At 37.5% G+C, this 69712-nt stretch overlaps 10 protein-coding genes across 12 annotated transcripts in view; 9 read left to right on the forward strand and 1 right to left on the reverse strand.

Annotated features, from left to right (window-relative positions):
• Window positions 1-3206, forward strand: part of LOC117787075 (poly(rC)-binding protein 3) — a 30222-nt gene extending 27016 nt beyond the window's left edge. The window contains exons 9-10 of the mRNA XM_034625519.1: window positions 1-64; window positions 1367-3206. The exon at window positions 1-64 is cut by the window's left edge and continues 204 nt beyond it. Of these exons, the coding sequence (XP_034481410.1) occupies window positions 1-64; window positions 1367-2009 (707 nt within the window). The 3' untranslated portion in view covers window positions 2010-3206. The remainder of the gene's footprint in view (window positions 65-1366) is intronic.
• Window positions 3207-15365: 12159 nt separating this feature from the next.
• On the forward strand, window positions 15366-18821 carry LOC117787473 (organic cation transporter protein). The gene is made up of 5 exons (XM_034626015.1): window positions 15366-15817; window positions 15877-16117; window positions 17326-17429; window positions 17501-18452; window positions 18512-18821. Exons 1-5 carry the CDS (start codon window positions 15552-15554, stop codon window positions 18692-18694), a joined length of 1746 nt encoding a protein of 581 aa, XP_034481906.1. The 5' UTR covers window positions 15366-15551; the 3' UTR covers window positions 18695-18821.
• A 25-nt stretch (window positions 18822-18846) lies between these two features.
• LOC117787472 (DNA polymerase eta) lies at window positions 18847-22352 on the reverse strand. The gene is made up of 3 exons (XM_034626014.1): window positions 21824-22352; window positions 21264-21760; window positions 18847-21198 (listed from the first exon to the last, which is right to left on the reverse strand). The coding sequence occupies exons 1-3, from the start codon at window positions 22256-22258 to the stop codon at window positions 19503-19505; spliced, it is 2628 nt and encodes an 875-aa protein (XP_034481905.1). The 5' UTR covers window positions 22259-22352; the 3' UTR covers window positions 18847-19502.
• Window positions 22353-22728: 376 nt separating this feature from the next.
• Window positions 22729-29871, forward strand: LOC117788265. Of its 2 annotated transcripts, XM_034626980.1 has the most exons (7): window positions 22729-22777; window positions 24307-24641; window positions 24704-26696; window positions 26763-27167; window positions 27224-28685; window positions 28749-28842; window positions 28912-29871. In XM_034626980.1, the coding sequence occupies exons 2-7, from the start codon at window positions 24323-24325 to the stop codon at window positions 29250-29252; spliced, it is 4614 nt and encodes a 1537-aa protein (XP_034482871.1). In that variant the 5' UTR covers window positions 22729-22777; window positions 24307-24322; the 3' UTR covers window positions 29253-29871. The 2 variants fall into 2 exon arrangements, with proteins under 2 accessions (XP_034482871.1, XP_034482872.1); XM_034626981.1 differs by lacking the exon at window positions 22729-22777 and having other exon boundaries at window positions 24062-24641.
• An 846-nt stretch (window positions 29872-30717) lies between these two features.
• Window positions 30718-32262, forward strand: LOC117788136 (organic cation transporter protein-like). Its single transcript, XM_034626801.1, has 3 exons — window positions 30718-31559; window positions 31708-31889; window positions 31944-32262. The coding sequence occupies exons 1-3, from the start codon at window positions 30896-30898 to the stop codon at window positions 32133-32135; spliced, it is 1038 nt and encodes a 345-aa protein (XP_034482692.1). The 5' UTR covers window positions 30718-30895; the 3' UTR covers window positions 32136-32262.
• Window positions 32263-32738: 476 nt separating this feature from the next.
• On the forward strand, window positions 32739-36710 carry LOC117787504 (organic cation transporter 1-like). Of its 2 annotated transcripts, none has more exons than XM_034626050.1 (6): window positions 32739-32992; window positions 33049-33271; window positions 33447-33550; window positions 33614-34389; window positions 35982-36163; window positions 36218-36710. In XM_034626050.1, exons 1-6 carry the CDS (start codon window positions 32781-32783, stop codon window positions 36407-36409), a joined length of 1689 nt encoding a protein of 562 aa, XP_034481941.1. In that variant the 5' UTR covers window positions 32739-32780; the 3' UTR covers window positions 36410-36710. The 2 variants fall into 2 exon arrangements, with proteins under 2 accessions (XP_034481941.1, XP_034481942.1); XM_034626051.1 differs by having other exon boundaries at window positions 36274-36413.
• An 874-nt stretch (window positions 36711-37584) lies between these two features.
• LOC117788671 (organic cation transporter protein-like) lies at window positions 37585-40430 on the forward strand. The gene is made up of 6 exons (XM_034627505.1): window positions 37585-38139; window positions 38199-38439; window positions 38509-38612; window positions 38672-39441; window positions 39751-39932; window positions 39984-40430. Exons 1-6 carry the CDS (start codon window positions 37874-37876, stop codon window positions 40185-40187), a joined length of 1767 nt encoding a protein of 588 aa, XP_034483396.1. The 5' UTR covers window positions 37585-37873; the 3' UTR covers window positions 40188-40430.
• Window positions 40431-41282: 852 nt separating this feature from the next.
• On the forward strand, window positions 41283-48659 carry LOC117788654 (chitin synthase chs-2). Its single transcript, XM_034627485.1, has 10 exons — window positions 41283-41347; window positions 41411-41649; window positions 41721-41890; window positions 41997-42123; window positions 42276-42482; window positions 43029-43204; window positions 43273-43842; window positions 44687-44936; window positions 46094-47323; window positions 47385-48659. Exons 1-10 carry the CDS (start codon window positions 41307-41309, stop codon window positions 48524-48526), a joined length of 4152 nt encoding a protein of 1383 aa, XP_034483376.1. The 5' UTR covers window positions 41283-41306; the 3' UTR covers window positions 48527-48659.
• A 2842-nt stretch (window positions 48660-51501) lies between these two features.
• Window positions 51502-63825, forward strand: LOC117787517 (delta-1-pyrroline-5-carboxylate synthase). The gene is made up of 12 exons (XM_034626064.1): window positions 51502-51794; window positions 55696-55860; window positions 56041-56181; window positions 56249-56356; window positions 56415-56582; window positions 56652-56840; window positions 57406-57601; window positions 59010-59251; window positions 61345-61602; window positions 61665-61890; window positions 62175-62453; window positions 63473-63825. The coding sequence occupies exons 1-12, from the start codon at window positions 51708-51710 to the stop codon at window positions 63733-63735; spliced, it is 2322 nt and encodes a 773-aa protein (XP_034481955.1). The 5' UTR covers window positions 51502-51707; the 3' UTR covers window positions 63736-63825.
• A 3069-nt stretch (window positions 63826-66894) lies between these two features.
• LOC117787518 (actin, larval muscle) lies at window positions 66895-68317 on the forward strand. The gene is made up of 3 exons (XM_034626065.1): window positions 66895-66941; window positions 67020-67988; window positions 68059-68317. Exons 2-3 carry the CDS (start codon window positions 67064-67066, stop codon window positions 68262-68264), a joined length of 1131 nt encoding a protein of 376 aa, XP_034481956.1. The 5' UTR covers window positions 66895-66941; window positions 67020-67063; the 3' UTR covers window positions 68265-68317.
• Window positions 68318-69712: the final 1395 nt, after the last annotated feature.

A 69712-nucleotide genomic window follows, 5' to 3' on the forward strand; every position in this document is an offset into this window, starting at 1 on the left:
GCACCATCACCATAAGCGGTAATCCGGATTCGGTTGCATTGGCCCAATACTTAATCAACATGAGGTGAGTGCAACTATGTGTATATAAATATTAGCGATATAACCAACTATGTATGTAGTAATCTGTTAATATTGTGTGTGTGTGTTGTCTAAAAAAATTTTGTCGAATTGATGATTGCAAATTGACAAAGTAAGAAAACAAGGTCTAAGGAGGTCGTCGGTCGTATCGGTCGTCTCGGTCTCTCAGTAAATATTTAACTAAATGCACCTATACATATACTCGTATGTATACAATAATACTAATAGAGGTCCTGTGGCAGCGCGTTCAAAAAATTTGATTACTTTAAGCTTAAGCTCAAACTCTGCGAGTATTCTTAGTGTATAAGTCGTAAGCCCGCATTCAGCATTCAACTGCTGCTTTCATATGTAGTTCCACAATGTACTGACATGTAATGCACAATTTCATGCATAGTGAAAACTCAGTTACTCAAAACAAACGATAACTCAGCACCAGAAATATCTTAAAATATTAGCATTATTAATTTGTTTTTAAACCATTAACTCTAAAATATAAATATATAAACATACTTAGCATCTAGTCTACCAATCGATGTATAAATACTATACAAAAGTCCCAGCTCAGCTCAGCAGGCATTTTGGAGGAGGAGGAGCAGGAGCAAAAAGGACAACACCAACTAATTCTACGTCACGCGTCGCACTCTTTCTGTCTCTCTTGCACACACAAGCAAAATAAGCAACTGGAACCCAAACGAAAACTGAAACAATTGGTACTTCACAAAAGAAACTGCAGTTCAACTAACTCACCAAGAAAAAAAAAACATCCATCAAAATAAATACAAATTCCAAAATCAAACCAACAAACTATGCTCCTCTCTCCCCCAACCCGCAAAAAACTTAACTTAACCAAATATCCCACCAAAACATATAAAGTTCAATCCCCAAAAAAACTCTTAAAAACTGTTTCGGTCAAGTCCATAAAACAAAAAAATTAAAACAAGTTTTCTACTCCTACCATCCAAAAATATTTGAACGCCGCTCCCACCAACAACAAACCAACCAACCAACCAAATAGCGTCAAAAGTTCTCTACAGAACTTTGCTATACCATCCGTTTACTCCGTACCGTTCCTCCACACAAAAACCTCCTTAACCTTTTTGCATAACACTAAAGAAATAAAAAAATAAATAAATTACCAACTCAATTCCACAAAATCACAAAACCAAAAAAAAAAAAAAAAAGATTGTTTTGAAAACTTACCTGCAAAACCAAAAAGCAAACAATATCCCATATGTTCCTTTCTCTTTCTTTCTGTCTCTATCTATCTCTCTGTGTACCTCATCCACAGCGTTGAACTGCAGAAGGCCAATCTTCAGGATCAGGCAGCACAGAATGGCACTGCAGCCATAACAGCTGGTGGTGGTGCTGCCGCTGCTGCTGCTGGGGGTGGTGGTGTTGCAGCCGCAGCAGCAGCAGCAGCAACAGCTGCTGGTGTCAATGGCAACAGCTGTTTGACAGTGTCACTAACTGGCAGCACCAGCAGCAGCAACAACAACGGCAGCAGCAGCAGCAGCACGGCCAGCAGCAATGGCAGCATCAACACCAACAATTATGCCACCAATGGTACACAGAACAACAGCAACAACAACACGAATAGCAGCAGCAGCAGCAACGGAGCTGGCAACAACTCCTCAACATTGGGCATCAATTCGACAACAGCAGCTGCTTTAGGTGGCAGCTCATTGGCCTCCGCATTACAGCTGTTGACCAAACCGGGTGCCCTCACCGCCTTGTCCAATCTGAGCGCCTTGGATCTGCTCAGCCTGACATCGTTGGGTAACAATGGCAACGGCACGCCCGGCGGACCGCCGGTGCAGACCACGGGCGTTAATCGTGCCAAGGGTCATTTTGCGACCTCCCGCTTTAGGCAGCATCAGACGGAGGCAGGCGTCGAGTCGGAGAAGGCGCGCAATAAGTTTAATCCCTACTAGGGGTAGGCCAAATTAGACCGGCAGTAGATCGATCAGAACAAAATCCATAGCAGCCCATGGCCAGCCCAAAAGTATACCCAATAAAAATAAATGAGAATAGCGATCATCACTAAATAATAGTCAAGTTTTAAGTAGTAGCTTCTTCTAGTTTTAAACGAGTTTATAGCGTTGCAACAGCTTTAGAGTTAACGATTCTTGAAGAATTTTGTCTACGAAAAAATGGAAGAAAAACTAACTGAATACAGAAAAGAAAATTGTAAAAGTATTTGAAATGTCAAGACAATTTTTATAAATTAGTTGAAAGCGTAATTGGAACAGTATCATAAATAGTTTATAGCTGAGGCAAATATTACTTATGTTATAATGCCGCAATATCTATCAAAAGAAAATGAAGTTAATGAAAAATAATAAAATAAGACTGCCAACAAATGGCAGCTAATTAGACATACTTACATATACATATAATTGGAATTTTCAAGCACTTGAACAAAATTGTTTATCGAATTATAAAAAAAAAAAAAGTTTTGAAAATTATCCCAAGTATTGTAATCAAACTTTGACCAAGTGAAATGCAGAGTAAGGACCCTAGTAGAGACTCCTAATAGGTGTTATACATAAATAAATACATACATATATATGTAGATGTTTGCCCTTATCCCTTTTTATAGTTATAAACAAATATCGTATACTATAGAAATTGCCAAATTTTAGCGCATCCTTAGAAAGAGAAACTGAGAAACATAGAGAACGTATAAAGTGAAGTTTTTGGAATCGCTTAATATCGTATATCGAATATCGATAAAAACAGGTAGTCTATATTTAGCACCCTCTTTTTTCCTTGCCCCTCACCTTCACTGTAACATATGCGATGTCATTTGACCCCTCTCCAATATCTGTACTAATTAATTATTCAGATTTTTTCTCTAACTAGCAACTAAGCACTATTTGTATTTTATGCTCTAGCCCTTAAGTATAAAGCCCCTTTCCCGTCTCCCCAATCAGCCATTTGTCACGTAAAAAAAGAATACTTCTTTAAGAAGTTGTACGAAAATGAAAAAAAAATTATAATAAAAAAGAAATTGAAAAATCCAATGCATTGTGCTGAAAAGAATTTGGCACAGCGACTTTTATGGACCAATTCGCTCTAATTGACGCAATCGACGCAAATGAGCGTACAAAAGCATAAAGCATAATGAATAATTTTGAATAGTGAATGAGAATTCTACAAACTACTTAGAAAGCCATTTGAAGGCGACGAGAAGAAGAGAAAGAGAGAAACAAACATAAAAACATAGGTATACATATTTGTATGTTGATAGAGAAGATGAAACGTTATTATGTATTAGACTCGAAGTCTTGAATTGTTTTTAAATCATTCGATAATTTGATTAGTTGTATTCATTGATTTTCTAATTTCTAAATTATTGTATTTATTATACGATTGTAAATTTGTTATTACTTATTATTATTATTTAAATTTCAAAAATTAAAATTAAAACATACCAAACTATTTTTGAATTGGTGAAAACGGTAAAAGATTGTTGAAATGAAAGTATTCGGAAAATGAAATTGAAATTTCTCTCCTCTTTACACAATATATATTAAATTAAGAATTTTATTATTTACTAAGACAAATGACACATATTGTAATACAGATACACTCACACACAAACACTTACATTTATTTTAGCTAAGCGGGCTTACGATTTTATAACCAAATTATATACATACAATGCATATACATACATATATATACCTATACATACTTACAATATATACTCGTATATACAAGGTAGTTTGAGCAAAAGCAACAAATTCTTATAATGAATGTACTACTTAATACTAAACATGAATAGACACACTGAAAATACACTTAACTAAATTGAAATCGCTTAACTCTTAGTCGCGATTCTTAGCTACGAAACAAACAACAAGCAAATCTATTTATATGCAATGAAACAATATTATATAAAAAAAAAAAAAGCGTTTGTAATAAAGTGAAAAAAATACTAAAAAAAAAACTTCCAATTTAATCTTAAACAAAAACTTGCAAAAATTCAGTTAATTTTGGGAAGTGAAAAGCTGCTGAAATAAATGAACTTTTCAGACAAAATTCCGCTTAAGATGCACTCATTCTTTATTTAAATAACTATATTAAAATTTGTATCTTAACTTTACAGAATATCAATGGAGACCGCTGGACTGCCCATTCCTGGTTACCATTATATTGCGCCCAGTGCAATTGTTAAGACACCCATACACTAAGTGCAACAACGCAACTACAACAACAAACAAAACAACAACCAACCAACAAATAACAAATGCTACAACAAATCGAATGCAGCGAGGGACTGGAGCCGGGAAGCTGTACCAACTGACAACTGGCAGCAGAGGCAGTGGCGGTGGCAGCAGCGAGGACAGCGGAAACGGCAACGCAAGAAACGTCAAATGTTAAAATATATAAGCAATAAGTAAAATGCGTAAGCATTATAAAACAAAAGAAAATCAACAACATGAGAAACATTACGATATAAACAAATCATATAATAAGAGGTCAGATATCATATGGAGGAGCAAAAGGAACATAGACGTCATATAATACATATACAACGTTCACACACACACACACACACACACACACACACACTGACACATACAGCCACACAGACAGACATATAAGAATACACACGCGTTATATTTATTCATTGATTCTTATTAATTATGATATTTTTTATTAAGTTTAAAAAACAAGAAGATAAAACAAATCAATAAAAAACCTTTATGTTAAACCCGTTTTAGGGCGTGCTTCTTCAATGTAGGCATGCCCAATGAGTAAGAACAGAACAGCAATTAATTATAAGCTTAGTCAAAATGAAGACAAAACAAACAAACAAACACCAACAATAATTATAACCAACAACAAAAGCAGCAAATACAGCAAAAGTAAAAGCAAATTTCTAAATGCAATTAAATTTTAAGCCAAGTAATTGTGCATGCGCATAACCAAAAACAAATACATACAAACAAAAACATACAACCAATTTAAGTATAATAAAAACAAAAAAATTTTAAGGAATATTCAACAATAATTCAAGCCAAGCAGCAAGCAAAGAGACAAAAATTAAATACTAAAAACAAGAAATTAATTAATTAATTTCCACTTTGTTAGGCGACAAATTTTGTGCGTTTGTTGTTAATATTTATATACATACATACATACAATTATATATATATATATATAAATATGACGGATATACATACAAACAAAACAAACATACACTATATTAATTGATATAATAATTTGTAATTTTATTATTTTTATTATTGTAATTGTTATCGAAATTGTATTTGTGATTTTTGAATATGTTTAGACTGAAGGACAAAATTAATTCTGTTTATTGATTAAACTACATACATATATTAACTATGAAATAATTAAATTAAATTAAACTAAATTAAATACAAATTGATTTTTAAATTTTCGAAATTAGTTATAATTTGTTGTACGAAAACTAAAAACCATATACGTCAACTGAGCGGAAACATTTGAAGCCAAATTTATTTTTGTTAAAACAACATTTTGCAATGTGTTTTGATTTTTTAGCGAAAATCTTAAATTAAGTGACAAAATTTAAATTACAATAATAATATTTAAGCACTTTTGCGGCGATTAAAAAGACTTTTCTAATGCGTGGAAAATTAAATGAGAATAATGGATTTAATTTAATTAATACTATTGCGATTATGCTTAAATTAAAGTATAATTTAAATTTATTAGCTGTTAAATTTATACGCAAAACAACATCAAAAAATAAACTGATTTTCAATGTTTAAATTACAAAAAAAAAACGTAACTTAATTTTATTTAAATTTAGTTTTAGGCTGGGCAGCAAGAAGCAAAAAGTAATTAACAAATAAAGTAAATAACAAATAGCTGTGGCTTGTTAAATATATTACTAAATAATTTTAAGCCACAATAGTAACAAAATTTAATGACATACACACTCACACATAAAAACTCACAAAAACACACATACAGACACCTACATAAGTAAAATTTAAATTAACAACAATTTATATACATATATATATATGTCTGTTGGGTTAGGCTCTAGCCGAAACATCAATCCGTAAGTTAGTTAAAAAAAGAAAACATTAAAATATTTTGCAAAATGCAGCACGGGCAGCAATATGTGTCAAATTTTGATTATACAAATTAATTATACCGTAAGGAATATAAAAACAAAAACAATTACCCAAACATATCCACAACAAAATGATATGCAACATAATTATTGTAATCACCAGCAAATTATACAGAACTACAAAACATATAAAGGTAAACATATCCCAGAGAACAGCAACACTTTAAATGCATGTATGATTTCATTAAATACTATTATTATTATTCATTTTTGTATATGCTAAAAACAAACTTACAATTTTTTTTACTTCCATTCACTTTTTTACATAAAATTAATAATAATAATAATAAAGACACTTATGAAGCAAAACTTGATTACAGGAAATTGTTAATAGCATAACAAAAACAGAATTGATAATACTATTATAATAATTATAAATGCATTATTGTTAGCTGAGACCCACTCTTTACTTATATTTGACTAAAAACTAATGTTTAAAAAAAATGAGGATCAAGCAAAATGTGCAACACAGGCAGCAAAATATCTAGCGAAACTGTTTCGTGATTTTAGTGACAAATATTTCGCTGATGACAATTTGAAGCAATCATTTTTGAACCAACAACAAATAAACAAAAGAAAAATTAGAAAGTTGAAAGGTGGAAGCAATGCCGTATATCTATATATAAATAAATTATATATCTATATATAAATATACATATATTAAATAAATTATTATGTACACTTGTATTTAATTGTATTTGAAATATTTAGTAAATTTTTTGCGAAAGTTACAAACCACTAAATAAAAGATATAAACATATAAAAATAATGTAATAAAATGAGAATGAGAACGACGCACGTTGACGGGTTAACAGCGGATAGTAACTGGGACTATTTGTAACATAAAAGTAAACAAAAGGGATAAAATAATTATGTGCATGTGTGTGTATAAAGAAACTACATTTAAAATAGCTCAAGACAACAATTTCAAATTAATTTTTACTAATATGTGTATGTGTATGTAAATTAATAAAACAATTTGTTGAAAACTTGTAAATTTGCAAAGGAAAAATACGTGTAAGAAAAGCAATTTTAATGGTGCCTTAAAAACCAAACCAAGCAAATTTCTTCTTGCCCTTACATAATCGACAACAAAACCGAATAACACAGCATTTGTGTGACAATTTCTGTGGCAGTGTAAGTTTTCTACCTTTCCACCACAATTCTCTCAACATTTTCCTATTAACTTTCCCAGCTTATGTATGAGATTTAGTTCAAATACTATGCTTACATACTTACATAAGCCTTTCGACATAAAGAACTTATCCCTTTTAGAGACATATGACCTACAATTGCTCAAAGCTATTCCAGAGTCAAAATCCAAATTAACAACAACAACATCCAGTGTGTAGAGTGACCCGTTGTAGTACTTGAAAACAACAACAAAAGCAACAAAAAAAATTTAATAAAAATGAATTTAATATTTGTTTAATAAACTTAGCTGCAAGTAGAAGTTGAATACAAAATAACACCGAAATCCGAAATATAATCCGGTTATAAAAAAAAGTAGTCAGCAAAATAACAAAATATACTAATTAATACACAACACACATATAAATGTTTCTCTCAGTGTAATTAAAATCACTTGAATGTATTTGCTCACATTTTTACAATACATGTCAATAATAAAAACAAAAAAAAAAACAAAAATTAAAAGCTCTACACAATAAGTTAAATAAAAAGCATTTAAGGCACTTGACATATGGATTGATGAATGGATATAAACAATTGTTAAATGGAAAAATGCAGTAAAAGATGCAAAAAAAAAAACATATTTATATACATATACATAAAAAATGGATAAAAAGAAGCTTATTTTTAAGGTATTTTAGATATTCTTATTTAATATCCAAAAAAAAAAGTGGGATATATACCAGGAGAATTTTAATTTAGACAAACAGTAAACAGCATATAAAACGGAAACACAGCGGTTAAATCGGGTTGATGTCAAATATATGCAAATTTATTAACTACATATTGGTGTTAGACGTTGTTAAACATTAACTTAAACTGAAATTTCTCGTAAATTGCGCGTAGAACTGACTAAATCCAGGCAGAAAATACTCCAATGACACTAGCTGAAATCTTCGACTGAAGACATTCGCTCTGGGGGATGAAATTAAGTGATAAATTGAGACTAGAACTTGTAGCTCTCAGAACAATTCACTGAGTGCAAGCTTGAAACTTTCATGTGCTTGCAATGAAGCTTGTGATTGATGTAGATGTGTACAGCTTTTTCTTGATCAACTGTCATGTGCAGATTTATATGCTAGTGTCATTAGGACTTAAGCTTAGCCTAGAAACATGACTAGAAGATAGGGAATTCATCTGAACAAATTCTGAGTTCTTTAAATAAATACAAAAAAATGGATTTGTTTATGCTGCCCTTATGGTAAATTGTGTATTCTGTCGTTTATTAACTTTCAAAACTTTTGCGCAGTGTAAACACAATCCAGTTAACCAATATATTTTATTCGTATTCCATTTTAATGCTGGATTATCTCTCGTATGGTTCGATACCAAGCAGAAAAAGTAACTACGTGTATTCCAATTCATCAAAGCAATTGAAAAAGGAAAATAGAAGGCATGCAAACTCGTAATGCTAGTAAATACGAATATACGAAACAGCTAAGGTTTCTCACAAATTTAAAAGAAAATGAAAACAGAAAACCAATAACTTATATGGATCAAAAAAAATAATAACATTATACATACATGCATACATATATATAAAGATACACTTAAAGAAACATTTAATGAGATTTACAAAATATATATAAAAAAGAATACGTAGCACGCACTCTCTGACATGTTCATTAGACAGACAATATCTCTAGAGATTGTTTACAGGCTGGCGGAATTGGAATTGGCAAGAGAAATTGGCGCATTGCATATATAACTTACAAACTATTTTCAATGAAATTACCATATGTATGTACTATATGTGTGTTTGTATATGTGTATAATAACAAATTAATATATGTACTTAATACAAATAAAATCACTATAAAGACAATTGCATTTCCGAAGACCCATTTTGAAGTAATCGTAAAATAGCAATGGCAAATTAGGAAATTAGTTGTTAAGTGTATCAACACATGAGTCTCTATCTCTCAGTCTTTTATTTGAAAGTAAAAGAAAAGAATGAAAATGCAGCGTAAAATTGATAAAACTGAACAATTGGGATCAACTTATATTTAAAATATAAGATTAAATTATAATAAAAATAATTACACAATCATAATTAAGACACAGCCCTACAAGCCCACACAGTTGTTGGTACGTGTAGTCGCTATCCAACACCCAACTCTATGAAAAGTATTGCATAATTGTGCCAAATACAAATACAAACAGATACAACAGTTAAAACAGGAAATGATTCATCAACAACAACTGGCCAAAAATGTATGACAAAAGAATTTTGGTTTTAAACGACAACAACTACAAGAGCACAAATAAAAATTTGCTTTTTTTGGGGGAACAACACATAGGAATTATACGAATTTCAACAATACGCAATTTTATGTGAATTTATTTGAAAGCCAATAACATTGACAGCTATTTAATGTTCATATTGCGCAAAAGGAGCTTATTTAAAAAACAGCAACAACAATACACATAAATATATAATCAATTAACCTATCAGAGAAGCAAATGTATAACAATGGCTTTCAATAATATTTGAAAAATGGCTGTATTTTCAGTTTAACACTAGGTTAATTTATTTCAAAAGTGTGCCAAAACCACAGGGTGAACAATTTGTTATAAATATTTTATCTATTGAAATGTCGATTGCCCAAATTCTGTTGACTATATTCAATTGTTCTCGCGTCAACTTTAGAAACAAGTTTTTAAATATTCTTTTAAAAAATCTATTGCATACTTTTAAGACAATTTCTTTGCATTTCTATTCTTGTACATATTTTATTTGCTGTATCAAGTATTGAAATATTTCCGGAAATTTCGCAAAAGAACAGTCATATAATAGAAAAATGAAACATTAATGCGTATAGTAAAACAACGTGGAAATATTTGAAGAAAATATTTACAAGTTGTAGAAAACTGCAAGGCAATCATAAAACTAGAGCTTCAATAAATGAAATGAACAATGTCATAATACAAATCGGAGAAAAACCACTATTAAATATATGGCTAAATAAAATGTTAGTTGACAATGCCTATAAAAATGTTTTTGGATAAATATATTTAAGCCAATGAAAGAAATAATTAATATAAATATTTGCGTTATTATTGTGGTAATAAAAACACAACAACTAAAAGATAGTGCCAATTTGTAGTGCAAATTTTTGTTTGCCGATATGTGTATTTCACGGGATTTCTTTTTGGTTTAAGGTAAACACAAAACAGTTGGTTTCAAAACCACCAATTTTTGGAAATTTCAAACAATTAATACTATTAAAGTGAAGATTAAATAGGAGTACTCGTAAACTAGCACACAGCACCGCTTGGTCATTTGATGTCTTTGATGTCTTCACAGCGAAGTATTTAATTGAATGAATGGGAAATGTAGTTGATGAGTCTCAGAACTTGATAATATACAGTTATGTTCATTGCACAGCCCACACAAGAATTATAAATTGATATAGTAGGTCGATTAAATATCAAAATGATATCGATTGTATATCTCAAAAAATAAAAACACACAAGAAAAATTTGTGTAATGTGAAGTAAAAGAAACATCAACTCCATGATATTGTGATGTCGGGGATAAATTGAATTTGAAAGCAGCACTGAACAATTTATAGATTACGATAAACCATAACGGAAATTAAATACTAAAATAGTAAGGGTATTGAGATGAAACGATAAGTGAAATGAAAACTTGTTTATCTGTGTACAACAATAATATTTAAAATAATTCTTAAATGTGTACTACGACTCTATACAAAAGTAATAAAAGCAGAAAAATAAAAAACAATATGAAAAGAAATTTGAATAAATTGCATTGCATAGATACAAAAGCAAATCGCTACACACACTCGTACAGTACTAGAATAAGCTGCTCTATGGGATATATTTAAAGATAACTTAGAATTGATGCAATCTGAGAAACTCAAGCTAAGATATGTGGTTTTACCAGTAGTGAATAAAAAAAATTAAAAAAAACTCACCTAAAACTGCTCAGGCGGGTTTTACTTAGTAAAAGTGTTAATTGCAAGCAACTAAAATACCAAACCGAACTCAGTTTCAGTTTCAATCCCATATGAGGAGGCTATTCGGCACGAGATGTACAAGAATACTTACATACATATATACATTATGTTAAACACATGCATAACGAATCACAACATAATCACAACAACCAAATTACAACAAATACAACCATTTAACTACATACAATAAGCAACGGTAAAAAGCGGTATTAATTCATCATTGCGAAATGTACAACCAAAAAATGGTAAAAATAAAAAACGAGAAATTGTTGAATAACAAACATATTAAAGAAGAAAATAAAAGTAAAAAAAAAAAAAAATTAAAAAAGCAAACATTATTTACAATATATTTACAATTCTATAAAAATTATATTTAAAATATTTACATATATATAAAGCATATATATGGACAAAAAACCAGATCATCATGTGTATGTATGTGCGGAATAATATAGTGCAAATCAAATCCGTGACACATACACAAACATGCATACTCTCACATACATTAACATTAACAACATACACACAGGCATCTCGTAAATATGTTAAACAATAAAATGAAATGGAGATACTCACACACTCACAAAGTTAAGTGCATTATAATTGAATTTATAGATTTAAATACACAAAAACAAAAACAAAATGAAAAAGCAAACTTAAAACTAATGATAAATGGAATTATTTAAACTGATTATTGTAATGATTAATACCAGTGCATATGTATTTACTCACAACTCATATACATATATACACCATATATATACCATACATTAATTTATTTTGGTTAATATTCAATCACTTATCATACTTAAGTCAGCAACACAGCATACCATCATATCACGATAACACTGAAAATTGCAATGTTTTATCCTTTTCGGAACCCAGAATTCTTACAGCATTATTAGTTTTGTGAGTTATCACGATAGTTAATACAACCATATAAGTAGTAGGGATTATCAGACTTAGCTCCCTTTTTGGCACTACTAATCATCCTTATAAATTATCTTTTGAAAGTTGTTTAAAAATTTCAAGTCGTATTGTCCTAATTGATTTCGTAATTTCAAATTTTGTTTGGCTGTTTATAAGCAATATTTAAATTTATGAATAGGTTGAGCTCAATAATTTATAACTGTTTTGTATGACACGAAGATGTTAGTTACACTTATAAAAAACAACCAAAATTGAGATTTTAAAAGTTATTGACCAAGTAAACTTTTGTGATACGAGAATCCTAAGTTTCCAAAAGTCGAAGCCTGAACATTATAAATAGCATTTTAAATGACAATCTATAGTTAAAAAATGGCTGGTATGAAGTTACGGAGTTAAGTCTGAAAGTCCCGAAAATGGAATGTGAAAATTCTAAAAAGCTAACATGATAGCTAAAAAGTAAAAAAAGTTTTTCACGTTGATTCGAAATAGGATAAAACAATGCACAGTGTAATTTTTATTAAAGCATTCATGAACACTGCAAATTTAGCCAAAATCAAGAAAGAATTTTTAAGCAAACCACTTACAAAGATAAATGTGTTGCGTTCTCGAACTAAATGTGTTTTGAGTCAAATTTTTACTTCAAATACCAGCAAAATGAAATGAAAGAAGATAACTAAATAGAAAACAAATACACAAACAAACATAAGAACACTGAAATATTACGAGATACTTTCTATATGTATTGCGTGTGAAGCAAATTGATATGTACCACAAATGGGAAGAGAAATGGAAAACCAAACAAAACAAAAAGTAAAACAGAATTTAACACAATTTTTGAATTCATTAATAAAGGTATGTGTTTAGATATATTCAAAAAAAAAAAAAACCTGAGTTTTCATTTATTCGGAGGATTTTTCCTGATTTGTTCATATTATTGGACATTTTGGAAACATTTGGTAAGAAGGGTTTCGCACGAACAGCTCCTAAAATTGGTAAATAAATTTTGATCTGACATTTTGGATGGATACATTTTTGCCAGGACTCGAAGTGTAAATTTAGCTATTTCGACCTCTGCGGATAATTATCAACGTATGTGGAAGCAAGGATCAGTTAATTATTTATTGCTCCAGTGTCAACAGCTGTCATAGAGTCAAATTAAGCTTACCATTGAGAAGATCAAAACAAAACAAAATACAAGTTTTTTCAATAGAACTTATCATTTATACAAAGTGGACAAAACTTTCCAAAATTAATGAAAATTACTGGTCAACAATTGTGGAGCACTTAGCATAGTTAATAGATGATAAGTGGGCTAAAAAACTTTGTAAAACAGTGTACTAATCACATTTGCAAACAATATGCAATAACTAAATATTTCTATCTCTTTGCTCTCTCTTTCTCTTTGTCATTATTCATTCATAAAAGTTGGCAACAAAAGAAAAAAATCGAAATGTTGTTAGCATCAAACATAAATAAACAACAAAAAATATATACACAAGTCTCGTGTCTCATTCATAAACAAACCGCAAAGAGAAAGAGAGAAAATATATGAGAGTGAAAACGTTTAGTTAATTATTCTATATACATACTATACTTATATGTATTAGCATTTTTGATTGGGCATGTGACAATCGAGTATGCGAATTGTTAACACAGCTGATTATATTGATAAGCGCAAGTTTCTATGAATATAACAAAAAAATAGATTGGACTGTAAACTCAGTACATTTCGTTAAGCACGTGTAGGCTATTATACTAATTTACTTCAAAATCATTGCAAATTATGGACGCATGTAGCAGTCGGTGGTACCTTCAAATGATCATTATTTTCTTGTATTATAACTTCGGTGCTTGTCATATTATTTTTTGGAATTGAATAAAAATGCATGACATGCAAACTATAAAAAATTCAGATTTAATCTTTAAAAGTGTTGTAATAGTTAATTGTTAGTTGGTCACGTGTGATAACTGTAAAAAAACCCCCTAATTTTCACCTCACTGTTTTAAATAGTTACTTGTAAAACTGTACGTAAATAATTAAAATAAAATTCACAGACGTGTCTAGAACTGAGCATGACAGGTAAGTAGTTAATAATAGTACGTGCAAGGCTGAACCGGTTTTCTATCAGTTAAAAATCAGCATTTCGTTCAAGTCTCAAACTTTTTAGAAATTTCTAATGATTTGTTTTGTGAAACTGCATTACTAAATATGCATTGGTTTCGTTTATTTCTATCTATTTTGGGAAGCTGCCAAATTTAAGGTTTTAGTACATAAATATACAATATACATAAGTACCACAAATATTTCACAAAATCGATCCAAAATATCTCAAGAAGCAAGTAATAAATAACAATGATAATTACGCATTTGCGTACTTAATTAAATGCATTTATATAAATATACACTTTAAATGCCTTATAAAGCGGCTGTGCCCTAATTTACGAAAATGAAACTTTAAAAATAGTATTATAATGTCATAAAAAGCTCCATCATTTTTGAAAACACATCGTAAATTTTGCTTACCAGAAATAAAATATTTGGGTATATTTTTAAAATTTCTATGTTTTTAATTAGAAAGTTAACTGCATTATTCTTACAATTTTAGAAAGCTTAAGAGATTCGTGTTTATTTCAAAAATTAAAAGAGATCATTGCGAGTACTTTGTATTACATGGTACATCACAATTTTTTACATACCCGTCCAATTGAATTCTCAATGCGAAACTGTGTAATTCCGAAGCTAATCGCTTTTTGTTGTCTCTGAATGGACTTTGTATGAAAGGCAAGACAATCACAATCACAATCACTTTCACTGGCGATCCCATCAACGACAACGATTTACCAATAGAACGCCGACACATTTCGATTATGTTCATCAGGGGACACGATCGTAATCAAAAGTTGTATAGGCTCAAACTATAGTACCAAGTCAAGTACAAGATTGAGTAATCTTATCACTTTGGAGAGCACCAACATACAGACAGGACAGGGCCTAATGAGAGGCCAATTTACAATTGGCCGGAGTCGGCAGAGAACACGACCACACCACATTGGGGGCCGATCGTTGTGGGGCTGTGGATCATGCTCGCAGTGTGTCTCGCGTTTCGGTGCCGTGAACAACGTTAAAGTTGCGCGGGTTTAAAAATAAACTTGGCAGAAGTAAAAAACTAAAAACGTGCGCATATAAATAAACTAGTAAATGTACGAATTTTTATACCCATTTTGGTAAACAAATGACAACCATGGAACACACTTCCGAATCGCCACCATCGCCACCATCGGCAACAGCAACAGCAACAGTACAAACACAAAGCCCATCAGTTGCAATAACTAATTCCAATGCCGATCCAGAAGATGTTACACTCGATTCCATACTGAAATATATTGGCCAGTTTGGACGTTTTCAATTAATGATATTTCTCTTGATTTGTTTGCCCATGATGTTTCACGCAATGTTCTCCGTGACTTATGTTTTCACTGCTGGAACGGTGACACACAGGTGAATATTGCCTCAAGTTAGTGAGTTAGTCGGCATCTAAAACTACTCCAAATCAACAGATGTAACATTACAGAATGCGATAGTCCTGAGAGTCGATACGACGAGCCCTGGACGGAGTACAGCATACCTAAGCATGGCAAGGATCTGGACAAATGTAATCGCTATGAAAATAATCAATTTTCCAGTTGGGATCAGTTTCAGAACATTTGTATAGCCAACAATTATAATAAGGACACAATTGAGAGCTGTCCTGGTAATGAATTCATCTTCCGCGATCAAGAAAAAACCATTTCCAATGACGTGAGTATCAAAGTCCCATTCGCGATTAACCACGTCAACGAGACGATTGGGGCCCCCAAGACTTATCAGCCAATAAACAGCAGACTCTGAAAAACATGGACTTTGATAATAAGTCATCCGATTTCTGCACATAACACTGGACCCACCGACTTTTTATGAGCTGACGGAGCGGTTCAGCAATGACGGACGGACTAAGTGTCAAATGTTGAATAGGTCTGGTAATCATTGATTAGGCTTAATATGATTGCTTATCCAAAACATTTATGAGTTCAATGACTAGGAAAACCTAAACATACTCGAGGCAGACATTGTTTTGATAATTATTCGATCAGTGTTGGTCAGATGTATAGTATACTCGGCCTGAGCCGATAAAATATTTGTGATAAGAACGGAATAGACAGCTGCAGACCAACAACTGATTAACTCTAGCACTTGATACAATTAAGGTGTAACCAGGGATGCAACACAATAATTTTTTAATGAATATGTATTACATTGCATACATCTAATAGTTCACTGTACCTTTTGTATACATCTATTTAAATATGTACACAACTTTAAAATACTTTTAAAATGCATAATACAGCTGTGGCAATGAGAATAATAAACAGTAAGTCTTCGCTTTTAAATCCATAAAATTAATATTGTTTTGATCAGAAAACACGCAGGGGAACAAACCGTTTTATTTTCATATCTTGTAATCTCTTTAAAGCTCATTCAATTGGTCATTCTGATTTGATTTTTTAAATGACTTCTCTAAATTTAATAAGCCCCAGTTAAGGCGATAAAACCAGTAATAAAATATGCGGAATTCAGTTGATAACATTGTTTATGTTGATAAATATAAGTAGCAATTGCTTAAGTGCACTTGATAAGCTATATAGCTAGATACAAAGTTTCATCAGTTATAAGAAGAATACGTCACTGGTTAAGGTCTAGTCTGGACTGTGTCTGGAGTACAATTTTCAGGGGCAAAAGCAATTGCGAGTATGAAAACATTTTAGATTAGATATGCAAATAAGAACGAATCACATAAGTCGCAGACAATCTGGCTACTTAAGTGAATAGTGAGCTGCGAAATAAATCTATTGTCACACTAATTTAAGGCGAAAACTTTTCCATTATATTTGCATTGTTGGGTCACATCGTCATATCATATCGTCGTGTAAATTTGTACTTTAATGGCCTGTCGGCATCTTTATTTATAGTTCGGAATTTTCTGCGACGATGAATGGAAACTCTCACTTGTGGGCACCATAAACAATATCGGACAATTCTTTGGCATTCCGCTCGGGGGTTTTGTGGCTGATCGGTAATTTTTACGACATTATTTAATATTTCTTTAATTGAATTTAATATTGAATTTTTCATTAACATATTTAGCTATGGTCGCAGCTTTTCCATTGCGTTGGGAGGCATTTTGGGCGCCATATTGGGAATTGTGCGTTCCTTTTCGCCCAGTTATGTGTGGTTCCTGGTCTTTGAGTTTCTGGACAATGTGACGAGCAGCACCCTCTACTCCACATGCTTTGTTATCGGCATTGAGCTGGTGGGTCCCAAGCGGCGAGTGCTCGCCTGCAGCGTTATAACCGTCTTCTATGCCGTCGGAGAGGTTGCTGTGGCCATGTTCGCCAAGGCCTATCAAAACTGGCGAACTCTGCTGCAGATCACCTACACGCCATCCCTCATCCTTCTCGCCTACTTCTGGATCCTACCTGAGAGCGTGCGCTGGCTATTGAGTGTCGGCAAGGAGGAACGTGCCAAGAATATTCTGCGCAGAGCAGCCAAGGTCAATAAGCGCAAGCTGTCGGAGAGTGTTCTGGACAAGCTAGTTATTGCAAATCAGGAGAAGCTGCAACAGTCCGAGGAGAGTAAATTTCCAATTCGTGAGGCATTCAGCAACTTCAAATGGCGCATTGCCAACTGCTCCTTGTGCTGGATTGTCCACGTCCTAGTCTACTACGGACTCAGCTTGAATGTCGTCCTGCTGGACGGTGACAAGTACAACAACTTCGCATACATAGCGCTAGTGGAGATTCCTGGCTTCTTTATGCCCCTTCTGATCATGGATCGCTTCGGCAGACGCTACTCCCTGTGCGGCCTTATGTTGCTGAGTGGCCTCTGCTGCATTGGCACCATTTTCGCTGGAGGGGATCAGCACGTTTTGCAACTTGTCCTCTTTCTGATCGGCAAGCTGACCATAACGGCCAGTTTTCAGGTTCTATACTTCTTTGCCTCGGAGATCTTTCCCACCAATCTGAGAAATAGCTTGCTCAGCTTTTGCTCAATGATGGGCAGATTTGGTTCCATGATAGCACCACAAACGCCACTCTTGGTGAGTTCAAGTAACTCTTTATCCAACATCCCTACTAACACATTTATCTCTTGCTTTAGGCCAAGTATTATGCAAATGCTCCTGCCATTCTGTTCGCTTGCGCTGCCATATTTAGCGGGATGCTGACGCTCTTCTTTCCTGAAACCACAAATCTTGTATTGCCCACAACTTTAAAGGAAGCGGATGCCATTGGGGTCAAGAAGAAGCCTTCAAAGGGCCAGGAGCTCAATCTATCCGCATAGATACACCCAATATAGGACTAGTAACTATAGTTTTAAGTAAACCACAAGACAGCTGAAAGACATATCCATTATACATATAGTATCATAAAATATACCATATAAATAAACACATTTATTTTTAGAACTACATCAATCATTTATTCAATGTATAGCAAAGTATTTAGTGAGTTTCAGATTTTTGTAAAATTAAGCAAACGTATCAAGACTACAACTCAAACTACAATGATCCGATAGGTTATCAGTAATATTTCGAAATTAGTTTGCTTAGAAACAGACAGAAAAAATACATGGCAATATGTGGCATGATCTGGAACCTGCATAATTCTTGGGCTCAGAAACGCCTTTTTTAAATTATAAAGTTACTTAAACTATATTGTAGTTAGTTTTTAACATTTCCAACAAATATTGATAATTAATGATAAAAATAATGTGTACCAAGAAATAAGTACTTATTTTTGTAGTGGACATTTTTTTAATCGAAACGACCGCGGATTAAATACGCTGTTTGTTTATATGGAGTTTTTCCAGCCTTAATGACCCTATAGACAAGGAAATATAACTACACAGCAGCAAAAAAAAAGTTTTAACGTAGTACTGCTATTAACATCTCAAAAAAAATTAAATTAGTTCACATAAAAAAAAATCCTATGATATAATCGTTGTAATTATTTATATTTATATTATGGAGGCACTGGATGAATAAATCGTGTCTAACTGATAATTGTTTGTACTCGTATACATTGATTTAAATTTCCTCTTATCTGTTAACTCTCATTGAATACTTTGTTTTTTGTAACTTATGGCATTTTCAATTGCTTTGGGTAAAGAACTGTGTGATGGATTTGTTACCCGCCGTGCAGTTAAGAGTACTATTAAGCTGCCTCTTGGAACTGGCTGGCGATATCTTTTTGTTGCTCGATGGTGCTACAGTTCGTACCTCCAATTGGTTCAGCTCACGCTGCAGTTTCTTGGCCATATGATAATCCAAATGCTCTGGCATATCCACATTTTTAATGTAGGTTTTACACTCATTGCAGAGTTCCATGATTGCATCACTGGAGCGGGTAGGTGGTTCCAGCTGCTTGGCGGTCAGAAATTTTGTTATACTATTGACAGGTTTTGTGGTAGTTGATGTGTTTGTTCCGCTACTCTTCTTTGATTTCTTGGCCGGCACAGGCTTAACTGTGGGTGAGGTTATTGTTGTCGTTGTGGTTTCAAGTCGACTTCGCTGCATTTCTTCGCGTTGTTCGACGCGTAGCTGACGACTCAACTGTTGGGCATAATGATGATCCCGATGGGTTTGTAGTGCCTTGATATCGTCGGGTATCTGAGCGCCACACTCATCGCATTTAACCATCTTGATGAGATCTGCTCGTAGCTCGGGCAGTGCGTACTCAGCATAACTCCTCGTATAGTCGCTGGTTGAAATTGAATCTGTCGAATTGACATGCTGAAATTTACGTTTCGATGTTGAGGGTTGCTCCTGATCTTGTAGTTCTGCCTGCTCCTGATCATTTGGGGCACTATGTTCGACCACGTCTAGTTCGGCAGCCAAGTCATGCATATCAGACGAGTCGTTATCTTCGGCAGATTTATTTAATTGATCTGTCTCTTTGTTTTCATCCTTTTGCTTTTGCAAATACTTGGCAAAGAAACTTTCCTTCAACTCCGGCGGCGTTGAAATTGGTGCAGATTTGTCCTCCGAATTTTCGTGTGCAACGGAGACCTCGATCAATTTTTTTTTGTATTGCTCAAAGAAGCTTTTCTTGGACGGCGCATCAGCTTCAACTGACTTATTTTCTGCTATATTTGGTAGAGTCTCAGGTTCGACTTTCTCTATTTGGGATTCTTCCTTAGTTTCCATAGGCTTTGCAATCGCTTCCAATTTATCGTTTACATTTGTATCGCTCTTCTTTGCTTGCAAATAATTCGCAAAGAAGCTCTTCATTTTAGCCTCTTCAGTTTGTTTCGGTTTTGGTTGTTCCACAGTTGTCTTCTCTGTTCCGTCCTCGACGCTGATGCGACGTTTCTTGGCCGCTTGATTGGCAAACATTGTTTGCAGGCTATTTTGCGCGTTGGATGCCGTCTCAAATTTACCGACACTGATGCCCAGAAACTTAATGGCGTTGTTGAGAGCCGCCTCGCTTCCGGTACGCAAAAATGTCTTTGTATTGGCTTTGATCAATTCCAACGCTTGCCTCGCCAGTGTCTCCTGATCGCTGTGATTGATTGGTGAGGATCGGGAGCTGGCCACCTCCTCGCCGTCTATGTCCTGCACATACTGCACAACCATTTGCTTCGCTTTCCGATTGTTTTCTATGAAGTCCTTCTCCAGGCGATCGTTTATCTCGCTCGCCAGCTCGCCAAGCCAATGTTGCAATGACTTCAGACCTGTTATATTGTTGCGACCGGGAAACTTTTTGCAGCAACCAATACTTTTGGAGTAGAACCGTGGTGTGACCGCTTCCAGGTCAATACCGCGTGCTATGTTATGTAGCCAGGTGCTGAAATAAAACGTTAATTCATTAGAAGAGCAATTGTAAGTGTACAATTAGAATCTCAAGTTTACCCATTTTTTTCGTCCAGCTTGCGATGCAGTTCTGTTTCGCTGTATTTGAGCACTTGACCCAGAAACTTGACACCAAGTGTCTCGCAAACAGTCTCCCCGAATTTTCCACCCAATCCCTTGATCTTTCCCACGGGCAATTGGTCAAAGAGCGCGGGTATCTCCGCCAGCGGTAGAATTGTCTGTTTGTTTGGCTTATTCATGCCCGCCGCTAGCTTGGCTAATATCTTATTGTGGGCAATCCCTGCCGAGCACTCGTAGCCAGTTTCCTCCTTGACTGCCGCACGCACCTCTCCCGCAATGCAGGCGCCAATCAACAGACGTAGGTCGCTCTGCCGGACAGCGGGCAAATCGTTGGGATCGTATGAGAGCATATAGCGCTCATCATCCATATAGGGATTGGCAAATCGATTTGTAATCTTGTTTACATATTCCCCAATGTTGTCATAGCCGACGGCATGACAATTGACCAGTTCCTGCGGCTTAAGCGCAAAGGCGCCCTGTGAAATACAAAAGAGTTAAGATTGGCAAGTTGAATACATAATTAAACAATAAGTTGTCACCGTTTGCAACTGCTCCACTCGCTGGTTGACTGTGTCCGTAATATCCAGATAGGCTTCATCCACGGATGCGCGTTCCAGCAACTGAGTAAAGCGTTGAAGCACATTTGCCACCTCCTTGCCCGCATCCCGGTATTTGCTTGTGTCCGCCTTTTCCCTGATATTAGGCACCTTGCAGAGGATTATGTCGTGGCACAGTTCCCTTGCCTCATCGTCGCGCATGTGACGAGTCACTCCTTTGGCGCGCGCCGCATAGTTAACAGCTATAATACCTCCTCCGCGCCAAGCGTTGTATTGCACCACAGCCAGAGGCTTGCCTCTGTACTCCGGTTGTTGCTTCTCCTCGACTTGGCAGAAGAAGCAGTCCATGTCCACAAGCAGGATAACACGATCATATTTATTTTGCATGCCAACAAACGCACGTGTAGAATTACTCATGATTACACTGCAACTTACATTATATCGAGTTTAACTTTAAATCAATTTGTTGAAATTGCGCGTTTAATTTCGCAATCAACAATTGCCGCCAATAGAGACAACAATAATAAGTCTGTCAGTGTTGGTAAATACTATAAATTGAGAAGATGGCAGCACTACCACGTTAAATTTAGGCATTAGCAGTCGGCAACAAATTTACATAAGTGCGAGAGTGACAACAGTATCATGTGCATAACGTAGTAGTGCTGCCATAATTCAGACAGTCAGCTGTTTTCTGTCTATTGAAAATGTGGCAGCGCTGTTTTTAATCAAATGTAAACAGGCAGATTTAGTTTAATTAGTGGGCAGCGCTGTTCGTGGAAAAAATGTAAACAGGCGGATTTTGTCAAATTAGTGAATTTAAAAATAAAATCATTTCATTTTACTCGTGATTGCGAATAAAAATAAATAAATATGTGGATTTTAACTCTGGCCATATAAACTGAGCGAAACGCCGCTATATCTGCTGTGATATAAATTGTACGATAAGTACTTTGAATAATTTTCGCTAATTGTGAATAATAATTATGCGTGCCGTTAAATTGCAATTACCATGTAAATATCTCAACTAAATGCGATTATTGCGTGTTTTTATAGTTGTGGCTTATTATATAAACTTTTGGCAAACCGCTGTACTATTGATTTTTTTCCCAAGCCGCCTGCCAAATGCAACACACACTCAACATAACATACACACATTCATTCATACAAACATGCATACATACAGATTTATTCATTTGGGTTAATGCACGCATTTATTATCAGAGTAATTATTGATTTGCGTTTGACTTAAAACCTTTCACTGGTCAAAAATAGAATGTTCTGTGTCGTATTTTGCTCTATTTCCGGTTTCGGTTTTAGTAGCTCAGCCGAAATAAAAATACGCCGGTTGGGGATTGGCTTTGTGGGTGCGTCATATTCAAAGTTAACATTCCTTGACACTCTCGATTCATCCAGTGTTGTTTTACGTGTCCCAATTTATGGCTTAATTAGGCAAACTCACGTTAACGCTGCCCAGCCCAAAGTCAAGTGGCAGCTATATATATTTATTGCATGCCCAAATACTGTGACAGCTCCTGATGCCCCCTGATGATGGTAGTTAGTGTGGTGTGGTGTGGGGGTGTGTTTAAGTATACGAATATTGTTGTGACCTAATTTCGCTTGCTTTATGATAGTAAACGATTAAGAGTAGCGGATGTGGCAGGTGCAGCACTGACCTGTATTAATATAACATGTTATATCCATCAAAAATCACTTAACGATTTGTGTTAGTTAGTAGCCGTTGACAAGGACAACTATTTTCTTATTGACATTAAAATTGTAAGTTGATATAAGAGTGTGGGAAAATATTCGAATCTTAACAAAACTAATGTTTCATAATTAATAAATACTCTTAATATTATTTAAATAATATTTATTATATTAACAATAATAATATAATTAATAATATTAAAATTATTTATGGTGCCATTATTAATTATTGTTCGAAATAATAGTGAATACCCCTGTTTAAAATAAATGATAATCTGTTGAGTATTTCCGTACTTGATTAGCGTCTGTGACCCGCATATAAATTAAAAATTATGAAAAATGAATTATTAAAATTTATTTCAATTTAATTGTGGTAATTCAAGCTGACAAACCTTCAACTAGTTCTACTAGAACTACTCTACAAAAGTCCCTTTCCCCAGCATAACAAAAGTACACAATTATGCTAATGGTTCATGCCCACGATAAAAGCAACAACAACAGCCACTTGACCGAGCCCCCCGCTATTTGCAGAAGCAACCCACTCAGTCTCGGTAATCGTCAACACTTAGACGGTCAGACAGTCGTCATCGCCGTCAGTTTTGGGGGTATTCAGAAGCTAGCAACTCGTACAGTCAGACAGTCTCGGATGAACGCCAGACGATGAAGTCACTTGGGCGTTATATCGCATTAAGTCGCACTGCAAAGTTTCATTTGATTTGATTGTGGTTTCAAGTGTTCTGTTTGCGATTCGGTTGCAGTCACAACATCGTTGCCATGGTGAAGATATTGCAGGCCTACAACTTTGCCAAGCAGCAGACATATGCTCTCAATGGCGACATCCTGGCAGCCACCTTGATTGGCAACAATCGCATTGCCATCAGCAGCGCCGAGCAGTTCATTGAGATCTATGACATAGCTGGGAAACAACAGTCTTTATCAGAACCGCAGGAGTATGTGCCGCAGGAGGAGCAATCAGCTGCTGTGGCTGCGGGCGATGCAGCTGCTCCACCGCAAGCGATTGATGAGCGCATGCCAGCCAGGTACACGCTGGCCACGGTGGGTGAGGTGGTGCAACTGATATACTGTGAAGCGGGTGAGTTCAATGTTAATTCAAAGCACGCTAAATCACATATATAAACTACTCCTTTAATGCAGGAAAATATCTGCTTACACTCGAAAGGGAACAGGCTGGCAGTCCGGTTCACTCGAATAGCACCAGCATCAGCTGCACGTCGAGCAGCAATAGCAACACTGTTTGCTCTGAGGATGATACCAAGATGTTTGTGCGCGTCTATGCCAACTTTTGGAAGTTTCCCGATGCGAAGCTTAACGAGCTGCCCATTACAATACGGATTGCCTCGATGACAACGCCAAAGACGCCGCTGGTGGAGAGTATTGATGTGATTGAGCTGCCACTGCGCAGTCCACCTGAGCTAGTTCAGTGCTGTCAGACGTCGGGAAACATCATCGTGAGCAGCAGAGATCGCATCTATCTCTATGAGTACACACAGTGTGTGCATGAGAACACACAGCCGAGGTTCTCCTTCATTGACTTTCTGCCCTTCAAGTTCTTTGTCCAGTTGAATTTTGTGCCATTGCGTCTATGTCTGGCCGAGAATGTCATTGCCTGTTTGAGTCATCGCTATTGTGTGGCCTTCAAAGTGGTAGATGCACTGGCCAACAAACCCACGGCGACAGCTCATGACTTGAGCTGCCTGGATAACGATTATGCTGGCGATGAGCCTCTGTCGGAGTCCCTCAGCTTGGGCAGTAAAGCGAGTGCAGCGGGTGTGAGCAGCACGCACAGTCAGCAAAGCTGTGACAGCGACTCCCTGCAATCCTCCAGCAGCGCCAAGCCGGTGTTGGTCAACGGTCCAGGTTTAGCTGGACGTACGCCATTGGATTTCAATGTGGCAAGACTAGTGAATAACGCCTATGGGCGTGAATTTGAGCCCGACCTACGTTCTCAGTGGGATCAGTGTGAAAATGGCAGCAGTCGATTTGGCGGACAGGAGGACAATAGTCAAGAGATAACCATAACGCCACAACGAGCAGCAGACATCAAAATTAAACTGATCAACGAGGCGAAGGCTATGAATGTGAGAGGCATATCAGCTGGAGGAAGCATTGCTTTGGAAGATGCCTCCGTGCAGTATGACGTGCGTAAACTGCTTCAAATCTGCATGAAATCATCAGAGCCGCAGTCGCGAGTCTTGGATATACTGCGTTGCATGGACTTGAAGGCCATTTATCAGCGCAACAGCGAGCAGCAGTCCGAGGAGGATGATGAGTACGATATGGGAAATCAGCAGGTGCCCAGCGCAGTGACCACATTCAAGCATGCGAATCGCCGCACTCTCAAATCATCGCAGCATCAGCGCTGTGTTGGCCATGCTCTTCTTGTTGCCAGCAGTGTGGATGGATATTTGTATCAGTTCTGCGCACAAGGGAAGTGGTACAGTGAGAACGAAAAGCCAGTGGCCAGTTATAGCTTCACAGCGCCCGTGCTGCAGGTGCATCTCAATGATTATGTCATCTATGCCGTCACCTCGGAGTCGGTAGAGACCCACACCTCACGTATTGGCCATAAGCTCTTTCATAATCGTTTTGAGTATCCAAGCATTGGCGGTTTGTTCCCGGAGGAGTCGTCGCCAGATGTCAGCTCAGCTATTGCCGTCATCGGACTGGCTGCTTTCATGCATGTGCAGTTTGTCTGCGTTAATCGGGAGCAGCTGGTGTTGATCACAAATGCAGCGCTCGAGCAGCACAAGCGTCGAAGCACGGGTGAGGTGGCTGTGGTGACAGTTAAACGCAATATTGCAGCCAGATTACTGGCTGAGGCTAAGGCCAAGCACAGTAGTTTGCTGAGGAGTAGCAGCACGGCCGCTCAGTCCTCGGTGGTGAACGAGTGGACGCTATACAGTCTGGAGGTGCCTAGGGTTGAGCACGTTATTGAGGATCTTGAGGGCATTGCCGAATCATATCGCAGTGCAAGCCACTCAAATTTCTATGATCTAATGGAAGAGGCACACGTCATGTTAAGGTTGAGTCTTACACTCCAAGGTGAGCGTCTCATTGCAGACAGGGAACAGGAGCTGCGCAAAATGTTTATGGCCAACTGCAGGAAATTGGCGGACTTTTCAATACGGTAGGTAATTTTTTGCCATTGCCTAAAGAAAATGTGCTTTATTAATTATTCGAAATTTACCGACAGCTCTAATAAGCAAGAAGTTTATCTGCAAGCAACTGGTTTCTATAAAATGTGCCAGTTGCAATTGGTTGATATTTTCAACAACTATATTGCACAGTTTGAGGACAGCAAAGAGGACGTGGAAACCGCCCAATTGGTTGGTCTGATCTATACCGTAAAGCTTTTTCTGCTTGGACTAGGCACGGAACGCCAGAAGTCATCGTTCTTGCATCAGACAGTGACACCGTATTTTACACCCGCCCGTGTCTTACAGCAGGGCTATAGACAGGTGCCGCTCTCATTGGAGTTTCTGAACATGTTTGTCAAACATGCACCATCAGACATACCGCAGATAATGCTTGGTTCGCCGGTTGTGGCGGATTCCATGAGTGGCGAGCTGATCAACTATCTGAAGTACTTGACAACGCTGTAAGTATAAATTAAATAATCATTTGGTATTTAAAACTAATCCCAATCTTTTTAAGAACACCTGATGAAAGTCTTTTATTGGCTGTGACGGCTTGTCGCATGTCTAATTATCTGCTGGCCCAGGAAATTATAGCCAAGTCAACGCGTCGTAGTTTGGCAATGGCTTTAATTAAGAATAAAAACGTGCTCTTCGATGACAGCACCGTGCTCTACAAACGACGACAGCAAACGGAGAACCAAACTCACTCCCAAATGTCGTCTGCTCGCAAGCGTTCTCGTCGTGGAGTTACACAGTCAAAGAGTAAAGCATCAGGCAGGTGCACATCGACGCCAACACCCAGTGCCATTGTTTCCTTTTCGGATTTCTGTGAGACCATTTTGCTGGCCAACGAACAACCCGCATTGATTGAGGCTATAAGTGATGCCTTCATACACGCGCTATGCATTGAGCACAGTATAACGCTAGATGTGGTGCTGCAGCTGTTTCTTAACTACATTGCCTCACACATTGGACAGAAGGGCTATCAGACATCGCAAAAAGTCTTTGTCAGCATATTACAAGTCTATTACTATGATCTCTACGATGTCAGCTCATCGCTGCAACCACATGAAGTGCGCTCGCAAACGCCGCCTCAGCTGGATGATGACTACGATGAGGAATGCAGCAGTTCGCGTGCTCCTTCACTGCACAGCGAAGCGGATGTCCAATCCTTGTCTAGTTCATGCGCCAGTTCTGCGCCGGATGAGCGTTCAATAAGTGGACGCCAACAGCGTATTATTTATGATCAGTTGCAGGATCAACAAGGCGGATCACCCTATCAAAAGCGTAGCTCAAATGCTTCGCTATCTCAACCGCAACCAGATGATGATTTGGCTGCCACTAATCTGAAGGGCCTCAAAATACTGTTTCGCATGTATATGGGTCGCCTTAAGTCCCTCAGTGATCTCATAACCGATCTGCAGTCGGCTGATGTGGAGCAACAGAGTAGTCGAGAGGATTTCCTAAATCTGCGAATGGAATGCATTGCTTATATGGCAGGATTAGCGCCGAATTACTGTACGAAGCCAAGTGTACGCAATGCCAATGATCCTCTATCAAACAAACTAATATTTGTGCCCTACATTCCGGACTATAAGCTAGCCGAGGGCGAAGAATTTGAGCGGCATATCAATGCATATGTTCGACCCATTCCCTGCCTGCTCGAGCGACCTCAGTACTTGAATCGTTTGCCGCCCTTTGAGCGCGGTGACTTTAGCTATCCTAAAAAGGATGAGGGCGAATTCGAGGTGCGCTTTACAGGCTGGCACAATGAATTGTTGACTTTGACTCTCAAGATTCAGAGTCTGTTGGCTTCCAGTAAAGTAGATCGTGAAATCATTTCAGAGTTCTTGGCATTTATACAAAAAGCACCGCATCTAATGGGCATTGATAGCTTCTTAGTGATAATATTGCCAAAGAACTTGGCAATAAATTATATGCTAAGCTTTTGTCCAGCTTACTTGTGGCAATATGGCAAGGTAAACCGTTTATATTCTCACATCTATAATCCGCATCTGATCACTGTTTTTTTTATCTAACAGTCTTGCGGATTCACCCCGAAACATTGGGAGTCGTTACTGCGCAAGATACTCAGCAAACAGGACACATTGCCGAATTGGAAATCACATATTGCAGGTTGGCTAAAATTCTATTTATCAAACTGAGCTTTTAAATTAATTCATATTTTTTTAATTACCTATACAGAGATACTCAATAATCTGGTAACGGAGCTCAGCTTTGAAGAGTTGCTGCAATGCTTTCCTAGCGAGGTCATACAGAATCGGAATACAGCGCAATATTTTGCCAAGGAATTTGCGGAAACTTGTGTACTGTACGAACACGAGCAATTGGTTTTCAAGACACCTGAGCATCCAGAGAACAGTAGGGAGCACTTACCGATGGATAACATTGATGAGGATAATGTTTTTGAGCTCACATTACGGAAAGCTGTGGCTAAACAACGCAGCATTGCATTACGCTCCATGATTGAGTCGACGGGTACTCAGTTGTTTGATGCAACCAGTAATCCTATGTATAATCTATGAGTAACCTAGGTTTAGCCTCGATTGTGTGGGGCATTCCTCTTTTTAACTTGTTGAACAATTATCAGATTGCGAATTGAAAAGATTGATTGATATTACTTAGTGACATATTTACGAGTTTAGCGAAACCATTATATTATTATCACTTTATATACAGCACTATATATATTTACATATTCATATATGTATGAATCTAGTTATTATTGTAACCTTTCTAACTAAGCAGTGTTTACTGATATTTTTGTTTGACACAAACGCAACATTATGGTAAAAATAGTATTTGTTTTAGATTAGATTTACGATGATCTTACGTAGGTTGTAGGCACTCTAATGCAGTATTCACTAGTGGCACGCCATATTAAACCAGTTAAGGGCTGAACCAATTGAATTATTTATTGCAGAATAAATATTTGTATTCTAATTTGTGACATTTATGTATGTATACCTAAGTTCAAATTTAGCAAGCTTTAGTAATCTTAATATTATATATTTTATTATTAACAAAACAGTCTCTCTATCTCATATACACAAACACACATACACTCCAACATTAAGTGATATTTTTTAAAATCTTGCATACCTTATACCTTAACAATAAAAGAATACGAATTGTATGTTAAAACGCCTACTGTCAAATTTATTAGCCCTACAATTGGGCAGGCAGTAATTTTGTTTCAGATGATTGGAATTACCTTTGAGGGCGTGTGTCGACGCTACAAGTCGTGTGCATAACCATTCTACTCCAGTCGACATGAATAATTCGAAATTCAGTCAACTTGGCACGGTACAAACAGAAGTATGGCAATTAAGCAGTTGAAGTTAGAAACTATTCAGGAAAATGAAGTAGAATCAGGTTCCAAAAAGGATAATGATTTGGATGCTGTCATCTCAAGTCTTGGGCAATTTGGACGATTTCAGATATTGCAATGTGTTTTGCTCTGTATCCCAATAATATGCAGTGCTTTAAGCACGTTTTCGTACGTATTTACTGCCAGCGAAGTGGAACAGAGGTAAGTTGAGCCCAATCTACCTAATGATGTGTAATTTTCACATTATTCGTCATATTTCAGGTGCAATATCAGCCAATGTGATAATCTTAACAGCAAATTTATTGAGCCTTGGCTAAACTTTACGATTCCGGTGAGCTATGGTGAATGGGATAAATGTGAGCATTTTGAGGCGATGCCCGGCATTGATGGACACTGTGAAGGACATCATTTTAACAGGAGTCACACAGTTAGCTGTGAATCAGGCTACAAGTTTATGGATAACGAAAATACCATATCCACAGAGGTAAGATTGAAGAGAGTTCTCGACTTTAGCATTATTACCTGTTATACTTACCGTTTTAGCTCTTTTCTTTTAGTTTGAAATCTTTTGTACAGATCGATGGAAACTCTCCATTGTGGGTACAGTCAGTAATATTGGATATTTTGTGGGTAATCTTCTAGGTGGTTACTTGGCAGATCGGTAAGATATTCTAGCAAAGTCATAAAAATCCCTACATTAATTTATATATATGTTTTTTTTCAAGCTATGGACGTAAGTCAATACTCGTTGCAGCGGGGACTTTAAGTTCCTTGTGTGGACTTGCTCAATCAAATGCCCCCGATTATTACAGTTTTTTGGTATTCGAATGTCTGAATATGGTCCTGGTTAGCACGTTTGCTCCCACTGCCTTTTTGTTAGCCATGGAGCTGGTCAGTTCCAAGCATCGGGTGATGGCTGTCATGGTACTCACATTGACTAGCGGTCTTGCAGGAACGGCTTTGGGTTATCTGGCCGGCTACATCCTTGACTGGCGTTTGCTGCTCCGGGTGATTTACATTCCAGGACTGTTGCATCTGATTATTTTGTGCTGGCTTCCCGAGAGTATACCCTGGCTTCTGAGTCAGTCGAAGGAGGAGGAGGTCATTCAGATACTGCGTGAGATTGCCCGTGTTAATAAGCGACCGTTGCCCGAAGAACAACTCAAAGAACTGAGGCGAAATAATCGCCAGGTGGTAACTCAATCGGAGGCACATGATGGACATTACAGCCTCCGTCAGATCTTTGATGCCCTCGGTCTTCGTATTTATCTGTGTTGCTTTGTATGGTTCTCCAGTTTGTTGATTGGTCTGGGCCTAATTTTAAATTTGAACGATTTAAGTGGCAATAAATTTAGGAACTACAGCTTAACATCATTTCTGGACCTGCCAGGAATTCTAATAGCTGCACTGCTGATGAATCGCATTGGTCGTCGCTGGGCGATGAGTCTCTTTATGGGTTCCTGCTCAACTTTACTGATTGCTATAACTATCTTAGATATGGGTAAGTTTAACTGAAGAATGCACAAGAGTAAAATCGTAGTATCTCCTTATCTACAATTTGCAAGAACAAATTTAAAATTTAATATTTTTTTATTTATATCATATGAGCAAAATAATAACATTGTATAATGTCATTTATTTATTTATAGATTATCCAAATATGTCCTGGTATCTCTACTTTCTGGCTAAAATGGCATCAACATGCAATTTTATAACCTTGTATTTCGTTACCGCTGAAATCTTCCCCACCCACTGCCGAAATAGTATGCTTTCTCTGTGCGCCATGGTGGGTAGCTTTGGATATATGTTGGCTCCGCAAACTCCTTTATTAGTATGTGTTAAAAAGTAAATATCGTATTTATTAACAGCTCTTCCTTTATTTTAGGCGGATTTCTTCAAATACGCGCCACATTTTCTTTTTGCCACATTTGCATTGATTAATTCGGGTTTAGTCATGTTTTTTCCCGAAACAGCTAAAAAAGGACTGCCAACAACATTGGAGGAAGCCCGTGTTCAGGACAGAAAAATGCCGCTGAAACACTTAAATGTAGCAGAAAACTCAAAAACATCTGTGTAAAGCATATAAAGTGAAAGATTGAAAGATTGCATATATCTTTAGCGATTCAACCAAATTAAGAACAAATTATAAACTCGTCAAATAAGTCATTTATTATCAATAAGTATGAGTTATTATGTTATTTTGTATTTGTATATTTAAAACAGAGCTATATAATAAATCATTGCTTAGTGAGCAAACAAGTAAAAGCCGGAACATAGTAATTATTATGTTACTTTTATAATAAAACTTTCCGTTGAACCCCTAGAATATTAAGCTAGAGAATCTCTCGCCTTATATACTCACAGTGAGATTCTTGCATAAGCTTTGACTAAAAAAATCATAAATTGTATGATAAAGCGTTCATTGAAATCGTTTATTAAGCTCTCAAGTTCATTAGCCCTCGCAGAACAGTGAGAACTGCATTAGAGCTGAGTTTGTAATACTCAAGATCTTTTGAGTACTCAGCAATGATGAAGTTTAAGATGCCGCGACACGCTTTTATGGCTCGATGCCGACGCGTCGTTAATAGAAAACGTGCGAAAAACTTGTGGAAAATCTACCCACCACCCACCTTACCCAGCATTGCGAATCAGTCACTTAAGTTAGATCTGAGCTCGGTAATACAGCTGTGCTCAGTCTGCTGGAGACGGCGTTGATTGAAGCATGGAGAATCAACAGTGCAAGTCAGAAGCTGCCAAGGAGAAGACAGCAGACACATCTACCCCAAAGGATAACTACCTGGATGCCCTGATCATTACAATTGGACAATTTGGACGCTTTCAGACAATCAACTATGTGATGCTCTGCCTGCCCATCATATGCAACGCCTTCTATTCCATCTCCTACGTATTTACAGCCAGCGATGTGGTTCACAGGTATGTAGAGTATAATTTATCTAATAGCTGCGTCATATCATACTTCTATTTATCAGGTGCAATATTAGCCAATGCGACGATCTTAAAAGCAGCTATATTGAGCCTTGGCTGAACTTTACGATACCAGAGCACAATGGAGAGTGGGATGCATGTAAGCATTACGAGGCGATTCCTGGCATTGATGGACACTGCGATGCTCCTTATTTTAACAAAAGTTACCAAGCTAGTTGTGAAGCAGGCTACAAGTTTAGGGACAACGAAAACACCATAGCCACAGAGGTGAGTGCTATAAAATATAGTAAAGTTCAAAATAATTTGTATATAATTATATTATAATTTAAATGGCTGATTTTATTAGAATTCCTATTCTATTACAAAGTTCAATTAAATGAACTTTTCATACTTGTTCCGTGATAAATAAGTGGAACCTTTTTAATTAGATTCATTATTCCAGTTTAACATATTTTGCTCGAGTCGATGGAAACTTTCCATGGTGGGCACAGTAAATAATATTGGACAGTTTGTGGGCATACCTCTAGGAGGCTATTTGGCAGATCGGTAAGGTTTCCTTTAAATAATACAAATACATCTATTCAAATAAATATATTATTTCTCTCATAGCTATGGACGCAAACTGATTCTCGTTGTGACAGGAGTGTTGAGCGCCCTTTGTGGACTGGCGCGCTCATATGCTCCTGACTACTACAGCTTTCTTTCCTTTGAGTTTCTGGATATGGCTGTGGGTAGCACATTGTTTCCCACAGCGTTTCTGCTGGCGATCGAGCTGGTCGGACCCAAGCATCGTGTAGTGGCTGCAATGGTGATCAGTTTGACCTACGGCCTCGCTGAGGCAGCAATGGGTTACCTGGCCAGCTACATAATGGACTGGCGAGTGCTGCTCCGTGTGCTTTACACCCCGGCTCTACTGCACCTGATTTTCATTTGCTATCTTCCGGAAAGCGTTCGTTGGCTGCTAAGTCAGTCGAGAGAGGAGGACGCCATTCAGACTCTCCGTAAGGTTGCACGTGTCAATCAACGAGCACTTCCCGATGATCAACTTAATGAATTGATTCAAACGAATCGGGAGCTGGTTGCCAATTCAGAGGCAACTGATGGCCACTACAGCGTCCGGCAGATCTTCAATGCACTTGGCCTACGCATTGCCCAATGCTGTTTCTTATGGTTCACCAATACGTTAATAGCCCTAGGCTTAACCCTCAATTCCATTGGCTTAAGTGGCAACAAATTTCAGAACTTTATCATGACAGGATTTATGCAGTTGCCAGGAATCATTTTGGGAACGCTGCTGATGCATCGTTTTGGACGACGTTGGACGTTGAGTCTCTTTCTGAGCTCGTGTTCCATTTTACTGCTAGCAATGGCGATATTGGATGGAGGTGAGTTGATTTTACAAATTAGTAACCAATAACATTAAAAAACGTATTCTAGCAAAAAATAATTTTTTTAAAGAAGTTAATAAAATTTAAATGCAGAATGAATTAAACGGCCAAACCATGATCAAAATGACATTCCGCTTGAAAATCGGTTTGGTTTTGACAAAGCTATGACGAATTGAAGTTGGTCAAACATTGGATCTAGCAACTTTATGTCAAAATTTTTGTTCGATTTCGCATGATTTTTGACAAGAAAATGAAACGTCTCAGAATCAAGTTTTAAGTGTTGTTTGATACTAATTATGATATAAGGAGTTGATTAGAAGTGAAAACTTGAGATTTAAGATTTTCAATTTTGAAAATTTCAAAGGGGGTACCCTTACCATGAAAATCGAATTTTATCAAAAAATAATTTTTTTTAAGAAGTTAATAAAATTTAAATGCAGAATGAATTAAAAGGCCAAACCATGATCAAAATGACATTCCGCTTGAAAATCGGTTAAGTTTTGTCAAAGTTATGACGGGTTGAAGTTGGTCAGACATTAGATCTAGTAACTTTACAAGTAACTTTTTGACAAGAAAATGAAACGTCTCGGAATCAAGTTTAAAGTGTTGTTTTATACTAATAATGATATAGGGAGTTGATTAAAAGTGAAAACTTAAGATTTAAAATTTTCAATTTTCAAAATTTCAAAGGGGGTACCCTTACCATGAAAATCGAATTCCAGCAAAAAATATTTTTTTTTAAGAATTTAATAAAATTTAAATGCAGAATGAAATAAAAGGCCAAACCATGATCAAAATGATATTCCGCTTGAAAATCGGTTTTGTTTTGACAAAGTTATGATAAATTGAATTTGGTCAAACATTGGATCTAGCAACTTTACATGTCAAAATTTTTGTTCGATTTCCCATGATTTTTGACAAGAAAATGAAACGTCTCGGAATCAAGTTTAAAGTGTTGTTTTATACTAATTATGATATAGGGAGTTGATTAAAAGTGAAAACTTTAGATTTAAAATTTTCAATTTTGAAAATTTCATAGGGGGTACCCTTACCATGAAAATCGAATTCCAAAAAAAATATTTTTTTTAAGAAGTTAACAAATTTAAATGCAGAATGAATTTAGAGGCCAAACCATGATTAAATTGAAATTCCGCTTGAAAATCGGCTTAGTTTTGACAAAGCTATTTCGGATTGAAGTTGGTCAGACATTGGATCTAGTAACTTTACAAGTCATAATAATTTTTTCTAACAAGTAAATAAATTTTCAAGTAATAGTAATAGTAATTTTAGAATACCGTTATATTCAAGCTCTCATCGAAATTAAGTTAACACTCTTTTTTTCCACAAAATATATTATTTTAGTCAATAAGCTCAAGGTATTATTGCAAGAACGCCATTTATAGCAAAAAAAAAGAAACTTGTTTCTAGTCTTTATATCTCTCGAAAATCTGGTTTGTTTTCACTAAATAATTACTTCTTTGTAAGGTAATAATGTTACAGATTTTTATGTGATATGTGCTTCGAATTAATTGAGGTGCAGTTTATTTTTAATCTTTTAAATTCATTATCCATATTTTATTCATTTACAGACTATCCAACTTTTTCCTGGGGTCTCTACTTTCTGGCAAAAATGACTTCAACCGGCAGCTTCATGGTCTTATATTTCTTCACCTCGGAAATTTTTCCCACTAGTTGTCGGAATAGTTTGCTCTCCTTCTGCTCTATGATGGGTCGATTTGGCTCTATGTTAGCGCCACAAACTCCTCTATTGGTAGGTATTATTATTGGAATATTTTATGTATTTTCAAATGCCTTAACATTTTAGATATACTACTATAAATATGCGCCACATTTGCTATTTGCCACATTTGGATTGCTTAGTTCGGTTATAGCCCTGTTTTTTCCCGAAACAGCTAATAAGGTATTACCTACAACATTAGAGGAAGCACGTGCCTTAGACAGAAGTATGCCGATGAAACACCCAAAAGTAACAGAAGACTCAAAAACTGCTGTCTAATCAATTGAAAGTGCCAATGACTGGGCAAACTTGGGTTCTTTTAAGAATTGTAAATATTTGTTATAAACTGAGACTCGCATTGGATGACAAACGAAAGTATCAAATTGTCAATATAAGATTGCTGAATACTATTAACATATGTATTTCTAGTAATAAGAGAATTATTTTTGACTGCGGGAATTTGTTTGTCGACGAAATTTGAAGTTCTTATAGGTGTTTATCTAATCGCAGTGTGCTTATTGAGTAGCATATTGAAATACGCAGATCTATAATAATAAACATAATCATGTTATTTCCTTAATAAAATGTTATTGATTTCTAATAAATCAGTGTTTATGATTGTTTCATTCATTAGAATTAATAATCTTTATTATTGTAACTCATTCAATGAATGTCAATAGTGTGTAAATTTTTGCAATCAATTCACATTCGATATTACTATTTATATTAGAATGATAATTTATTAATGACTTATTTATTGTATGTTATTTTTTGTCTTCTGTGTAGCTTGGTTACATAAAAGCAAGAACAGAGCTTATTTATCTATTCTCACGGTGTACTTAAGTAAGTCCCATACAGATAGGTTATGTTGTGACTGGATTCAACAGGTGATCCTTATCTCTCTGATAGCCCATTCATAAATACAAGTATGGCCAGACTGACAACAACAGTTGCTTGTATCAGCGCTTTCCGATAATACAAAATCAATAAGAGCAGAAAACTATTTTATTTACATTTACATTAAATGTATTTGATATCAATAAACAATCAAGCGTTGAAGCCGTTTAGGGTCGTCAATGCAGACATTGAATGAGTTGAGTGCACATCATTAACTACGACAGAGACCAGACTAGTTGATAAGGTCAAGATAAGAGCAAACAAGGGAGAGAGAAAGAGGGAGAGAGACAGGCATTACCAGAGAGTGAAGAGCAGATGACTAAAATGAGTAAACTTGACGGAGAGCGGATCTCGTAGATGAAGCGTCCATGCCGCCAAGTGTAAGACTTTTTTTTATTGTAATAATAAATATGAGATATCGTATTGATAGATGTAATAACATATTGTATATATGCATGTGTCTCAGCTAATATCCAGTCAATTTTTTCGACAAATCGTTGAACAAAACATTTATGTATGTACCAAAATTATATATACCATTAGTAAGAGTATATTGAGTGTATTCGCTCAACCGGTTGATATGGTGGCTGAACGGCACGATTCAGTCAATGAGCGACAGTGCTCATAGTTAGACGCTCTAACGGAGCGAGCGCGAGAGAAAACGATAATAGAAGAAGACATTTATACGTACTGACGGGCTATAAAAAGCCCAAAAAATCAAAGGGAATATTTATAAATTGCGCGCATTCAATAAAAAGTGCATTTTAACACGTCAATTCCCAGATATCGAATGAAAAATTAGTGGAATTGTGACTTTAAACTGTTTTTTTTTTAATATCCGAGAATATGTTAGGCGATAAGAGGAGTAGGAATGGCAGTGGATACGGCACCGCCGAGAGCCCGACAACGGCCAATGGCCACGCTGCTGAGTCGGTGACCGGGAATGTGGAGGCATCCGCAAGTGACGATAATACTCTGGATGCCATACTCATCCGAATCGGCCAGTTTGGACGCTATCAAATCATCAACTATGTGTTGCTGTGTATTCCCATGGTGTTCAATGCGTTCTTCTCGATCTCATATGTGTTTACCGCCAGCACAGTGGTGCACAGGTGAGTTACGTGAATATGCACACTCTCACTTATCTTATCTCAACTCGATTTCGCCTCAGATGCAACATAACCCAATGTGATAGCTCGAGCAGCTTGTATGAGGAACCTTGGCTTAATTTTACAGTGCCTTATACGAATTCTGACTGGGATGCGTGTAACCGTTATGTGTACAACGTCTCCGGAGTGGACCCAACTGATCTCATGAGTGGCATGTGTGCTGCGGAGTATTTTGACAATAGTACCGAAAAATGTGGCAGCGATTTTAAATTCCGTGATGAGGAAAAAACAATTTCAACTGAGGTAAATATTAATTTGTTATTATTATAATTTAGATTTTTTTAATTCATATTTAATTCTATTTCCCTATAGTTTGGCATCTTTTGCAAAGACGAATGGATGCTTAACATGGTGGGAACCATTAACAATATAGGACAGTTTGTGGGCATACCGTTGGGAGGATTCATTGCAGATCGGTAAGGGAACTAACATAATTGCCGAGCTGAAGACCTAACCGATCTTTCTTATCCATTAGCTATGGACGTCGTACCATGTTGGCGTATGCCGGAGCTTTGAGCGCCCTTATGGGCATAATTCGTTCTCTGTCCAGCAACTACTATATGTTTCTATGCTTCGAGTTTCTCGACATGGTTGTGGGCAGCACGCTGTTTCCCACGGCTTTTCTGCTGGCCATAGAACTGGTTGGTCCGAAGTGTCGTGTGGCCGCTGCAACAATTATCACAATATTCTATGCTTTGGGTGAGGCATTTTTGGGCATTTTGGCATCGCAGATTCAACATTGGCGCTGGCTACTGCGAGTGCTCTATGCGCCAGCGATTCTACAAATACTCTTCCTATGGATTCTGCCGGAGAGCGTGCGCTGGCTTTTAAGCCAGGGTCAAGAGCAGCAAGCGGCATCTGTGCTGAGGAGAGCGGCCAAAATCAATAAGCGACCATTGCCAGAGGATCAGTTGGAGGAGCTGATTACCAACAATCGAAACAAAATGCTTCAGGCCAATGAGAGTCAATATCCTATTCTGCGGGCCGCTTCCTTCTTCATTTGGCGCATTGCCAACTGTTGTTTCTGCTGGTTTACACATACCCTTATCGCCCTGGGTCTTAGCTTGAACTCTGTGAATCTGGGTGGTAGCAAGTATACCAACTTTATGCTAAATGGATTTGTCCAAATTCCTGGACTGCTCCTACCTCTTATCATAATGGATCGTTTTGGCAGAAGGTACTCCTTGTGTGCCTCCATGTTGGCTTGCGCCATTTGTATGGGCGCCTCGGCAGCCATTGGATCTGGTAAGTTCTAAAAATTAACCAATCTATTTATCGTCAATCGAAAAAAATTGGGTTCTTACAAAAATTTGTTATGTGGCCAACATTAATTTATTATTATTTATATTTTAAATAAAGATTCATTTTATATCTATCTTAAGTAATGACAGACAGAAAACAAATTATTCCGGATATTACTTATGGTTGAAATGAAATCAAATAATTCTTCTGAAATTCAATTGAATCAAATAACTCATATATTTATATATTTACTCAAAATTTTTTTTTCAATATTCTATGATTTCTCTTCATTGATTTTTCTCTCCATTTTAGATGACTACGCGGGTTCTCTTACACTGTTCCTTATTGGCAAGTTGGCCATAACATGCAGTTTCCAGATTTTGTACTTCTTTACCTCGGAAATATTCCCGACAAATGTACGAAACAGTTTGCTTTCGCTTTGCTCTATGGTGGGTCGTATTGGCTCTATGTTGGCTCCACAAACTACATTGCTGGTAAGTGTCAGTTACATACAAAAAAAACCCAATTAATGCTAATTGTAATAGGCCAAATACTATGAGCAAGCGCCTTCAATCCTATTTGCCACATTTGCCTTGGTCAGTGGCTTTCTCACGCTCGCTTTTCCGGAGACGGCGGATAAGGTGCTACCCACAACAATAGAGGATGCTCGGGATTTAAATGATGCACGGAAAACACAGACAGCTGAGAATGAAGAGCACGGGGAGGAGGTGCCCAGAAGAATGTGTTGATGTGCTGATGTGTTGATTGTTAATTGAAACGTTTACCTCAAAAATGGTTGCTAGAAGTTGCTATTGCCAAAGATTTTATTTCAATTTTATATGTAAGCCAGTAGCATTTCTGATTTTATTTTTCTGTTTTAAATTTGTATTATTTTTACGAGTAAGTGCAAGTGTCGATTTTACTGTTACGCAGGAATTAATATTATAATATTTTTTAAATTGTATGTACAAAATAAATAAATAATTCATTTTACATTTAATGTTTCCTCTAGCGTCCACAGGTAAAAGCGAGTGGTGGCGACATCTATAGTCTTACTAGAGTACTTTTCCGTTTAGCCGAGTGCTAAACCATTTTGAATGCGAAAAGTATGCAGCAGTTTTTTTTCTGATCACACTCTGCAAATGGGCGGAAGGTAAATTTTATTAGTTTTTTTTTTTTATCAATAATTTGGCAAAAATTTAATCATTTAATAATAATTATTATTTCGAAGTTGTTGTCAGGATGTGTTGTAACTAATTTTATGCAAAATTCTAGTAAAAATTATGCAAGTTCTAAAATTAAAATTATAAAAGTTGCAAATTCTTAAAGTTGGCAACACTGACCCATTCAAATCAAGCGATTAAGATTCTTTATTTGATTCGGAAGTAAAAATTTAAAATCTGAAGTTGATAACATAATTGAATTGAATGCAATTTAAGTAGGCTCTAAAGTGTTAAAGTGTCCCCTTCCGTAAAGTATAGAGGCACTTGACAATACTTAATTAAGCGCTATATGTACTTGAATTAAAGTCGCTAGTTTAGAGCCAATACATTAATTAGTTGGCCTTACAAGAAATCTTTAGTTTGCCAAATTGATAAGCACACCTTTGGGAACAAGCAAATGAAAAGTGCAATATATAAATGGTTATTAAATATTTACAAAATTCATGTGCACCGTTGATGATGGCAATTAACCGACAGAAAGAAGGGGTCTCTGAGCAATGGGTCTTATCGGGAGCGTCTTGTTGACATGCTGTCAACTTACGCACTTCGATGATATCTTCGGTTCGTAACCTTAACCGTCACCCTATCAATAATTGCGGAGAGTGCTGTGATTCAGTTGAATATTGTGATTGGCTGGGTATAGACATGAGTGCGGACTACGAAAGTGACTATTTTATGCGCAGTCGGTTAGTTAATTGGCAAAACTTAAAAATAAGTGTTACTAATAACACTGTTATTTATCATCACAGCAAGGTGCGTGATAAGCCACCGTTGTGGGATTCATTTCAGGATCCACCAGCGAAGCGGACAAGTGGCTCTGATGCCGATTGGAAGAAGTTGCAATTTTTCATGAAAGTTTTCAAGCTTTTCGCTTACATTGTGGTATTTGGTGTGGTTTTGGCTTCCAGTGTGGCAGCTAAGCTGGTTTATCTCTATATGGCTGGCAATACAAATGGCGCAAGCAAGGTGCAAATGTGCAGCAAATACCGTAAGTCAAGGTCGGACCGAAAGATGGGCAAAACATGTTTGATAAGTTTCTCGACGTATGTACTTATACAGTTTTACTTGACGGCCAAGTGATGGCAATGCGCAGCAAGCTGGAACAAATTGCCTGGGTTTGGGCCCTGATCTTTGCCTTTGCTGCTCCCGAGCTGTTCACCTTCCTGCGCGCCCTTCGCATCTGCATGTTCAAGCGCGAGCAGCGACCCAGCGGACTGGAAGTGGCACTGGTGAGTAATGAGTAAGGTGTGACTTTTCTGCAGTCCCAAGATTGATAAGTTCTCTCTCTCTCTCTTTCTGTCGCTCTGTCGCTCTGTGTCTGTTGTCGCTAATCAGGTCACACTCTTTGAACTGCTGCACGTCGTTGGCTTGGCGCTTCTTACCTTCACCGTGTTGCCACAACTGGATGTGACGCGTGGTGCGATGCTTGGCTGCTGTGTCTGCTTTGTTCCGTCTCTGCTCAGTGAGTAATACATATCCAACAACCATTCAAGCATCTATCAAATAACAACTACCAACTACCGTCGAGCATCTTATCAGGCTCCTTGTCGGGTCGACTGACAGCAATTAAATTGATTGCCATTTGCCTCTGCTTAACATTTTTCCCGTTCACAGACCTGCTGACAGGCACACGTTTGCAATGGAAATCTGCGGATATGATTGTGTATGCTCTTTCCATTTTGGCAATGATATCACAGGCTACCGTCTTCTTCATTTGGCCAGCAATGTCTGCGCAGCTGGAGGTGCAACTTCTGGCCATTCCATTGTTGTTGGTCTCGTTTCGCTGGTGGGAGAACTACGCCAATACAAATGAGTCAATAGGTGAGCTAACTTGGTCACTGTATTAACTAAAGATACACCATTTAAATCAGTTGCATGTACAAACTGCAATGATTTTTTAAGTTACAGGTTGATTTATTAAATTTTAATTATAAATTCTAAAACCAGTGGTACTTTTTGAAAATCTAATAATTTAGATAAACAACTCAATTGTTTGTAATTATTAAACGTAATTACAGCTAATTGCATTTAATAGTTTAGTACACATCGTACGAAAAATCTGTAATTTTGAAACATAACATTCCGTAAATTTTAATTCCTTCATATCAATAAAACGCAACGTTTCACCCGTTTATAGACTTTAAATATTTGCAAATAATTATTTATACGAATTTAACATTTGATTTTTGATTAGGTGCAGAAATTACACAAATTATTATACATTTGAATGATCTTTTTGAACAACATTAGCTCATACAATTAGATTATAAAATTATTTGCCAATTATGTACACTTTAAATGAAAGTTTTCTGGATACTTTTGATTGGGAGTTATGTCAGTAATAACAAACTGCTCTTACCTTTTTAGCTTACATTATTCGTACCATACGCTTTACACGCTCCCGTTACCACACGTACCTATATCTGGCTCCTTTAAAGATAATAGTGTTTGGTTTGATGGGTTTCCTGTTGCACGGCCAGAACTTTACGGAGTATTTCACGCTGTTCTTGAAGGCGTGGCAAACGCACTCCTTAAGACTGACGGTTTGTAGAGCATAGTCCAATACGTACATAGCTGTTATCTGACTTTGTTGCTCTTGTTGGCTTTGCAGTACTCGGATGGGGTAAAGGATGCGGTGAATTTGGCAGGCACAATCAATGGCAGCTCATTTATCAAGCCGACGACAAGCACGCAGTTCTCGCTGCAGTCGAATCCGAATGCCGTTATCTACGCGCTGATTTTGCAGGTGGGCGCTGCCTATTTGTGCCACATTTTCGGCAAGTTTGCGTGTAAGATAAAGATACAAAACTTCAGCTACGCTTTGCCCCTTAGCCTGGCGACACCGGTGACCGTTTGTGTGGCAACATTGCTGTCTCAAATGCGTGCTGCGGATTTGTGCTCGCTGCACGGCCTGATGCCGGATTACCTGACACTGCAGCCACTGGGCCGGGATCTGCAGCACCTGGGCACTTTGAGCCTTGACTATGCACTGTGGTTGTGGCCGCTGTGGTGGCTCGCCCAACTGTGGACATGCCAGCACATCTGGCGACCAAGGAACGACAAGAACGCACCCACCGAGAAACTCTACGTATGTCCTTGGTACTGTGGACTGCTTGTGGATCAGTGCTCCATGATGAATAGACGCATTCTCGACTGGACCGATGAATATCTGGCCTTCAAGGTGCGTAACAGAACAAGCGTCTGAGTCTGCTCATTATGACCAACAAATTTAATTCCAATTTTGATTCTGAATCTGATTCTGACTTGAAGTTCATGTTAATGAATTATTGTAATCAGGCGTTGACATCAATCATCATGCCAAGTTTCTGGCGTCAACCGTTTTTCAGCCTTGCTGCTGATTATCCTGGCTTTTTCTCTCTTTCTCTCTGTCTCAACTCTCATCTCTCAGCTCGCATCTCTATATTTGCACAGGACTTTTTGACTGCGTCGCGTTTCGCTTCAAATGTCAGGCAATGTAATTAAGTTAAATGACGGGGAAACTGCAAAGTTCTGGGAATGTTTATATACTCGTATGTGCTCTTCACATCTCTTTCTCGCATTGAGCGATAACTGGCGCGTGTAGTGTAATTTTTGGTGCGTAGGTTTTGTCGATGTTAACTTAATTAAAAGTGCTACAGTTTGGGCTGCGTGTGGTGCACGAAGCTCTTTGGCAGACGTCAATGGCTTTTGGCCCAAAGTGGAAACATAAATATACAAAAAGTAATTAAAATCAGGCCTCATATGTTGATTTTTGAAAGCATAAATTAGACAGACAGTGAATTATGTATTTCAAAGGGTCGCAGTGCCATTAGCTATACATTAAAACATTCTGAAAGAAGCTTACTTTTACGGCTTTAACTTAAATGTCAACTACTACTGTTCAATCATTGTTATCTTAAACTATTTGAAATCTTTAGAGCATTGGCTACAACTGGTTAAAATGACATTTACTACACTACCTCTACCTCTACCTCTCACTTTAAGTATACTATACCTTTAATAACGTTGTTTTGATGCACCAATAGAGCGATTTGACGGCACCCGGAGATGCAAAAATGGATATGGCAGCTGACATGAATGCTAGTCGTGATATTCAGGAGAAGGATAAAATACCGCAACTGATTGTTTGTGCAACAATGTGGCACGAGACCGAAGAGGAGATGATGGAATTTCTAAAATCAATTGTACGCTTGGATGAGGATCAATGCGCACGACGAATGGCAAAAACGCATCTAAATGGTGGCAAGGCGGACGATGAATACTATGAATTGGAAAGTATGTAAATATGTCAAGTGCATCCCTCTATTACATTTCAAGTTCTCATTTTTTTGGCTCCCTAAAAATACTTGTATTTGGAATTTTGCATAAGCAACAAATCCCCCTCAACTACTCTACTCTTCCTCCCTAATCCCAAATCCTCGACGCAGTGCAGTTGTCAGTGTCCTACTGTCGTCGGCAGTTGTCCTGTCTTGCATTTGTTTGCATTCATAAAATGTACCCCTGTTTGCCTTTGGGTTTTGCATTGCCTTGGCTATATAAATTCGGTAGGAAAACTGTCAAATTAGAAATTTATGCAAGCCAAATACAGTGCTGCATGAAAGTATCCATCGCCAGCAGTGTTACCAGCTGTGCACTCAGAATAGGGTGATTGCTTTCAATACTATTTATAACATTTGGCGACTTCATTTCCGCTTTTGCCAAATGGCAACCCGCCAAAAGTTGTTTCCAAATTCACGTATAAATTTGTTAAGTGCTTGACAGGATTGCAATTTATGCCAAGTTTTTACTTTACTGATACCAAATAAAAGTGGAAATATGACGGAATATTTGCAAGTCTGAATCAATTAATTCACTTACCAATTTTCTTTTGAAATCATTATAAACGTTACTATATTATGTTATATTATTTATTATATTATTATATAATGAAGGTACTTTCCTCATTCCATCGCGAATTTAAAAAATCGATTTAAAAAATAATTTTCTCGTATAATCTTCCAACTTAATAGTAGTTTTTAAAATACTGTTAGTAGCATTAAAATCGGCACATAACTTAAAAATATGTGCAGCAATCAAAAATGTACATTAATTTCCATTGTATAATACAAATTTTGATGTGCAAATCATTTATATATATGCTGCATGTAGGAAACCTTTTTATTCATATTTATTTTTTGTTTATCAGATTGTTGAGTGAGCCCGACTGTAAATTAAAATTTCAGTTGCACTTTTAGTTCATTTGTCAATAAATTAAAAAAAAATATGAATATTAATGGAAAAGATTTAAAAAGAAAATTATGTATTTTAAAATATAATTTAAAAGGAAATATAATTGCTGCATAGTATTTTTATTTATTGTTTTAAATGCATACCAGTTACGGCCACAGCTTATAAATTATTTTATGTTAAATTTCATTAATTTTCTTTCACAGCAAATATATTTTTCGACGATGCTTTTGTACTGGACGAACGGCATTGTCAGAACAAGAGGAATCCTCCGCTGAATGAGTATGTCAAGACCCTGATTCGCACTATAGACAAGGCCGCCTTTGAGATCTATGGGGTGAATATTAAAATTAAGCCGCCCTTAAAGATTGAAACGCCGTATGGAGGACGTTTGGTCTGGACATTGCCGGGGAGGACCAAGATGGTGGCCCATCTGAAAAACAAGGACAAGATACGTCATAAGAAGCGCTGGTCCCAGGTCATGTATATGTATTACCTGCTAGGCTTTCGCATCATGGAAACGGAGCAGCTGTCGGCACGACGCAAAGCTGTCATTGCTGAGAATACTTTTCTGCTGGCACTGGATGGGGATATCGATTTTCAGCCGCGGGCTGTGCAGCTCTTGATTGACCGCATGAAGGCAATTGATGAGTTGGGCGCTGCCTGTGGACGCATCCATCCTGTGGGTCGGGGTCCCATGGTTTGGTATCAGAAATTCGAGTATGCTATTGGACACTGGCTGCAAAAGGCCACCGAGCATGTGATTGGTTGTGTCCTCTGTAGTCCTGGCTGCTTCAGCCTGTTCCGGGCCAGTGCTCTCATGGAGAACAGTGTGATGAAACGCTACACTCTCGTCAGTTCGGAGGCCATGAAGATGGTGCAATATGATCAGGGCGAGGATCGTTGGCTCTGCACTCTGCTGCTGAAACAGGGATCCCGTGTAGAGTATTGTGCCGCCTCCGATGCATTTACCCATTCCCCGGAATACTTCAATGAGTTCTACAATCAACGCAGACGCTGGGTTCCCTCCACCATCGCCAATATCTTCGATATACTGGCCGATGCCAGCACTGTGGTGAAGAAGAACAACTCCATCTCCACGTTGTATATCATGTACCAGGCCATGCTCATGATTGGCACTGTCCTGGGACCGGGTACCATCTTTCTGATGATGGTGGGAGCTCTGGTTGCTGTTTTTAACATCAACATATGGACGGCATTTCTTTGGAATTTCTTTCCCATTCTCATTTTCATACTGAGCTGTGTTTATCTCAAGCAGAAGTTTCAGCTGCTGATCGCATTTGTGATTAGCGCCATCTATTGTCTGGTTATGATGGCCGTGCTTATAGGTATCATTGTCCAGATGCTCGAGGATGGTCCATTGGCACCCGCCTCGCTGTTCTTCCTGCTGGTTGCTGTACAGATTACCATATCAGGTACCATAGTTTCAAATCGATTTATTTAATTTCTTTTTATCGACGTTATTTTTCATTGCAGGTTTAATGCATCCTCAGGAGTTTCTTGCATTGCTCTGCGGTGTCATTTACTACATTACCATACCCTCAATGTATATGTTACTCATGATTTATTCAGTTTTCAATATGAATGATGTAAGCTGGGGTACTCGGGAGGCGCCTGTGCTCAGAGATGATGGCGAGGAGAGCTCAAAAGATCCGGACAATTATTTACCCGGTTGGCTGAGCGACTCCCTTCTCATCGACTCCGAACTGGGCGAAATAACATTGGTAGAGCAACGTTTCTGGAAGGATCTCATTAAGCAATATCTAAAGCCTTTGGAGCTCAGCAAGGAGCAGAAACAAACCATGGCAGATGACTTGAAGGAACTGAGGAATATGATTGCCTTTGCCTTTGTCATGGTCAATGCGATCTTTGTGCTGATCGTGTTTCTGCTGCAACTGAAGAAGGACTATTTACATCTGAAGTGGCCCATAGATCCCACTGACTATGTGTCCTTCGATAGGGACAATCTGCAAGTTAGCATCTATAGGCAGTACAAAGAGCTGGATCCCATTGGACTATGCTTTGTGATATTCTTTGGCTTCATTTTGGTTATACAGTTTATAGCCATGTTTTTCCATCGTTTTGCCACAATGTCACAGCTCTTGGCCACCATTCAACTGGATTGGTTCCGTTCCAATGGCCAGCTGAGTGATGAGGATGCTGTCCTGGAGCTTAACGGCAGTGCCGTGCACATTGCTCGACGTTTGCAGCGACCCAAGCGACTCTTTGACGACGATGATGCGGACTCGCATCATTACGATGAACTGGAAGTGGAGCAGGACAATCATCGCGAGAGCATGGCACGTCGTCAGACCATATTTAGATTACATGAGACGCGGAACAAGCAGCAGAGCGACTACAGTGATCTGGTCAGGAACTTCGAGAGGCTTTTCTTCAGTGAGGACGAGCTGAACATGAAGAATCTGCCCCTGAGCCGCAAATCCATCAAACTGTTCCAGGAACGACGCTCTGTGGCCAAGACCAATGCAGCTGCCACGCCCGGCGGCACGCCCACGCCCAAAGCTGGCACACGACCCCCCCTTGTGCCTCTGCTCACCAAGAAAGTGAGTTTCATCAGCAACAACATGCAGATCTATGACAATGAATCCCAGTATTAACCAAAGGAATCCATCAAATACTCTTAAATGTCTTCTTATAGAGTATCGTATCTATATACTATAGTTTTGAGTTTGTAACCCTAATAGCCCTGTGGTAAGAAATATAATTAATTGCATTTAACTCAAGTGGCAAGTCAAGGCAGCGAAGCTTACTTCCAGCATTCAGTACCAGGATGTCTTGCGCCTCATTAGCATAATTACAATAGGGTGGGAGTGGGTGTGGGTGTGGGTGTGGGTGTCGTCATTCATCAAGGTCGTGGCGATGCTTAGAGTTAAGTGCTTCATGGCTGTGCTTTTTGTGGGCGCCAAGTAAGTAAAAGAAAGTTCGCTCCTTCTGGTTGCGAAATGCAAATCAAAGTGTGATTAGCTTGGATTTGATGAAGTTTCTGCAGCAATGCACAAGTTTTTACTGCCTTCTATCTTTGTCTAGTTCTCTCTCTTTCTCCCTATCCCTCTCCCTCTCCTTTTCTATCTGTGCATGTGTGTGGGTGTGTCGAGGTGTCGGCATAAGTGTTTTGTAAGTGAATTTTCTTACTTTTTTACGAAGTAAATGTAAATGGAATTCAGACCCTGGACCTACTTTACCAATGCGCATATATTAAAAGAGTTACAAGCTGGACTAACCGCACAGCAGGAAGGTGAGGACAGCCAGGTCTGTGAATAGGGAAATAGAGGCTGGAGGAAGCGTAGAAAATGTTATAGATGGAAGTGCATACCAAGAATGGACGCAGCAAAGGCGAAGGCAAGTAATGCAAAAAGAAGGCAATAAATTCACCTCAGTTGAAAAATATTGGAAAAGAAGCCAATAAAAAAAAAAATTAAATCGTATTTAAATTTCTGTCCCTAATAAGAAAATATTGCAACAGGCTTATTGAAGGTGAAGCTTTGTAAGAAGGTAGAACTTTGTGAGAAGGTGAAGCCCTGTGATTAAGAAAATTTAGTAAAGTTTTTAAGCACTACGCAGATGGATTAATACAATGCCTTGAGCAGGACTATGAAGAAACGCACCTTAAATAATTAAATTTGAAAACAATTATTTTAAAAATTGTATGACCATATATTTAAATGCATTTTAATAGCAACAGAATAGGGTATTCATAGCCAAATTTAGCCACAATAACAATACCAAAATATATTGATAACAATTTTGCCCAAGCAATTAAACCAATGCCAAAACCAAACAATTTAGTTGATTTTCATTTATGGAAAACCAACAATTTAAAACTACAATAGATTTTTTGCAAAAGATAAAAAGAGCTGAGGAGAATGCGAATGAATAGATATTTCTTGCAAGTTTCAATTACAAGTCCTATGAAAGAAATGATAACTTTATAGTCTGAATTTATGCCATACTTGACACTATTTTCGTTTGGTATTTGGCCAACGTTGCGTATGCGTTATTTTGTTTTGCTGAGCCTTTTCCATAGCCATAGAAATTTATATTTTCATATTTATGGATTTGAGATTCTTGCGCAGCAAAAAGCGCTCAATGGACATATAAAACAAAACGGAAACGACACCGGCACGTAAAGTACAAAATTCGATTGAAAAACTTTATATTTGCAGTATTTTCTGCCATTTGCTGTTGCTGGCAATTGTTCGTACAGTGAGAGCAAGCTGTATGCAACCGGCCAGGCGAGTACATAATTTTGCACTTATCTGACCCCAGGCAGTGGCCCCAGTGAGTCACTTTGGGTTTTGCTATTGTATTTTATGGTTTCTCTATGCATTTGCAATTGCAATCGAGGACAACGGCCAGGACACACCGCGACACGACGGGTCATGCAATAACAGAACATTGTTGTTCTATTTCTTTGTTTTTGGAATTTTTTATTCTTAATGTCATTAAATTATGAAAATAATTCTGGCTTCGGTACGCGGTGGTTCAGTGGCCTGGCAACGGCTTTTGTCCTGGCTTCTCCAACTTTTGCTTTGTTGTTGTTGTTGTTGCTGTTGCTGTTGCTGTTGTTGTTTGTGAAAATAATTAAATAAAAGCTGCAGGATATTTGCGCACAATGTGCACTGATTATGTACTGTGTCCTGTCGCCGGTTATAAGTTTCCGCCTTGCCTGTCACTCGCTTTTGCCCTTCGTCGCCTAGCAATGCATTTTGTGAGTAAACAAGTTTCACATTTTTGTCAGTTAATTAATTTTTTCCCTCTGCCAGTCATTAGATTAAAAGAAAATATTTTGTAATATGCCTTTAAAGTTCGAAACTTGTTGTTAATTTTATAATCATATTTTTGTACGTGCCATTCAGTTGCATTTTTCCCAGCTGAGTGACGATAAAGAACCTTTTAAATATACGATATGTATAGATACGGTTTGGAATGAAATGTTTTCATCATTATCATCATTTGGGTTTAATTTTCTGATATGTCATTTTTAATTAAGAATGTATATATTTCTGCGATTAAATTTCATTTTGAAATTGGATTTTTAAATCAAGTCGAGTTGGTATAAATTTAACCAATCAAGATTTTAATTAAATATAAAGGTTACAATATGTGTATTTTATCGTCGAACTTAAAACATCCAACAGAAGTGCAACAAATCTCTTAAAATTGGTGCAACAATAACAGCAAAAATAAAAGCAACAAGAACAACTGCAACAATAAAGACAGCTAAGCAAACAGTGAACACAATGATAAGCCAAAAGTTCTCTCTTGCTCCACATGATAAGCAGCTTCTCACTGATTCATGTTGAGAGTGTAAATGTTTGCTATAATCTAAATGTGAGCTGATGAGTATGTGCGAGTGTTTTGTTGTGTTTGTGTGTTGATTTGTGTGTGTGTGTGTGCTAAGTCTGTGATTGATAACATTGCTAATTGAATCACAACAAGAGCCAGCCGCGAAGCGTTAGACAAAGGGGCGAAAAGAGAGGGGCTCTCCCCTTCCAATTTTAATCGCAATCGCAATGAGCACTTACAATTACACATGTTTGCGCTTCATTATCAGTAAACAGCCGGAGCAGTCTGTTACTTGGATCGGTGGACATAGGTCCAAAATAATTCATTTTCAGTGCATTTCGTTAGGTATTACGGATCGGTCTCGTTTAGTTCGTTCACGGCAAATCTGTGATATTCGCGTATATTTAGATCCTGAACAGGATCCTCGACACATATTCTGTGTTGGTTTGTGCTGCCCCAGCTCATCTGCAAAATACTAAATAAATATACAAAATGCTGCGTAATAGCTATAAAACACTGCGCAACAACTGCTTTAACAATTACTGGAGGGCACTCAGCTCACATGGACCCAGACAGCCAGTGAGTGAATAATGAAAAGAATATAAAATAAGTACATGTCAAGCAATTAACATAAATATTATTAATATTAAATGCGATTTGTTTTCAAATTTTAATTCTGCTTTGAGAATCAGCTGTTATATTTTGGTGTTTTTATTTTGGTTTTTTAAGTGTATTTCGTTGATATTTGTTTACACTGATGAGCTTTGGCAATTTTTGTAATTGTTAGAAATTATGTTAATTGCTTAATTCTATCTTAATAATAATTTAAAGAAAAATTATTAATGTTTGTATATTTTTTGTCTACGTTTTAGACAAAGTTTAAAGTCAAACGATCCTTATCAAATAGCTAAGTAGAGCTGGCTGCCAACAAGGTCTTGGACTTTGATTTCAATTACCGAGCACAATGCAGAATCAGTTCGCACTGTACAGAAATAGAACTAAAACCCGTGCAACGTAGTTCATTCGTCCACTGACCCATACGCCTGCAATATATACAAAAATAAAAACGAATATACGTATACTTATACCATTATATAGTTCATTATAAAGATCTACGTAAGAGGCAACCGTGTGGACTGATAAGAGATTATTCTTTTGCAATAAAGTTGATTTAAATGTAGGGGAAAATTACCGACAACATAAAAGTGTCACGGGAAACACAGCTGATGGGCTCTGTTGAGTTGATGTGAACTTATCTTGAATGACTTTGGTCAACAGCAAGAGAGCGTCAAATGTTTCCTTTTTTTCTGGGTCCAGGGTTGGCATTATGTAAGCTACTGATTGGGGATACCGCACACTCATAGATTAGGCATAAAATTTTCCTTGGCACTAAAATTTAATCAGCACTCAATCAGCACAATAAAAAAAGGCAACAGCAATAACAGACGAAATGTAGTTGAAGAGTTCAGTTTGTTCGTTTCTTTTCTTTTATGACTAATCGAAGTGGCAACAGCTTGGAACGGCTAAAAGGATTCTTGGGTGTAAAATGGGCCAACAATATGCTTTGGGTTGAGCTAATTGAATGGACAGCTGAAATCGATTTATGTCTTTTTTTGGGTTAGGGTTTGATTTTGGGTTTAGATTTGAAGCGTGCTGTAAATCATTTGCAGTTTTGGATGCGTATTGAAGGACATGCAAAACATACAAATATAAATCTAGAATGACAGAGTTGGAGGTGTGAAAAAAGAAAAACAGAAAATGTATTATTTGCATGACATGCTGATAAAATGTCACAGAAAGCATTGTCACAGCACGACAGCTGTTTGTACAATACGGCGTATACGTGTTAAAATAAATTGCAAAGTGTAAATATTGTATTTCAAAACTACGTACACTTTTCAATGAGAGATGGAGAGACAAAGGCAAAGAAATATAGGGAGGGATGTGATCCCACTTTGCTTTGCCCGTGGCAATCCAATGTCGTTCGGCGTTCGCCTTTTATAGTAAACTTAAAACCCCTTTAAATATGCATCAGCCAGCCCTGCCCCCGGGCAAGGGTCGACAGCTGCATTTGCATATGTCCAAAGTCCAAAGTCCGCAGTCGAAGAGTCCAGCGCTGCCTTTGACACTCAAAACGATTTGGCTAGGTCAGGGTCATCACTCCGTCACCACTACCTCGCTCCTCCCTTTTTCCCTGTTCTGACCGGATTTGTCGGCGTCATCGTCGCCCCAGTTTGACACGTGTTGGCAGTTATGAGGCAGCTATAGGGGAACCCAGCTACACATCCCCTAGATAGTGTGAGTGTGTGTGCGTGTGTGTGTGTCTGTGTGCGTGTGCTGTACATCATAAAAATCGAAAAGGTGGAGAGAAAGAAAACAAGCGTAAAACACAGCAAACAACAAGCGACAAAATAGTGTAGAAATTGTGTAGAGTATGAGAATCAAACAGCTGTTACCGTTTTCTTTTTATACCCTGTGCCCATTTAAAATGGTCAGAATAGGGTAAAATGTGTTTTTTATGTGAAAAGATGATAGTGAGAATCACTTGGGTACTGTGAAATGGCATAATAGAAGCACCATTAGGTAACAAATAGGAGCTAGAAACCCATGAAGTTTATCACTTTATCATTAGCAGATTTCTATAATCCTCAATTTTTTGTAGTGAGCAAAATTAAACATTATTAAAATTGATACCACTTTAGCTACTTTTTTTTCATATTAATAATTTTTCTTCATTAAAACTATAATATTTAACAAAGATTTTAATATGCTATCCCAAGGTACTGGTTTTAATTTTTGTATACTACATATTAAAACTCGTGGTTAATTCTCATCCTTTTCTCCTGTGTACACAATTGCTCCGCCCAAATTTCGCACTTGTATTTACAGTACAATCATTTTTTCACAGTTTCATTTATGGGTTTATGACGCCTGCCTACGCACGGCAATAAATTATTCCGGCAGACAAAACTTATTTGGCAGTCAAAAATTTAATTGCTTTATAATTTGATTTTTGACAGGCACAAATACATCTAACCCTTGCCAGACGGTATTCAAGAAAAGCAGCAGCAAACTCTTATCAGTTTGAACAAAACACACGACGATCAAAACATTTGATAACAAGCAATAAACAAATGAAACGAAGTTGATTCTATAAACTGATCAAATATTGGCCCAAGGTTAGCTCTAGGCTCTGACACACAAGTCGTAAGTGCAGTTGAAGTGAATGAAGATATCACGCATACGCCCCGCTGGCAATATGTATTATTCCTATTGCAGTTCTAAAGATTCAGTTTGTTTTTATATCCGTAATATCAACAGAGTAGACTGTTCTTTCTGATAACATTATCAAATGGTCATTAGCCAAAGTAAAATCGGAAAACTCTTACACAAATAAGCAAATATACTTACTTTTGATGTCATTACGGTCAATTTGTGTAGGAACCCCTGTTTATTGGTTCAACCATTTTATAGATAGTAGTTTAATCGGGTTTACTGCTTTAACACAGCTGACAGCTTCATAATATTATTGACTGCTAGTTATAACGAATTGAAAATATTTACGCGTCAATTTAATTTACAATTGAGTTGTGCAATAATTGGCGTTTGCTTTTGCCTTTGATTTTGCTATAAAATATGTGCACACAAGCACTTTGCCGTCTTTTATTGCGCCTGAAAAAAACCAATCAAGGAGAAGACTAAACAAAATGTTAAACAGAGTCAGCGAAGTGTGCTTTGGCCGATGACTCTGATTGATTGATGTGTAATATAAAAAATGTTATATATAAAATAACGGAATAATGCTCAACAGGAGCTTTAATAGTTATAGATGTGAATACCAATAATTTAATCTATATAACAATTATTTAAAATAATATTTTATAATCAATTTAAAGATTTTAAAACTAAAAAAAACATAAATACAACAATTCTACTTTGTTTCTTTGTATTTCTATATTTTATTTTTAATCTGTCAATAATTTCTCGTTGATATTTGTGGACTTTTTACTGTTGTGTAATATTTAATTATCAATAATTTGTATTTAATTATGCAGGTGTAAAATGCAGTCAAACTCAAACTTTGCGCACATTACACATACGCAGCGTTGCCTAAAAAGCAATTAACATACATAATACATAATTATTAGTTATTGCTGCTGCAAAATTTGTGTGCACGCGTTTAAACACAAACTTAAAGCCAATTGCTGATTATGATTTACATGCGTCTACAAAACGGATTAAGTTCGATGATGATTAGAAATCCGGGAACCAGGCGGTCTAATTAATTGAGTTGTCTTATGATACATTTATTTTGTAATTCATTCGTTGCTGTCGTCATTTACGGCCTCATTGTATTTGTTTACTCTTATTGATAACACTGAATATTGAATGCTTCCCTATTGCATTGACTTTGACTTTCGTACTACACTTGTATTTATGACTGACAATAATATTTGTTTTTCGCTTTGTTCCTTTGTAGTTGATACCACCAGAGAAACGCTTGGAGAAGGCTCATCCACAGTTCACGGAACGCAGTCAGCTCAAATATGCCCGACGTCTGGTCGTTAAGTTGGGCAGTGCGGTTATCACTCGAGAAGATAATCACGGATTGGCCTTAGGTCGCTTGGCTTCCATTGTGGAGCAGGTATGTGAATAGGAAGTTCATCGATTATGACTGAGAAGCAATACGATCAGTTAAATCAAAACTCTTATCAGTCGTGTGTCGTTCTATATTCCACTTGTGCCAATCTTTGACATCTTCATCGTATTTGTATTCAGCACTCTTCTCATAAATAAAACTCTACATTACTCTTGCTCCTTTTAGGTCGCCGAGTGCCATTTGGAGGGCCGTGAGGTCATAATGGTCACCAGTGGTGCTGTGGCCTTTGGCAAACAAAAACTGGCTCAGGAGCTGCTCATGTCGCTGTCGATGCGAGAAACCCTTAATCCCAAGGACACCAAAGAGGTGATTCGCACACAAACAGAAATCAACAAATTTCAATCTCAAAGTAATCTCTTGGATTATTCATTAGTTCGATGGTGCCACATTGGAGCCACGTGCGGCCGCTGCGGTGGGTCAATCGGGTCTTATGTCGCTGTACGATGCAATGTTTGCGCAATATGGTGTCAAGATAGCTCAGGTTGGTTGACCACATTCAATACTACATACCACAAGCCTGAAATTGAACTTGCACTTAGGTGTTGGTGACTAAGCCGGATTTCTACAATGAGGAGACACGCAACAATCTCTTCTCAACGCTCTCCGAATTAATTAGCCTAAATATTGTGCCAATCATAAACACGAACGATGCCGTGTCTCCACCAATGTTCATACGTGACGACGAGCCCGCTGGTGGTGCTAGAAAGGTGTGTCCCCTTTCCCACCCCTTTCTCTTTGTCGCTTTCCTTTTCTAACGCATTCTGTGTATGATACAGGGTATACCCATTAAAGACAACGACAGTCTATCTGCCATGCTCGCCGCTGAAGTACAAGCAGATCTGCTGATTCTGATGTCTGATGTCGATGGCATCTACAATAAACCACCCTGGGAGGATGGCGCCAAGTTGATGCACACTTACACCAGCGATGACATGAATAGCATTGAGTTTGGCAAGAAGTCAAAGGTAAATAAACATGCCAAAGGGCTTATCATAGTATTAAAAATCTTTATTTTTGAAACAAAAAGTGTGTATTTATAATCACAATATTTTCCAAATATTTATAAATTGTGAAGGTAGAGTCACAGATGATAAAAGATAGTAAGAAAGATAAATATACTAAAGAAATCTTAGATTTATTCTCTTAAGAACATTTAAATTCATTATTCATTCTCTTCAAGGCAATGTCTATAAATAATGTTGGTTTTCATGGTTATCTTTTCAAAGTGCATGTCATGCAGTCTGTAATTGTTTTTGGTTTGTGCTATGGTCAATTCATTAGCGCAAATCTCGTTAAATATTTAAAAGGCAAATCGCGTTGACACCGCAGAAACTTTGCACAATAATTTCTCGGCAAGATGACAGGTACAGGAAGCGGAAGTAGCAGCAGTAACAGTAGGAGTAGCAGTAGCAATAGCTTTAGTAACAGCTGCAGTTTGCAACTTAATGGTGTTTATTACAGGCGTTTGTTTATTGCATGCTTCACACTTTGGCTAACTATTTATAATACTCCATGCCCCCATTCTTTCAGGTCGGCACCGGCGGCATGGACTCCAAGGTGAAGGCAGCTACTTGGGCCCTGGATCGTGGCGTTAGCGTTGTTATATGCAACGGAATGCAGGAGAAGGCTATTAAGACAATTGTGGGTGGCAGAAAAGTTGGTACATTCTTTACGGAATCAACGGAGGGCGCCAACACGATGCCCGTTGAAGTGATGGCCGAGAATGGTAAGTGGCATAATAGAGACTGGCACAATGAATTGTCCATTGTTGTTGACGACTATCGCAGAGAAAACAATCAAACTCATACCATTTACTCGAGTCTTACCAGAAAATGGTTTGCTTTCTATTCAAATGCAATTGAGGTGAAATGATCTTTCCTTTTACATAAGTCCTACATTTATCTCTATTTACATTTAAAGTTGTAACAATCGAGTTTTTAATCAATTTAACAATAAATGAAGCAAATGGCAAATGTAACTTAATGCCTGAGAATTCGCCATTCAGATTTTTGTATGGCTTAATTAGTGGAAAACTGTTTTGATAAATTTATTTTGTATACAACCAAATTGAAAAACCCTTTTTAAAATAAATAATATCTTAAATACTCAGAAGCTTTTAAATATCATAATATTATCGTAGCAGTTATTCTCAGAATATTCTTTAATAATTTTCCAAAGGGCTTTAAATTAAATAGCTAAGTGACCTATGTGCGTCAACACAGAGAGATATTTTGAGAGTGGACTGATTTGGTTAGTTGGGTTAATAGAGTGCATTACAGTTAGTGACACTTGGTAGGTATCTTGGGCATGTCTCAACCAGCCGGATTGGCTAAATGTTAAGTGGCTTTCAAAGAGCGCGAGACTCGAGAAGTGCCTTCTCGCTGACATACTAGCCATTTAGTTTAGAGCAACTGTAGTTGCAGTCGTCGAGGAGAAGAAGAAGAGAAACGAGGTCACAGTGGCTGCCTGTTGGGGCTTACCATCGTCGCATCCCAGTGGTATCACTAAGTGGCAACAGTTTGGCCCCACGGCGCCAACGGAACTCGGGTTTGACTGGCATGTTGTGCTGCAATTTTTAGTTAGCAAGTTTAATTTAATTGTTATTAGAGACAGCTGAAACACGTTGATGGCAAACAGCTTGGAAAGTGCTTGTTAATTAGCAAGCTACAACTTGTTGAAAGTTTTTTATTTTTTAATTTTTTTGGGTTGCTTTTTGTGGGCAGCCTGTTGTCCTTTCAAAAGTTTCAATGATTCGAGCTTAAAGAATAATGTTTAATTGTTTTTATTATTCTACAAAATATACAAATTCGCTGCACTTATGAAAGTACTTAGTTTAAAACAAGATGCTAAAAACTTTACTCTTAACCAGCTTTTAAAACTTACAAAGTTTACGAGTATATTCAGACTATAATTGTTTTTCTTTCTTTTCTTTTATTTTATTGGATAAATAGATGCACTTACATATTTTGCTGAAAACTTTCAATTGAGCTAACTTTAGTTTAAGTTGATAACAGTACATAAAGACTTGTCGAAAGTTTGATTAGCTTTTATAATCGGCTTATTATAAGATAATGCTCGTGGAATGATATGCAGATACTTTTAACTTTTCCACATTTTCTCTTCATTTTTGACAGCTCGCACAGGCAGTCGTCAAATGCAGGCATTGAGTGCCGCCCAACGTGCCACAGCCGTTAACAACTTGGCCGATCTGTTGGTTAGCCGGGAGAAATACATTTTGGAAGCAAATGCCAAGGACTTGGCCGAGGCGCAAAAGAGTGGACTGGCCAAGCCGTTGTTGTCGCGTCTATCGCTGAATTCGGCCAAATTGAAGAATCTCTCGATTGGCTTAAAGCAAATTGCCGATGACAGTCACAAAGTAAGTGGAACTACAATTAATTGTCGCCTGATATAGTCTACAACGGAATAACGAAAAAGGAGAGAATCAAATTTAAAAAGTTCTAGCAAATTGCATTTGTTTTGCTGTCGAAAAATGTTGTTAAAATGCTGTTGACTTCCAAAAAATTGAGTTAGTTTCAGCATGGGTGCTGCTCTGGGATTTGTACGCTCTGCAAAGTGGTCATTTTATGAGTTACAACAATGGCACACAAACAACATGAACAACATGAAAAACAACTACAATGGCGGCTAAAACTGTTGTCCATATGCAGCTACAGCTTCCATGCTTTAACAACGTTATGAAATCTCCAAGCAATTTTACACTTCAACAAAAATTGACACCAGAACGACTTCAGAGCAGGGCAGGGAAGGGCAGGGCAGGGATGGGCCGGGCAGGGGGAGATCAGTAAGACCTAAGCAAGTGGAAGATAAAAGACAGCTCTGCTCTATATACTCCTTGCCCTTATGCTGTCTGTGTGTGTGTGTGTGAGTATCTGTGTGCGTCTTGGCAGTGACATTAACCCGCACAGGCCAAGTAGTGGCAACTGTTGATGGAATATTAAGAGGGAGAGGGAAAGGAAGTTAGATGGCGAGGCGACTCTCCTCTTGCAGCCAGCCTTTTTATTGGATGTGATTGTGCGGAAACGCAAAACTTTTTGCCGCTAGAAAGTAAAACTTTTTTCCCAGTACTATATACGACGCTATATATATATTTATACGTATATGTGTATATTGTAAAACAGGCAGAGCGAAATTGTGACACAAAATGGCGGCAGAGCAAAAAATAATAAAAACTGATGCGAAAAAAACGTATTGGGAAACAGCAGGAATAACCCATAACGCACTCAATAAATGTTGGATGGATGGCAGAAAGTATTCGTGTGCCACAAACAAATGCCGCAGACATTTTTATATTGGCCGCAGGGCGGGACTCAAAAGTTGATGTGAAGTTGAGTGTGCGAATTTGTCACTGAATGAGACGATAAAAGTAGCTGCAATATATATATATATATATATATATATTAAATACTATACTGGTATACTGTGTTTTCCGAACTGACAAATTGCCAATTTCAATTACGAAAGTTACTTTATAATGATGGATTGGTGGACACCCAGATACTCTAGGGTAATTCTGTATAGCAGTTAAATTAGTTATGTTATAAAATAATTTTAAGAAATTAAGTATTTAAAATAAATATTTATAATTTATTGTATTATGGATCCAAAAGCAAATTTAAAAATTTTTGTTTCAAATTATTGTTACACAATTAAATATATTCAAAATTGAAACATAGTTTTAAAAAAGAATTTCAATTTCAATTGGCATACAGATAATAAATAAATTAAATTTGCTGTACAAAAAAAACGACAAAGTAACAGTGCATAATGAACCTCCTGAGAATTGATTAACTTCCCAGTTCATTTTAGGCGCAAGCAGAACAAGCTTGCCATGACTTATACAATTGTACTTTGTAAATATAATTTAAAGTTTTGCGCCCTACAATGCTAAAGTCAATAATAATGACCATATAACCAAATTTACTCAGCGCACAACTCGAGTTCCTGACTTGCTGAGGACGTTACCCGACTTAGGGTCTGGCTAAAGGTATCGGGGCATGTGCTAAGTCTTCGTCTTCGTCTTGGTGTTGGCTTGCTTCATTCTATGCAAACGTAGCAGACAGCTGCTGTCAGCACAGCAAAAGCTGTCCGCCTTCTGTCATCTCCCGCCTCCTGCCCTGCCCATTCGCAATTGTCACGTTGTCTGCAGCCAATTTCCAACAGATTTTTATATCGCAAACGAAGCAGGGATTCAAAATAGGGGGCAGCAGCAGGCCATTAAAAATAAATAAAGATTACGACAAGATGAACGTCTTGATTTATGTAAAACTACGCCAGTAACGTCGGTAAATGGACGCCTGGGATTAGAATTGACAACTGGACAGCAACGATGCATAAATATTGAGTTATTTATATTGGCTCTGACCCCCATGGGCCAACTTGTCGTATGTGTAATGCATTAACTGCTGACTAATCAATTGCCTCTTATCTCTTATCTCTTACTTTGTACAGAATGTGGGTCGCGTTTTACGTCGCACTCAGCTAGCCGATGGTCTGGAACTGAAGCAGGTAACGGTGCCCATTGGTGTGCTCCTGGTGATATTTGAGTCCCGTCCAGACTCATTGCCCCAAGTGGCTGCCTTGGCAATGGCTTCCGCGAATGGCTTGCTGCTCAAAGGCGGCAAAGAAGCTGCCCACAGCAACAAGGCGCTAATGGAGCTAGTTAAAGAGTCCCTGAACAGCGTGGGTGCCGACAATGCTGTATCCCTGGTGAGTAACATAATCTCTAAATATAATCATTTGTATACAATTCTGAATTTCGATTATTAAAGGTTTCTACGCGCGAGGAGATTAGCGACTTGCTTTCCATGGAGAATCACATTGATTTGATAATTCCACGTGGCTCCTCTGAGCTGGTGCGCAGCATTCAGGAGCAATCCCTACACATTCCTGTCCTGGGTCATGCTGAAGGTGTTTGCCATGTCTATGTTGACCGGCATGCCGATTTGAAGAAGGCTTTGCATATTGCTCGCGATGCCAAGTGCGATTATCCAGCAGGTATGAACTAAATTCAAAATTACTTAGTTTTTCAAGCGAATAAAACACTCATCACTGACCATATTTTTACAATGACACTTAAACAAACTCAATATTATTAACTACACGTACTTATTATTTGCGATTGATAGATGTTTTTTTTTGTCGATAATTACATTGCGATTTTAACTTGGTTCTTAGTATGGATTTACATTACTTATAATTACATATTAATTAAACAATTTTCAACAGAATTTTTCTAAAATTATTTCAATATTTTTTACTCCTTCCACAAATAACTGAAGCCTGCAATGCAATGGAAACGTTGCTCATACACGAGGATCTAATGAGTGGCGAGATTTTCAATGATGTATGCAACATGTTGAAACGTGAGGGCGTCAAAATCTATGCGGGTCCCCGTCTAAATCAGCAACTGACATTCGGACCACCTGCGGCGAAGAGTATGAAGCACGAGTACGGTGCACTGGAGTGCTGCATTGAGATAGTGCCCAGTCTGGAGGAGGCCATTAATCACATACACACGTATGGAAGTGGTCACACTGATGTCATTGTTACGGAAAATGGTACGAAAATTGAAAATTAATTTCAATCGCTTGCAATTGAAGCAGAAAAATTGTTTGACCATCGTCCCACTGGGACGTTTTTGATAAAATTGAAGGGAGTAGGTGGAGAATTCCTAAAAGCTAATGGCATTTCAATGTGCGGGTTATAAATTTGTGTTGCGGTAGCTTGGACTGCCCCTATGGTACATAATGGTTAATGTTATTGGCAGCAGAGGTTTGAAACATTTCAATTTATTACAGACCTCATGCAGGAAGACAGAGATGAAGTGAAGATTTTAGCTACACATGCGATACAAATTTTCAATGATTAGAATGAAAAAGCATTTACCAAGAGAACTTATATTTAAATGACTTAGTAATTCATTTTAGTTTTTATACCTCACCATGAAACTTGAGAATTAAATTTAAATTAAAGGTTTAAATTCGGAAAGGTTTTCTAGTCATTATTATATTTCTTTCTTCGCGAGATATTTGAATTAGAATTAATACAGGAATATGACTATATTTTAATATTTAACAATTTTTTCATTGTAATACTTGCTAAAGATTATTTTTTTTAATATTTTAAAGTACTGGGAAACTATTGAAAAAAATTGTTATTAAATACTTTTAATGAAATTTTTATTGTGGCTAAAGTTCCAAGTGCACGTTTGAGCTACATGAATGTTGCCCACTGTGCGATCTGACCTGTGTGGTAATTCAATTAAAAATTCCAATGCCAAACACAGTGAACATGCAGTCATATAAGCCAAGTTCGCTGTAATTTGCATGCGTGACGTCATCGACTTTTGTCGTGGAAATAACGAAACTTTGGGGTCAGGTTTTGTTTAGCTAAATCAACTCGTGTTGGCTGCCACAACAAATTTAAATCATTTGGGAAATTAATTTTATTTAGCATTCAGCATGCTCTCATGTTTGCATACTGCACACTGCATATTGCATTTTCTATTTTCCATTTCCATTTTCTATTTCATATTTTCTACTTTCCGTTTCCATTTCATATTTTCCATTTCGTGCAGATGCCGCAGCAAAGCATTTCCTTAGTACCGTGGACAGCGCCTGTGTTTTCCACAATGCGAGCTCGCGTTTTGCGGACGGTTTCCGGTTTGGCCTTGGCGCCGAGGTGGGCATCTCAACGGCACGGATACATGCACGTGGCCCCGTCGGAGTGGAGGGTCTCCTGACTACCAAATGGATACTCAACGGACAGGATCATGCTGCGGCGGACTTCGCTGAGGGCGGACAACGAACGTGGCTCCATGAGCCGCTGCCCATTGATTAGTTTGTTTTGTCGTTGTCGTGTTTAAGTCTTAGTTTTTGATATACCTTGTGAATAAATATTTGTAAGGTACTCGTATGTTACCGTTAAACTGAAAGTAAATTGTGTATTTGGCAATATGGTGTGCCTGCATCATCATCATCATCATAATGACGGTATGACGGAAGGGTAATTAACAGGGCTTAGTCCTTGTGGTGAGGAGTAGGAAGAAGGAAGTGGTAACTGGTGGCTGCATGATGACAGCTGCCAGTCGCGGCCACATGGGAGAAATTAATTTGAGTGGAAAATATTTGAGCGGGCAACTTGTTTAATTAATAAAATGTATAGAGGAAAAGGGAAAACTGTCAGCGCATGTCTTGAGCGCAAAGTTTCTGTGTGCAAAGTTCAGCATATACCACGCCCACAAGCAGCTGCACGCAACCGCCTCTCCAAACGATGGTGTTGTAGTTGGAGCCAATGCAAAGACTGAAGCCGAAGACGAAACCGACGCTGTTGCTGATGCTGCGTTGTTGACAGTGAAAATTGAATTATAAAAATGACTCAAGCCTCAGTCCGGTTGCGACTTAAAGTTACAATTTTTCATACATTTTTTGCTTACTCTAAAGAGAATTGCGAATATAGAAAATCATAAATTAGCCATAAAATGTGAACCACTTCGCGAGACCCACAGCCAAACGCAAACCTCGAATCCGAAGCCACTTGGTATGCAAGCGTCGCCAAGTATTTTAATTTTTATGTGCATTAAGGCAAGTTTGCAGCATTCTGTTTTTAGTTTTAAGTTTTTCAGTTTTTCAGTTTGCAGTTTGCAGTTTTCAGGTCTCAGTTTTCAGCTTTCTTCGCCTGGAACTTTAGCAAAGTTTATTTTAGTGCTGCACGCTGCATTGCGTGCCAAAGAGCCACCTCGGCCCAAAGCGGCACCACCGAACTACACCGCACTGTACCACCACCAGTTAAGGTGGCGCTTGCATCCGACAGTGCATCTCGCATCACTGCAGCCCTTTTAGCCACCATTTTGAAGTTAGAGTTTTGGGTCAGTTTTCGCCATTTCGGCCATTTGCAATGCCAAACACTGTTAGCGCTATTTTCACTGTCATATATTTAATTGCTAGGGTTGCTCTTGAAGTTTGCGATATAGAAACAATATCAAATCTAGAAATATGTTTAGTAATTACCCCAAAGCAGAAAAAATATATCTGTAGAAAATATATAAACAAATTGGCAGCATTTTTATATTAAAGATAAAATAATAATATTAAAGATAAAAAAATAATTTTTCTTAAGTTCAAAAAACTTTAAAATAACACCGAATATTTTTCTTGAATTTGATTTAAAGGGAAAATAAAATGAGCTGTTTTATTTATATTTAATATTTATATAACAAAGCTATTTTTATTATTTTATCATGATAGTAATTCAATTAAGTACTAAGCCTTTATATTATAAAGAAGTATTATCCAATATTCATGAGAATGCCAAGATCATTCGGAAACTATCTTTTTCAAATACCAATTAAATGTTAAATGCCATTAATTTCAAGAGAAAAAAAAAAGCCTTGAATTAGCCCGCCTTTCAACAATATCAATATCCACGGTAAAATATTATAGAATTTCGAAGTTTATTACTTTCGCAAACTTTAAAATTGCACCAAATTTGGCATCTTTTGGAGTATCCAACATGAGTAGATGCCAAAGTGTACTGTACGAACATAATTTTTAGCCATTTCAACTGGTTTTTGGCGTTGAGCTCAACTGCAACGTACAGACAATGATACGTATACTGTCTGTACCTGCCTTTAGTAACAGTCACGTACTTTTCAATAGTTTTGCAAAGCACTTGTTAAAGTTTTGGCCACGCAGCTGAACTGGGTTGGAATTTACGAACAGTATATAGAATGTACAGTAGAGACTGAGATTATCTAACTAGACAGGCCTCATCATTCACTCGCCTGATAATGCCAAATTTCGCGCTACACTTAATTAAAATAATAAACAGCAACGCATACTCGTAAATATGCATAAATCTTGTAGTTAATATTACGTTAAGATCCGGCGATATGCGCCGACACAGACAACCGAGAAATTGTCGAGAAATGCACTCGCGCCTCTGAGGCCTCACATATGATTATTTTATTTAAATTCAATGAATTCTGCATACAATTTTATAATGTGTGTGCCTGCATTATTTTTTTTTTTTTATATTTTATATTTATATATGTTCTTATTTTTTTTTTTGTTTTGGTGGCATCTTGGTCCGCACCATCTATGGACTGAGTGAGCGAGAGATGAGCGAGCAGGCAACTGATCAAAGACATCAGAAAGGCTGACTAGATGTGTCCAAGTATGTAGTACACTGCATTGTTGTTCAGCGAATTTATTTATATAAAAACTTAAAAATATAACCACAACGGATGCCTATACAAGTCCTGCCACACAAATTCGCCCTCATGCAACTCAAACATCGCTGTTGGCAAATGCGGCAGACATAATTTAGTGAACATGAAATGATACAAGCTGATAATTAATGCCATACCATGTGATATATCGAATACTCTATCCAGATTAGAAGGCTACTGAAGAAGTTATATTCATTTAATAAAATTAAATTAATAATACTATCCCAAAGACTAACTTTTTACATAAAAATAAAAGCAGAAATTGATAAGAATTATTTAAATGTATCACATTAAAACTGACAGGATATTTTCGGAATTACTCGAGCTGTATTTCATATAATTTATTATTCTGATATAAGTATTGGAAAACATAGCACGCTTTCATTTTCTTAATAGATTTACTACTCGCCTTTTAATGTAAAGGAGTATTTAAAGTAAATTGACATATTTAATAACAATTTTACGTGGTTTTCATAATAAATATAAGGAATATTTATATTAAATTATTTAATTAGTTATATTTTTACTAAGAGTTATTTATCATGTGTATTTTTCATCGACTTGTTACCAGTTAGATAGTGAAATCATCTTACCCAAACCACTTGAAGATCAGAAATAAATGATGTGTTGTCATATGTCCCTTCCCTTCCCTTCCCTTTGCCAGTGTCCATCACATTCTGTGCACACAGAATTCATCAACATGTTACTATGCCGAAACAGATCCATTGTTCGACATGTCGGACAGAACTTATTTAAATGCAGATGTCGACCACAGAGAGAATCACTCTGATTGCTGTCGCTGTGCTATATACACGTCGTGAGTTTCGTTCCGTTTCCCCGATTGGATATCGAAAGGATTAAAGAATTTTATAACGATCTGGGATTTCTTTTGTAGTGCTGCCTGCTCGCTAAACCCAAAAAACTCAACCTTTATCCAAAATGTGTGACGAAGAGGCATCAGCTTTGGTTGTGGACAATGGATCCGGCATGTGCAAGGCTGGCTTTGCCGGTGATGATGCACCACGCGCTGTCTTCCCATCCATTGTGGGTCGTCCCCGTCATCAGGGTGTGATGGTGGGCATGGGTCAGAAGGATTGCTATGTGGGTGATGAGGCGCAGAGCAAACGTGGTATTCTCTCCCTGAAATATCCCATTGAGCATGGCATCATCACCAACTGGGATGACATGGAGAAGGTCTGGCATCATACCTTCTACAATGAGCTGCGTGTGGCCCCCGAGGAGCATCCCGTTCTGCTCACTGAGGCTCCACTGAACCCCAAGGCCAATCGCGAGAAGATGACACAGATCATGTTTGAGACCTTCAACTCACCTGCCATGTATGTGGCCATCCAGGCAGTGCTCTCCCTGTACGCCTCCGGCCGTACCACCGGTATTGTTCTCGATTCCGGCGATGGTGTCTCCCACACGGTGCCCATCTATGAAGGTTATGCCCTGCCACATGCCATCCTCCGTCTGGATCTGGCCGGTCGCGATCTGACCGACTATCTGATGAAGATCCTCACCGAGCGTGGCTACTCTTTCACCACCACCGCTGAGCGTGAAATTGTGCGCGATATCAAGGAGAAGTTGTGCTATGTCGCTCTGGACTTTGAGCAGGAAATGGCCACAGCGGCTGCATCCACCTCGCTGGAGAAGTCCTATGAGCTGCCCGATGGACAGGTCATCACCATTGGCAACGAACGTTTCCGCACTCCCGAGGCTCTGTTCCAGCCCTCGTTCCTGGGCATGGAATCCTGCGGCATTCACGAGACTGTCTACCAGTCGATCATGAAGTGCGACGTGGACATCCGCAAGGATCTGTATGCCAACAATGTGCTCTCCGGCGGTACCACTATGTATCCTGGTAAGTGAATGAGAGCCAGCTTCTATTTAAAGAGATAATATAACTAAATATTTGTATCCTAAATTCATAGGTATTGCTGATCGTATGCAGAAGGAAATCACCGCCCTGGCACCATCCACAATTAAGATCAAGATCATTGCACCACCCGAGCGTAAATACTCTGTATGGATCGGTGGCTCCATTCTGGCCTCTCTGTCCACCTTCCAGCAAATGTGGATCTCCAAGCAGGAGTACGATGAGTCCGGTCCCGGCATTGTGCACCGCAAGTGCTTCTAAGCAACTCAAGCGATACGCCAACAACAGCAACAACAACAACAACAACAACAACATCGAGAACAACAACAAAAAGACCAACATCAGCAGCAAGAAAACGAAGGGGAACAACAACAAGTGGCGTTTATATATAGCCTATATGAGAACATCTTATATGCATATCTTATATCTGACATTGGGTATATGTTTAGCTATGACCAGGCTAGCTGCATCTGGGCGCCAACAGAGCGCTCCACACATGCAAAAGTATCTTTAAAATTACATTTAGTTGAAGAAGTTGAGAGGAACAAAATGGTGGGAAAAGCGGAGATGCAGTTGGAGGAAGACAAGAGATCCAAGAAACGAGCAGGCAGAGCATCTTTTATATTTAGTTTTGATTTCGATTTGGATTTTGATTTGTTTCTAAGTAACACGGAGCTGACCAAAAAAATAAAAATAAGATAGACAATCGGATGTACAATAAAACTATATATGTGTCCAAAATGTCAATCGATAACATAACATACTATACTACAGACAGCAGACAACAATGAAATGCCATCGAACAATTGTCCAGTCACATGCTCAATAGGAAATCTGCGAAAGTTTTTTAATTACGCCATCCGAGATGGAAAATTCTTTTGGCAGAACCAAAACGTCAATCAGTAAGTTGTGAAACTTTTCTATAAGCACTTTCGCCCCATTCTATACCTACATCAGAATCTGTATCTGTATCTGGCTCTCTATCTATGTATATGTATATGTATCTGTATTTGTATCTGTATCTGTACTTGTTTCTGTATCTGTATCTACCATGGAGTGAACTTAGTTGGCTGCTCAAAAAACTACGCAGTTTGCTTAGCTGTCACATTTTTCGACTTCCACGGAAGTTGCCCAACTTGGACAGAATATGTGTATCTGTGTGTGTGTGTGTGTGTGTGTGTGTCAGTGCTTGCGTGTGGTGTTAGCCATGATTTATGCCTTGACTGAGTGACTATCTGACCGTCTACATATGTCTTTCGATGTCATGTATCAGCTGCGTAGAGTAACTTAATACTCATTATGTTTCCTTCATACAAACATGTATCTAATCTTCTATATACTCGTATAAACATATATAGCATACATTTACATAAATCTGGTAAATTTGTATATACTTGCAACATGTCTAAGCTGCAAGGGAAGAGTTTGCAGTCAGTTTAAAACAACATGCTAAAGACATAAAACCAACAATGAACTGCTTAAAAAGTGTTGTAGCTGTCACCTGGCCAAAAAGTTTTTTGTGGCTACAAACTGGGTTTGTGATCAGGCCAGGTGCAAAAACCACTGTGTAATTACTTTGGTCAACATGAGCAAAAACTTTAGTTTACAACTGAAAAGGAACGCAGCAGAAAAAAGAAGGTTTAATTTAAAGTTGTGAGAGAAACTAACTAATTGGGTTGACTAATTGAGAGTTAGCACAATACTGCACA

This window comes from Drosophila innubila (assembly GCF_004354385.1).
Source record: "Drosophila innubila isolate TH190305 chromosome 3L unlocalized genomic scaffold, UK_Dinn_1.0 0_D_3L, whole genome shotgun sequence".
NCBI classification, from domain to species: Eukaryota; Metazoa; Arthropoda; class Insecta; order Diptera; family Drosophilidae; genus Drosophila; species Drosophila innubila.

Coding starts and splice junctions, on each gene's coding strand:
- LOC117787473 (XM_034626015.1), top strand. CDS start 15,552: ATGACAACCATGGAACACACTTCCGAATCGCCACCATCGCCACCATCG. Junction 15,818..15,876: donor GCTGGAACGGTGACACACAG/GTGAATATTGCC, acceptor CCAAATCAACAG/ATGTAACATTACAGAATGCG. Junction 16,118..17,325: donor AAAAAACCATTTCCAATGAC/GTGAGTATCAAA, acceptor CTTTATTTATAG/TTCGGAATTTTCTGCGACGA.
- LOC117787472 (XM_034626014.1), bottom strand. CDS start 22,258: ATGAGTAATTCTACACGTGCGTTTGTTGGCATGCAAAATAAATATGAT. Junction 21,761..21,823: donor GAGTGGAGCAGTTGCAAACG/GTGACAACTTAT, acceptor TGTATTTCACAG/GGCGCCTTTGCGCTTAAGCC. Junction 21,199..21,263: donor AAGCTGGACGAAAAAAATGG/GTAAACTTGAGA, acceptor GTTTTATTTCAG/CACCTGGCTACATAACATAG.
- LOC117788265 (XM_034626980.1), top strand. CDS start 24,323: ATGGTGAAGATATTGCAGGCCTACAACTTTGCCAAGCAGCAGACATAT. Junction 26,697..26,762: donor TTGGCGGACTTTTCAATACG/GTAGGTAATTTT, acceptor ATTTACCGACAG/CTCTAATAAGCAAGAAGTTT. Junction 27,168..27,223: donor CTGAAGTACTTGACAACGCT/GTAAGTATAAAT, acceptor AATCTTTTTAAG/AACACCTGATGAAAGTCTTT.
- LOC117788136 (XM_034626801.1), top strand. CDS start 30,896: ATGGTCCTGGTTAGCACGTTTGCTCCCACTGCCTTTTTGTTAGCCATG. Junction 31,560..31,707: donor TATAACTATCTTAGATATGG/GTAAGTTTAACT, acceptor ATTTATTTATAG/ATTATCCAAATATGTCCTGG. Junction 31,890..31,943: donor CTCCGCAAACTCCTTTATTA/GTATGTGTTAAA, acceptor CCTTTATTTTAG/GCGGATTTCTTCAAATACGC.
- LOC117787504 (XM_034626050.1), top strand. CDS start 32,781: ATGGAGAATCAACAGTGCAAGTCAGAAGCTGCCAAGGAGAAGACAGCA. Junction 32,993..33,048: donor GCCAGCGATGTGGTTCACAG/GTATGTAGAGTA, acceptor TCTATTTATCAG/GTGCAATATTAGCCAATGCG. Junction 33,551..33,613: donor GGAGGCTATTTGGCAGATCG/GTAAGGTTTCCT, acceptor TTTCTCTCATAG/CTATGGACGCAAACTGATTC.
- LOC117788671 (XM_034627505.1), top strand. CDS start 37,874: ATGTTAGGCGATAAGAGGAGTAGGAATGGCAGTGGATACGGCACCGCC. Junction 38,140..38,198: donor GCCAGCACAGTGGTGCACAG/GTGAGTTACGTG, acceptor ATTTCGCCTCAG/ATGCAACATAACCCAATGTG. Junction 39,933..39,983: donor CTCCACAAACTACATTGCTG/GTAAGTGTCAGT, acceptor TAATTGTAATAG/GCCAAATACTATGAGCAAGC.
- LOC117788654 (XM_034627485.1), top strand. CDS start 41,307: ATGAGTGCGGACTACGAAAGTGACTATTTTATGCGCAGTCG. Junction 41,650..41,720: donor GCAAATGTGCAGCAAATACC/GTAAGTCAAGGT, acceptor GTACTTATACAG/TTTTACTTGACGGCCAAGTG. Junction 43,843..44,686: donor ATGAATATCTGGCCTTCAAG/GTGCGTAACAGA, acceptor ATGCACCAATAG/AGCGATTTGACGGCACCCGG.
- LOC117787517 (XM_034626064.1), top strand. CDS start 51,708: ATGCTGCGTAATAGCTATAAAACACTGCGCAACAACTGCTTTAACAAT. Junction 57,602..59,009: donor TGAAGTGATGGCCGAGAATG/GTAAGTGGCATA, acceptor CATTTTTGACAG/CTCGCACAGGCAGTCGTCAA. Junction 61,891..62,174: donor CAAGTGCGATTATCCAGCAG/GTATGAACTAAA, acceptor AAATAACTGAAG/CCTGCAATGCAATGGAAACG.
- LOC117787518 (XM_034626065.1), top strand. CDS start 67,064: ATGTGTGACGAAGAGGCATCAGCTTTGGTTGTGGACAATGGATCCGGC. Junction 67,989..68,058: donor CGGTACCACTATGTATCCTG/GTAAGTGAATGA, acceptor CTAAATTCATAG/GTATTGCTGATCGTATGCAG.